Raw genomic sequence first — 72,089 nt, 5'->3', positions numbered from 1 at the left:
ATACCTTGGCAGGTGATTTAAGGTGCCAATGGTTAAAAAACCCTTTTTATTACAGCTTGCGCTGGCTGTATTTGTTTTCCTATTTTATGTTTTTTTTTTTATTATTTCCACCTGGTAATTCTGCACATAACACACTTATAAAAATGTTGCCAAGCTATTCATCCCATGAACCTGCATGTACATTTTGTTTTGTGCGAATACCAGCAAAATCAAATGTCCCTAGGCTTTCTTCTCACCAGGTCGGATGTTCCTTCTTAAGATTATCGAGAATCGGGAAAATACTGCATTATCGTCACTAGATGGAGCCGACGATCTTAATATTATAAACATCCTGTATTATAATAATAATATTTATTTGCTAAGAACATCAGCTCCATCTAGGGTCCATAATGGGGTATTTTCCTCATTCATGCTATTCTTATGAATGCAGAACATCTGACATGGAGAGAAAAAAGGAACATTTGATTTTGCCGGTATTCACACAAAACAAATGTGCATGCAGTTTCACAGGGTGAATAGCTCAGAAAATGTTTTACAAATACACCTTTTTCTGTCCTTTGGTGACAACACTCACTTATTCCACTGTATCTTTGAAACCATGGCTGTCACATTAACCACTTGAAGACCAGGCCTTTTCTGGCACCTTTTTGTTTAAAAGTTTAAATCAGTATTTATTTGCTAGAAAATGACTAATTCCCCTGTACACACGGTCGGACTTTCCGACGACAAAATCCGTGGGATTTTTTTCAGACGGATTTTGGCCCAAAACTTGTCTAGCATACACACGGTCGCATAAAGTTGTTGGAAAATCCAATCATTCAGAACGCGGTGACGTACAACACGTACGACGGGACTATAAACGGGCCAGTAGCCAATAGCTTTTGTCTCGTAATTTATTCTGAGCATGCATGGCACTTTGTGCGTCTACACACGATCGGAATTTAAACGATTGGATTTTGTTGTCGGAAAATTTTAGATCCAGCTCTCAAACTTTGTGTGTCCGAAATTCCGACGGAAAAAGTCAGATGGAGCCCACACACGATCGGATTTTCCAACAACACAATCCAATCGCACATTTTCCGTCGGAAAGTCCGACTGCGTGTACAGGGCATAATAACCACTAAACATTTTTATATATATATATATATATATATATATATATATATATATATATATATATATATATATATATATAGATAGATAGATAGATAGATAGATATTTTAGTAGAGACACTAGAGAATAAAATGGCAATCGTTACAATTTTTTAGGTCACGCGGGATATGTGCAGCCATTTTTCAAACGCAATTTTTTGGGAAAAAATAAATTTTAAAGAATCAAAAAAAAAGAAAAAAACACAATATATGCCCCAATTTTATGCATAATATGAAAGATGATGTTACACTGAGTAAACAGATACTGTATCTAACACGACAAGCTTTAAAAATTGCGTGTGGAATGGCGAAAGAAACAACAATACTTTATCATCTCCATAGGTTTAAATGCCTGTAAAAGTTACCTGTTTAGAGATACAGAGGAGGTCTAGCACTAGAATTATTGCTCTCGCTCTAATGTTCGCAACGATTCCTCATGTGTGCGGTGCAAACATCGTTCACATATGGATGACTTACGTATGCGTTCACTTCTGTGCACAAGCATGGAAGGATGGGGGCACTTTACTTTTTTTTTATTATTAATTTTATTTTTACACTGTCCCTTTAATCTTTTTATTTTTTTATTCCTATTACAAGGAATGTAAACATCCCTTGTAATAGAAATAAGGATGACAGGTCCTCTTTATGGAGAGATCTGGGGCCAAAAAGACCCCACATCTCTTCTTTACCTTTAAAAGAAAAAGATCAAAAAATAATATTTTTTTTTTATCTTTTGCTTTAAAAAAAAAATTGTTTAATTCCACCCTGGACCGGAAGTGATGAAGTGATCAACTCTGTGACCAGCCGGTAGCAGTGTCAGATCGTTTCTCAGGAGAGTCGGTGGAAACGGTAAGCCCCAGAGATAACGACGAGCGGCAGGGCAGGGGGGGGCGTTCCCCTTCCATCACTAATGTGTTCCCGTGGCTCATTTACTGCCAACTACTACAAAAGTAAAGAGCAAAGTGTTGATGAACAGTTTTGACAGTTAAAAATAAAATTATATATAAAATGAAGAAGAAAGAAGGAACAGGGATGTTTTCAAAAAAGGTGGGGGCAATCTCCCTAGAAAAGTTGGGATATTATTGGATGTTTAGCATTTGTTCTTTTTGTTGTATTGTTAATTTTTTTCTATTGATTGAAATCTTGTGTTTTTTGACCTAACTATGTAACTTTGCACTTGTGCTACATAAAGAGGCATAAGACAACTAAAGAAAACAGTTCATATTTATTAAACTGTGATAATTCTATTCAAAGCACATTGACAAGCTGCGTTGGGCTATTCCCAGGGGTCTCCAAACTTTTCAGTACAACAGTCACCTTACATTTCTACGTATGTCAAGGTCCTAATTAGAGTCCTCTTTACATCAGGGTCACCATTGGATTACCCCCTTAGGCAGGCCATACATGGGTCGAATTTCTAAAGAATTTTGTTGTTCAAATTTCGCACCATTAGTAAGCTGCAGCCAATTTTCTTGTACAATCCGTTTTAGATCTACCAAGAATTATATAGTGTAAGGGCATGCATATTTTATATAAATGCAATAGATTGCTTAGGTAGGCTTAGCTTACATAGTTGAAGAAGTAGGAGAGGGTCTGTTCCTACAGTCTGGCTTTGTGAGTTTGCACTACTTGCAAAAAACGCTTGGATATTAAAACAGACTTTCAGCTTAAATGTCATGTGCTGACCTGCCGCCCCCTTCTCTTACAAATGCAAATGAGCTTTTTGGGCGCAGAAAAGTATGTTGCATTTTATGCAGCTCATCTTACAGCAGGCCGGCCCAGTCCTGTGTGCCGGGATGACTAGCTTTTGCACATGAAGAAATGCAAAAATAATTGTGCTGAGTTTGTGAGACTCATACTTGCATACAGTAATCTAATGCCGCGTACACACGACCGGACTTTTCGACGGACTAGGTCCGACGGACTTCCTGACCGACTTTCGGCAGAGGTCCGACGTACTTTCAGAACGAGTGCACACGAACAGACTTTCTGGAAGACTTCCCAACGGACTTTCAAAATGAACGCACTTGCCCATTTTGAACGTGACTCCAGGTACGACGGGACTAGAAAGGGAAGTCAATCTCGCAGCTTTCATCGGCTAGATTACCGTTGCCTGGTATGGATTATAAGGGGAACCCCCTGCACTGAAAAAATGGCATGGGGTCCCCCCCAAAATCCATACCAGACCCGAGCGCGCAGCCCGGCAGGTCAGGAAAGGGGGTGGGGACGAGTGAGCGCCCCCCCCCCCTCCTGAACCGTACCAGGCCATATGCCCTCAACATGGGGGGTGGGTACCTTGGGGAAGGGGGCACCCTGCGGCCCTCCAACCCCAAAGCCCCTTGTCCCCATGTTGATGAGGACAAGGGCCTCTTCCCGACAACCCTGGCCTTTGGTTTTCGGGTCTGCGGGCGGGGGGCTTATCGGAATCCAGGAGCCCCCTTCAATAAGGGGGCCCCCAGATCCCGGCCCCCCACCCTATGTGAATGAGTATGGGGTAACCTGGGGGAAAAAGTGTCAATAAAAAAAACACTACACAGGTTTTTAAAGTCGTTTATTAGGCAGCTACAGGGGTCTTCTTCTGACTTCGGGGGTCTTCTTCCGACTTCTCTGCGCTTTCCGGTTCTTTTTGCCGGGCTCCTCCGCTATCTTCTGATCTTTTGCCACTCTTTTGCTAGCGGTGGGCCAGCTTTCTCCTTCATCGTCGTCGCCATCACCATCTTCTTCTTCTTCCTTCTTCTGTTCTTCCAATGTTGACACAACGCTCTCTCCCACTGTAATGCCGTAGACACCTTGCGTGGCGACTTATATAGGCATAAGGGGCGGGGTCACCGGGTGACATCATCCCCTTACGATGTCACAGTCCCGGGGCATAGCAACTTTTTCCTATAATAAATATCCCAAATTTAAAAAAACAAAAACAAATGTTTTTCTCAGTTTAGACCGATATGTATTCTTCTACATATTTTTGGTAAAATAAATTGCAATAAGCGTATATTGATTGGTTTGCACAAAAAGTAATAGCGTATACAAAATAGGTTATAGATTTATGGCATTTTTATTATTATTATTATTATTATTTTTTTACTAGTAATGGCGGTGATCAGCGATTTTTATCGGGACTGCGATATTGCGCAGATTGGACAGATCAGACACTTTTGACACATTTTTGGGACCAGTGACAATTATACAGCGATCAGTGCTATAAAAATGCATTGATTGCATTGATTACTATATAAATATATAAATGTCACTGGCAGGGAAGGGGTTAACATTAGGGGGTGATCAAGGGGTTAACTGTATTCCCTAGCTATGTTCTAACTATGTGGCGGATGGGACTGACTAGAAGGAGAGAGAGAGATCAGTGTTCCTACTTAGTATGAGCACACAATCTGTCTCCTCTCCCCTGAGAGAACTGGGATCTGTGCTCTGTCAGGAGCGATTGCTCGTGTGCCCCCTAGCAGTCAAAAGACGAAGCGACAATAGGTGAACGTTGTTTTTCGCCCAGGGGAGCCAACCTGACGCAGTACAACTCCGGCGGCTGGTCGGGAAGGGGTTAAACAAAATTTGCTCAAAACTTTGTAAATATAATGCCAACACTTTTTCCAAAATTGTTGCTGATATGATGTTGATTTATAGGTACAGCCCTTGCCCTGGGTTGGCTAAATTTCGTATATAAAGCTCTGCTGCAGTTAGTTGAACTGCAAATCATTTTTCAGGTCTGATTAGGGTTTCCCTAAGCCAGCTGGCTGATTGCTTCTGTCTGCTTCTGGAAGAATATTCCAGAAATAATGTGGGAGGATTGATAACTGGGTTATGAATAGTTATCTGACCTTAGCCAATCCCTGCGAGGCTGATCCAGAAGGTGTATCTGGGGAGAATATAAATATTTGGGAGGATCTGATAAGAGCTCTCTTCCCCTGGGGTTTTCTCCTGGGAGGGGGCATGTGATGTGTTCCAGAGAGTTACTGCTACTAGGCCTCAGGATTTGCTATAGACTGAGAGCTGGAGTGGGATTTTTCAGGGAAGCTCTCCTCCAAAATCTTCAAAAGACACCCATTGACTGAGTCTGAATTTGTTGGTGCTCTTCTAGGACTGGTATCAGAGCTGGCAGCTTCTGAACAGGTAACTGGGACCCAATTCATTTTTATGACCCCCATGGGGGTTAGTGCTACATATATAAATTATGAGTGACATAAAATAGAGGTGGATGCTAAGAGGTAATCCCTGCAATTCACAAAGACTAGCGCAGACATATTTCTCAAAAGTGTTTTGCATGCATTTTACATTTCTATACTATCTGTCTAGAACTTGTATTTGAATCGGCCTCATGCTGCGGAGCTTTTAGAATGCATGCGTGACTCTTTTACAAAATCTGTCCCTGTAAGCCAAAAGAAAGTTGGTCTTAATTAGCGCCTTTTTTGTAACATACAAACTGTAGGCATCTTATTTTGAATTTGGCGCAGGTGTTGCACCACAATGTAGAAGTGGAGCAATTTAGAACTACCTGTATTTGGCACACAAGTTGCTGTCAGAATCAAAACTATTGTCAATGTTTTTTAATTAGGCACAACACATTAACAAGAGGCGTAACTAGAACCTTCAGGGCCCGGTGCAAGAAACCATTAAGGGCCCCCCTGACCCCCTTCAACCCGAAGGGCAAGGAGGAGAGGGGCTGGAGGAGAAGGAGTAGATTGGCTCGCTCCTCTTCCATCCGTTCGAGGGAGGAGGAACTGTCAGTGTAGGCTCTAGGCTGTATGAGAGAGAGACACTCTCAGTTCAGAGCCCTGTGGCCAGCAACCCCGCTGGGGTCCCCTGACAGTGACGGAATGCCAGGGCCCAGTCCCAAGTTTGACCTTTGCGACCCTGGTAGTTCCACCACTGACAAGAGCAAATAATGGCAAAAAAAGTTTCGCAGCAGCTTTATTGAATTTTCCCCAATATGCTTAAAGGACATTTGTGTGTGGCATCTTCTAAGCCCCATGTATAATTCATTTTTTCTTGGAAAGCAGACATGGGGAAAAAAAACCCTCGTTAGGTTCTACCTGTCTCAGTGACCCTCATTCCCCTAATTTCTTGTCTCAGTGCCATAGGAATGGACAGATGAATGGAAATTTCTACAATGGTATCACCAATAGCAATACAATCCTGATAGATTTTCTAACTTCCGCTTTAGTCTATAGTAGAACTCTGAGACAAATACCTCTTGTAGTAAAAAATTGTAGACCTGTTACCCTCTTGCAGTTTCAAAATATGAGCAGTGCTATCCACATCCAGAAAGACTAGAACACAACAAATTAAACCTGGGAACATTATATTTTCTCAGAAAATTGAAAGAACTACCAAAATCTGCTGCCAATTTATTTTATTTTTTTTCTCATTATGTTCTTCACGGATATGCAAGCCAAGTCTTGGGAATGAGCAAGAGGAAAGCTGAAAATAGAGGTTGTTATCATACAACATAACATTTTCATTAAGGAAACTGTTCTGTACCAATTCTCTGTAAATGTAGTAATAATTCTCTTTCATAAACATGAACATTTTTCTAAGAACAGTTAAGCTACATTACTAGGCACAAGCCCAGCCTTGAAAAGCCCTTAACCTTGCTAATTCCCCAGACACAGAACATGGCTCTGAATATTGCTGGCCATTAAAGTAGATGTAAACCCTAACTCAACAACATGTTTATACATGTGGTCAGGGGATGGTAAAACCAGGTGGCTGAGCTGTGGATTTACTGCCCTTCGACCATCCACCTGAATACTAACATGCAGCTGCTTAAAGCCGAACTTAACTCACAAAAGGGAGTTAGTCCTGCTTTAACACACCTTCCCTTTTTCTATTTTTAATATTATTTAAAATTTTAGCAGAGCAGTGTTAGCAACTAATGCACATGCTCAGTTTTCAGTGTATTTCTACACTGAGCATTTCCTTCAAATCCCATCTGAGCAGCCCATGTGACTATAGAGTCATCCATGTGGGCATATGCACAGTGGTAAATGACAGGCAACTCCTCCCATATCCCCACTAACCAGCTAAAAACAATGGGGGCGGGGTATTACATTTTGATTGATGGAGGTTTACCTCCATGTTATTCTAAGTCACAAGCTGGAGGGGCGTGACACAGGCAGTGACTGGCAGAAATATGCTCACACCATGTTATTGCAAAAATGAATCAAGATGAGCTTTCAAATATAGATTTGTAGGATAATTTTAAACAGTTTTGTTCATATAAATTATTTCATTTTACTCTGTATTCCAAAGGCTGTTTTTTTTTTTACATGTGACCAGCAGCAGAGGACTAGAAGTTCCTTCTGCTAATGTTTCCCTGCAGCCAGGCTCGAAAAGGGCTGGGTCATGTGACAGCTGTATATTGATTAGGAAAGAATATACTTATTTTTTTTTTATTAATGTGTAGTACCCTCTAGTGTGCTACTAGTGGTAGTGTAGGAAAAGTTATGTTGACTCATTCTTACCCTGTGAGTCTTAATTTGGTCATGTGTATACTTTAGGTTAAGGATGGATGACTCAAACATCTCCCTCGTGCCTCCCTCTGGTTCTGGAAAGTTGGAGAATGTTCTGGAAACTGGAGGGTGGAGGCTAGGAGGGTTGTTCTGCATACTCATGGGAGCTTGGCCAATCCCCAGGCAGTGGGCCTGGCATGGGGTTAAGCCAGCCCTTAAGTATGGATCAGTCATGCCAGCAAAGGGAGTTGGGTGGAAGATGGAGTGCTGAGGGGACTGTCGGTGGCCCTTGAGGTGAACCCCAAAGTCTAGAGGGGTGTGCTCTGCCTCTGGCTAGAGCTAAGGTGCTTACCCGGGAGCATCCTGCTGACAACAGGATCAGTTTGGAGGGAACCTTCCCTGAGAGGCAGCGGGACCAAGGAGGACAGTGTGAGTATTACAGCACGGACAGGGATTTACATGGGGAGAGACTGCGAAAGTAGTGGGTCTCTCTGGAAGATAGCGGTGTGCTTAAATCTTCCCTAACTTTTCCCTGGGAGGTCTCCAGAGCAGTCTGGTAGACTGGTGGAGAGTCAGTCTGGTAGACTTGTGAAGAGTCAGTTGGGTAGACAGTTCCTGCAGTGGGTAGAACTGGGATCAGTGTCTACAAGGGAGTTGGAGGTGCTCCAGGATGCAGCTTACAGCATGTTGTGCTTCTTTCTAAAGGGACTGAGAAATCCTAGTCCTTAAGGGGCTTTTGCATCTTTTCATTTAGAGACTGACAGAAGAGGAGGAATCAATTGGAGTTGTACATAGGGAGGAGGTTGTCCCTGGTTTTGTTGCTATCAAGTTGGGCATCCCATAATTCCTATTCCCCATCCAAGTTATTACCCCTAATAAAACATTATAAACCAAGCTCAAAGACTGTTCCTGCATGAAAGCTGTAAAATGTAATTTGCTTGGCTGTGTAGGAGTGGGGAACCCAATCATCTGCAACCTGTACGGGGTTAGTGCTACAAACATAATTACAGTGCAATCATCCATATACAGACAGAGAATGGATAATGTAAATGAAACAGCGTGTTTAGTATTACTTTAATATTCAATAAAATACAAGTTTTCTCTCTTTTTTTTTAGTTTTATCCTTTGGGACATCTCAATGCAGTGATCTCCTGCAGTCACTTCCTCTCTACATGCACTCCAACAATGCCTTCATGGCATTTTTCAGGGCGAACTTCCTCCGACTATGTCTGTGCAACGTGTGTAGTCTATTTAGAAGCACGTGTGGGAAGGTGACAAGACGGGAACACAATTCGGAGACAGGGGCAGAGCGTTGTCACCCTAAAACAAGGAGTGCCTGAAGACCCTTATGGCAAGATTACTGAGTACTGTATTATTTTATTGAAAGCTGAAAATAAAAAAATAAAAATTGAGAATCTTTTGAAATTACATTATCATTTTAAAACTTACATGAGATGTTAATCATTGGGTGTGTTTATACCTGAAAATAAATCATTCTGTACATATTTTTTGTACATTTAATAATAATTCTCTTTAACAATCGTGAAGGTTCTTCTTAGAACAGCTAAGCTTTGTCACCAGGCACAAGCTGAGGGCTGTACAATGCGTTCCTTCTCCTCGCTAGGTTCTCAGACACAGAACATGGCTCTGATCGTTCCTGGCTATGAAGCACTTTGGGATCATCGGGTCATCCTCTGATCTTGGTGTTTTTGAGATGTGTTTATTTTTAACTCAGGAAATATAAATTGCCTTTAATCATGCCTCATGCTGAGTTGTGATGTTGATATTCAATGTTTGCTTCTACAGCTGTGTAAAGTCCTGTGTTGCTTGTAACAGGACAGGTCGGCTTTTTGTTTTCTCTTTTTCTATGCTGATTTCAAGAAGCACAGCGGCTGCACTTGAAAAAAGTGTATTAAAGGAGAAGTACAGCCAAAGCTGGTTTGGCTGTACTTCTCCTGTGGATCACAGGAGTGCAGTTCGTTCTGCACTAGTGTGATCCATTTTCAGCAGACAGCGGGCCTGTGAAGCCCTCTGTCGGCAGTACAGTTGCCGCCTCATCCCTTTTGCTGCCAGGTCCGTGTGACAGCCGGGGGTTTACCACACCTGGGATGCAGCCACCAGGATTATGTGTGAAACTGACAGGCAGACTCCTGAGAGCATTAAGGTGGCCTCTCACACAGCCCCGGTATCGGCGCCCCCCCCCCCTGTGCATGTGCCCCCCGCCAGGTTTATCGGGCTCCACTTGCCCATCTGCAGGCCCAGGACAGACATGGAGAGTGCCAGCAGCTTCAGGGGGAAGGAGAAGAGCGGACACACGTCTGCTCTCCTCCCATGCTTGCTGTGACCCGGAAAGCGACATCTGTGACATCACTTCCGGGTTAGCATCTAGGGTTCCCCGGCTAGCTTAGCAGGGAAGAAATGTTTTGCAATGCGATGTACATTGCAAAACATTCAGTGGAGTCCAAAGGAGACATCTTAATGAAGTGTAAAATATCTTAATAAAGAGAACCTGTCACCTAAAAATCACCACATAGCGGGACTTTTTGTCCCCTATGTGATGAAAAAAAAAAAGTAAAGTAAGTTTTGCAAAGAATTTAAGTTACACCCAAGTACATAAAATCCCCTCTCCCCCCAAAAGATGTTTGTGGTCCCCCCACCTCTATGTATACGCATGTACAGACATAAACACATCAGGGGTGCCTACGCATTAAAAAACTGTTGATTGCAATACACATGTAACATATCGCCGCGCATGCCGTAGTAATTCTAGCACAAGAACCCCTCCGTAACACTAAACTGATACCTATAGGGGGCTTTTGAAGTGTTGCCTTTGTGGTAATATTGTGTGACATAAAAAATTGGAACTACCACTATTTTATTCTCTAGGGTATCTGCTTTCAGTAAATATATAATCAAAGACAGGAAGACAGGCGTCTTCTAAGTATAAACTGTAAACTTCATAGAACAAATGAATAAAAACACATTGAATTTACATGAAATCAGCTTGGGGAAGGTGTCCTGTAACGGTGTGTTTCCTGGCACGCTAGCCAAAGACAGTGTCACTCATAACCCATGGGAAGCCATCCACTGGCTTCTGTGTACTCTGTAGAGGATGGTATAGCAGGGAGGAGGGCTTATAGCAGGGAGAAGGGCTGGGGCACTCGTGGATCACCGGAAGTGCTGCAATGTCGCTTCTGAGCCTGCGCACTGCCGATGTGAAGGGAAGGTGTGCTCCTTTGTCAATCCCCATGCTGATTTCATGTAACCTCAATGTCAGAGTTTTTATTAATTTGTTCTATAAAGTTTACAATTTATACTTGGTAGGCACCTCTCTTCTTGTCTTTGTTTACATGTTTTGGAGCGTGCTTCTGCTACTCTGAAGAGGCTTGCCCTGAGTTGTGGACTGTTTCGTTTCCACCCTGGATATCATCATCCACCTTCCACGGTTTATAAAGCTAAAAACAGAGTCATGCTTAACATTTAGTAAAACATACTATTCATGAGCATGTCAACATAGTGGTAAAAGAGAGGCAGGTGCAGGACCAGGGTAGTGAAAGGATAGAAGCGTCGTACTCCTAAATTCCTAAGTCACAGTTCATAAAAACATTCCAGCTACCCCCTTAAATGAATCTATACATCTGTATATGAGTAAATGGTCCCAGTTGCTGGATAAACCTATCCCCCTACAGACTTGGGATAAGATTTGGGCTTCTACTTTTAAATCCTCTAAGTGTGTCACGCAAAGGGAAACGGCAATAAAAATTCTCATGTTCTGGTATAGAACCCCTGATGTCATCCACAAATTTGATCCCTCAGTTTCGCCGCGCTGCTGGCGTTGTGGGCTTGACGTCGGGTCACTGTTCCACATCTTCTGGAAGTGCACCCTGATACGTCCTTTTTGGTTGGAGGTGGGATCGTTGGTGATTGAGGTGACGGGGGTGCCCCTTCCGATCGACCCCCTACACTGTTTATTAGGTCTCCCTATCCCAGGCCTACCCAAAAATACAAACCGGCTGATCTCCTATATCCTATTAGCTGCTAAGAGGATTATCCCGTTATGCTGGTTGTCTGGTGCGACCCCCCCCCCCCCGGCCTAGATTGCTCCAATTGGTGTCCGAGATTCGGAGAATGGAGTACCTGACGGCCTCGGTACATGACTTGGTTTGATAAAGTCTGGAGACCCTGGGATCTGTCGGAATATGGGGCCCCCCCGTCTGTACACACTTAGCGGCCGTAGCCGCCGGTGGGTGCACCTCCTTTCTGGCTTCTGCTCTCGCCCTTCCCCCTTCCATTATACCTCGTTATGTGGTAGTCCGGGTAACCCATTCCCCCCTTTTGAGATTCTCCATGACGCTCTTATGGATGTTTTGTTGCTTTGTTTTTCTTTGGCCTCCGGCCTAATGCCACATGGATGGTTTTTTTTGTCATTCATAAACTGTTTGTTATTTATTTTATCTGTTATAGTTATGCAGTTCACTTCTGTGCCTGCATTTGTGGACATTATTATCTAACTTCTCTAATTAACATTTATGGTTTTTTTTTGCTATGTTTTCTTCTGCTTAACGAGTATCTCACTGCTCGATTGAATTGTACTTGCTTTGAAATTTAATAAAAATACAATTACAAAAAAACAGTCCAGCTATTCAAGATCCCATATGCCATCAACACCACATTTGACCATGCGCTCTCCTGTCCCCTCATTTTCAGATACTCATGAATATCCCACTTAGAAAAAGATGCTCCACATAGTGTAAAAGCCAACACATATATTTTGGAGTTAATAGTTTAAAAAGGGAAGAACAAAAGATGGTATACTGGCCAGTACAGATAAAATCCACCACCCGCGCTTCCGCGACTTCATATGTCGTGATGACGTCCGCCCTACTAGTTTCGTCACAGATTGGCGTCGTCCTGGGGCACGGGCGATGTGCTGCGTCATCGCCTTAAATATGTAAACAAAGCAAACCAAGCCTCGATTTGGCTTCCAAAGCCTCAATGAGACACTCAAACGGACAGGGTAACATAGTATCAAGCCTCCTTATGAGAGTAAGCTGGACACCTTTAGAGCTTAACTTCTACTTTGGATCTATCTCCTTTTGCATAACCAAGTTTATTAAAACAAGAAAAAGTGCATACAAATTATTACATACAGCCAAGGTGTCATTGGTATCAGAAGGGTGTACAGTAAGTAGAGTACAGCCGGTTCAAAACCGGTGTCATGAATAACAAACATTTGTAAGAGGGAACAAAAACCAGGGAGAGAGTGGTAGCTGGTCCCGACCATGTGGGTCAGCCAGACCCAAACCAGAACACACAGTTAGGGGCAAACCATCTAACTGGCAACATAGATTCAAAGTGCCTTACGTACAAGTATCGGAGTCTTGTAACCAACGATCCCATATTTTGTCATATTTGGCCGGGCATCCCCTGTTAATATACACAACCTTTTTATATGGTAAATTATTATTGACCTCCGCCTTCCACTCCGCCAGCCCGGGGGGTGCGGGCCGCATCCACCTCCGGGCAATGCCCTTCCGCACCGAAAACAAGGTCTCATGCAGGAACGTCTTAGCGTATTTGTCTATAGTATCTGGAAGTACCCCGAGTAGGCATTGTTTCGGGTCCAATGTGACCGGAGAACCCATGTGATCGTGCAGGAATGTTATAACTTGCGCCCACAGGCCTTGTATTTTAGGGCATGACCAGATTAAGTGAAAGAACGTACCCACCTCACTCCCACACATCTGACAAAGGGTAGATTGAGTGCTTCTGTATCTGGCAACCCGAAGGGGGGTGAGATACGCCCGGTGGATAATATAAATTTGGGTCAGTCTGTCAGCAAGTTTGGGTGAGACAGCCTTGCAGGATTCCAAAGCCTCCTCCCATTCCCCATCCTCCAAAGGGCCCACCTCTCTCTTTGGATCTATCTCCTTAGATAAATTACCTTACTGCTTTTGGCAAATACCCAGCAAAAAAGGTCAAATAAAAATAAAATATACAAAAAGGTATATAAAAAAGGATATTAGTTACAAATAAATGCACTAAAATAAAGACATGCATTGGGGATCCATTTACAGATACTCGTTGTTGCCTCTCTTTTAAAAGGTCAACTCCATGTTTTTTCAGAAGATTTAAAAATGCAGCTCCCGTCTGCAATACTCACCACCTCTTCGGCATGCAAACTTCCCCACAGATTCACCAGCTCTGTGATCTAGCACCTGTCTGCCAACAAGCCTTATAGACAGTAGCTTCTCCTTACTCTGTCCAGTCACAATCTGTGGAAGGAACATTACCTAAAGCATTACTATCCCCTCACGTCACCTCCTGGTTGCCCTTTAACTGGGTTTTAATGCCACGAGAGAGAGCTGCTTACTGAGCACAAGACCGCTGTGATTAGCTCCCACAGTGGTCACATGATCAAGAGCCCAACCTGCTGGTCCCCGATTAGAAGCCATGACTTGGTCAATGCCCTCTCAGACTGCTGTGGATGCATAAGTGTGATGGCCCATTTTTCAAGCTGCCACCAAGGCTGCTGTTAGAAATTATGCCCAAATATTAAAATTTTTTCACGAAAAATACACTAAAATCATTATTAGCAGATACAAACACGAAGAAAGCTGCAGGTCCAAATTTGACATGCGCGTGGATGCAGGTGTATGGCCCCGAATACAGACTGTGCATTCTGGGTCACTCATCCATATTAGCTGAATATTGAAATTATGCTCGGGAAGCTTCTTGGATGCAGAATACTTTACTTTCATGCAGGATATCTTTATCATGGCTTTACATCATGTAGACAGAAAACAGGAAGCTAAACACAAACAAGTGCACACTTAGATATAGAGGCTACTTCCTCTCATATCATAGAATACATGAACTACACACTATAATACTACAGCACCACCTGCTGGCATAGATAGGTATAATGTGTGTGTGTGTGTGTATATATATATATATATATATATATATATATATATATATATATATATATAAATATATATATATTCAGTTAGTCAGTTTAACAAAGCAGCACTGCTATTGTTCTTTCAACACCCTTTTCTCAACAGCATGTGCTTTGTCAAATTATATTCAGCTTCTTCTGGAAATAGCTATGAGGTTCCTTCAACAAAGGTTTGGCGAGTGCATCGGCAGTTATCTCCTCTGACGGGCAGTATTGAATGTCAATAAAACCTTGCTCTTGATTGTCCCTCAGTAGGTGATACTTGACATTGATGTGTTTGGTCCCAGGATTGACTCTTTCTGATTGCCTAAGCTGTATACATCCTTGGTTGTCTTGGTTTTGACATGTCTATCCCAATGTCCAAAAAAAGTTGATAAATCCATATCGCTTCTTGACAAGCGTATGCTGCTGCAATGTACTCTGCTTCAGTTGAAGATAGATGGACAGTTGACTTGCTTTGGACTAAACCCACTTATGGTTCCTTCCCCATACTGGAAGATGAATCCGCTTGTGGATTTGCAGTCTGTGCCTTCCCCAGCCCAATCAGCATTAACATATCCAACCAGTTTTCGATTGGATCTTGCTGGTAACCATAACTTCATCTGAATTGTTTCTTTGAGGTATTCCATCACTCTTTTCACTGCGTTCCAGTCATGCTGACAAGGAGCTGGAACTTTCTCTGGTAAGTACGTTGTTCACTTACTCATTCCACATCCTTGCAGATTGCTTAAGACCGTCGATGCTCTTCTGAAGAGCATCTTCAAACTCTGGTGGTTCCTGCATGTAGAGGTCTTCCTTAATGTCTCCATAAATGAAAGCAGTTTTAACGTCTAGGTGTTTCACTTGCATGCCCTTTCTGGCTGCAATACTAAGCTCTCTGATGGTGGAGTGTTTTACAATGGGAGCAAATGTTTTATCGTAATCATCACCGAATTTCTGGGAGTAACCCTTGGCGACTAGTCTGGCTTTGTATTTGTGGAACTTCCCTTCTGCGTCTGACTTTACTTTGAAAGTCCAATTACTTCCTATAGTTTTGCAGTTAGGAGGGAGCTCTGTGAGTGTCCAGGTTTTTTTTTTCTTGAAGAAACTTTAATTCTTATTCTGCTGCCTTTCTCCTTTTATTGGCTTCACGTTTTGGCAGTTTTTAGATGTCTTCCCAGGATGTTGGTTCAAGTATGCTGTGTGTTTTGACAGTGTATGACAACTTGAGGGTTGGTACCCCTTTTGTAGTTAAGTGTATCTTCTGAATTCAGGCAGTTCAACAGGATCTGGTGGGGAATTTGATTGATTTAGGCATTGCAAGTTCCACCTCGGTTTTTGACTCCTGCACAGGTTGGCTTTGGTCAACCTTTTCTTCTGGTTGGCTTGACATATTTCTTTCAGGGATCAGTGTTTCTGGTGATGGACTCTCATCAAAATAGACACTATGGCTTATTGTTATAGAATGCCCTCTTTGGTTCTTTTCTCTAGCTTGGATTGCTTTTCACTTGGAACATAGGCATATGCTTTACATCCAAACACTCTGATGCGCCCTATGTTAGGCTTTGATCCATGCCGCTTTTCGAATGGAGCACTTTTAAATTCTCTTCAGGGTAGTCTGTTCTGTAGGTAGGTTTCAGAGGAGCAGGGCAACAATATGGTTATCTTTGATGTCCTCTCCGATGGCGTGTTGTTGCTCTATGATCTCTAGCATTGCTTTCATGTGGTCTCATCTTATACAACTTTCTTAGCAAAAACAGTTTGTTGTTTAGACTTGAACGCTCATGCAGTTTTTGTAATGAAGTCCACATACCTTTGGCCATTTACTCTGTTCTAATGTGGATAAGCTGGTCATCTAGCACTAGTAGGCCTATAATCACTTTTGCCTGTCTGTCCTTCCTGTCCCAGTCCTCCATCTCTCCTTCTGTCTGTATTCAGCACTTGCCACAAGTAATCTATGCTAATAAGCATTTCCAGTTTAAACTTCCACAGCTGGTAATTGGCATTGTTCAGCAATGCAATTGAAAATTTCACATCTGAACCACTTTCCATCTTTCAGCAGCTTGCATACAGTACTCACAGACTTGCATAATTCTCTTTCCAGTGCCTGGGTGCTGTTGGGGTGCCTGGACTTGTAGTATCCTCTCCAATGCCTGGGTGCCTTTGCCCATAACCTATTAGCTGAGTATTAAAATTATGCACGGGAAGCTTCTTCAACCCACACCTGCATACCTGTCAAGTTAGGTGGCTCATGCCTACATATAAAAACAACAATTGAACCACACATATTAGGTATTGCTGCACTGCTGAAGTGAGAGCAGTAATTCTAGGGTCATCATTCACAGGTACCTATAAATTGATGAGCTGTAAATGTTTTCAAAGTGTGGTTTATGGACGATTTGGGGTACTGTAGTTTCATGGGGACCCACAATTTTAAGGCTTGACATGTTTGATATCTATTTAATTTTCTCAACCTCATCTTTTATATTTTACATAAAAAATGCAGAATATTCATGTAGCCCTACCCCTGAAGGAGCTGCCAGTTGGGTCTTCTGTTGTTGGCCTTGACCTTAGTAAATACCTCAGCCCCTTTAACACACCAGGAGTACTCAAACACACAATTTTACTGAGAAATCTCTGACAGCACCTATACCATTTAGTAAAACAAACTAAATATTAGACATGTGCAGGTCGTTTCTTTCCGAATTTAAATTCAGCCAAATTTTTTCATCAATAGGAACAGAATAGAAAAAATTGAATAGAAAATTAAAAAAAAAATTACTATAATAGCGTAAAACAGAACAGAATAGAAAATAAAAGAATAAAAAAAAGAAAATAGAAAATAAAGGAATAGAATATAATAAAAAAATACTATAGAATAAAATAGAATATACCTAACCATCTTCTGAAATTCTAATTTGAAATAGAATACATTTTGAATTTGTACACAATAGAGAAGAATAGAATAAAAAAAATAGAAAAAGATAGAATACAATAGAATAAAATTCAAAGACTAAAAAAAAGAATTTAATAAAAAAACAGTAGAATAGAATAGAATAGAACGAATATAAACATTTCCCAAAATTTAAATAGAATAATTAGAATTTGAATAGACTAGAAAATAGAATAGATTATAATAGAGTAGAAAATAGGAGAATAGAATAGACTAGAATAGAAAAGAAGCATTAGGGGTTGGGCTTGGCCCCTTAGTTCCAGTGAAGGGAACTCTTCCTTTTCCAACATGAATGTACACCAGTGCACAAAGCAAGGTCCATAAAGACATGGATGAGCGAGTTTGGGGTGGAGGAACTTGACTGGCCTGCACAGAGTCCCGACCTCAACCCGATAGAATACCTTTGGGATGAATTAGAGTGGAGACTGCAAGTCAGGCCCTCTCGTCCAACATCAGTGCCTGACCTCACAAATGCGCTTCTGGAAGAATGGTCAAACATTCCCATAGACACACTCCTAAACCTTGTGGACGGCCTTCCCAGAAGAGTTAAAGCTGTTGTGGATGCAAAGGGTGGGCCAACTCAATATTGAACCCTACGGACTAAGCCCTGGTACACACGGTCGGAGAATCCGTCGGAATGTGTCCTATCGGACCGTGTCGTCGGATAATCCGACTGTGTGTGGTATGCATCGGACTGATTCCGTCGGAATATCCGTCGGACCCAATTTTCCAACATGTTGGAAATATTTCCCGACCAACTGGTTCGATCGGACATACTCCGATCATGTGTAGAGAATTTTGATCGGACCAAGTGCCACGCATGCTCAGATCAAATTCCTACATCAAAGCTATTGGCTACTAGCCTGAACGTAGTCCCATCGTAACGAAATTACGTCATCACGTTCTGAATGATCGGATTTTTCGACAACTTAGTCCGACGGATTTGGTTGTGGAAATCTCCGACCGTGTGTACAGGGGCTAAGACTGGGATGCCATTAAAGTTCATGTGCTTGTAAAGGCAGGTGTCCCAATACTTTTGGTATTATAGTGCATATATAAATGCTACACATGCCAAGGAGGGGTGTGAAATTAACCTTATTAAAGGGAGGAAAAAAAATTGGTGCCTTTTATTATCTCTACATCATGCGAAATGATTATTACTGTAAAAACACTTAACGCTATTAGTCTGCTTCAATACCCTTCTTATGGGCACTAATAAGAAGATACATTTATAATGCTTGAATTACATCTTTAAAAGCTTTTCTTTCCTATTATTCAACTGAACTGAACAATGTAGGAAGCTGGGTGACTCATTTACGGGCTTTGTGGTCTAATATCTGTAAGAATTTATTCCATGATACGTGACATGAAATAAGCATTATTTTGTGGAAATATGATTTTACCAAGGAAATAATCATACTTTCTGAAAAAGGAAAATTATATCCCATTGTTTGTGCCAAAATACAGCTATTGCTTATGTAGAAATAAGAAAGGCTGAACTGACTCATTATCATTAGTAGTATCAGTAGGGATGGGCCGAACGGACCGCTGTTCGGTTCGCACCAGAATTTTCGAACACCACAAAAGTTCGGACCTGAATAACGAACCCCATTAAAGTCAATGGGACCCAAATGTCAAAAATCAAATGTGCCCATTTTGAAGGCTTATATGCAAGTAATTGGGCATACAATGGTTATAGGGGTCCGGGTCCTGCCCTGGGGGAAATGTATCAATAAAAAAAAAAAATTGAAAGTGAAAGCATAAAAATTTAAAACTGCTTCCAATATAGTGCCTGGGGCATAGGCGTGCGCAGCCTATTGCATTAGGGTGTGCACCTCAAACCAAAGCTCAAACACACGTGTCTGTGTGTGTGTATATATATATATATATATATATATATATATATATATATATATATATCTATATATATATATATATTTATTTATATATATTTATATATATATATATATATATATATATATTTATGGTCCAGAGCCCTCAGACCGATACGGATAAGGATGACAAACAAGGTTAACATAAACTCGCTTCCTTGAAATGGACCTGAAAGTGTGCCCTGGTCTAACGTACGGTATGCCAAAATAAGGGGGCATACCTTAAAATGAAATGAATATGAAATGGGTGAAATGAGTACTCACTTGAGGAGTATGCTTAGAGAAATGCCCTGATAAAGGGGATGGGTGGGTGGGTATCGCGCACCGGAACCGACGAGGAAGACGGGCGGACGGCTGGTTAAATACTCCACCGGGCTCCTCCCATAATTTCAGGCCACCATACTGGCCTTTCTATTTATGGTCCAGAGCCCTCAGACCGATACGGATAAGGATGACAAACAAGGTTAACATAAACTCGCTTCCTTGAAATGGACCTGAAAGTGTGCCCTGGTCTAACGTACGGTATGCCAAAATAAGGGGGCAAAACATCCAGGTAGGGGTTGCACTTTATTGAGACAAGACTGTCACTGGGTGAGTTTGACAAAGGCCTGGGCCATCTCTATTTGCAGTTTGGGTATGTAACGGGCAAAACAGGAGGACTTCCATCTACCCAATTTCTTGATAACATGGACCGGGACCCCTTGGCGGGAGGCAGTAGAAGCTGCTTCGATACGGAATAAATGTCCGGAGTAGTGAGCAGGATTGAGGTGAAGGATGCCCAGGAGTATCCTGACATGCTCCATGAACTGGGCTGCGTCGAGAGGTTTCGTGTGAAAAGGCAGAAGCGGGCCAGTTCCTGGTTGGTTGGCCAAAAGGGTCAACAAGCGGATGAGAACAGTGACCGGGCACCAGCGGTTGTTGGTTTTATAGAAGTGTATGTCCATACCCGAGCCAAGCTGCTGCGTCTTGGAGACTGCTAAGTGTAAGATGAAATGGTCTTCGTATCGGACCAGGTGGTGCTTGTACAGCATGCGTGCTGTGAGGCTACTACAAGTAAACTGGCTTGGCCGTAAGAAGCCGTAGAAGGCCAGGTGTATGGCTGCTTGTAAATGCCACTCATGTGGAGACCGAAAGGTGAAGTGGCCAGGATATCTGACATAGTTCTAGAACGTCTCCTGTGAAAGGCGGTGGTTTGGTGCCGGCCATCGGCTGGCGCTTCTGGACACTGCGCATAACAGCCCGAACGGTGTGGTAAGAAAATAAGGAGGGTACGGTAGGGTCCTGGAGGGACGTGAAATGTTGTACACCGGTCAGGTATAGCCGGATCGTATTAACGGATAACACCAACTGCGAGTGGCAGTAGGAAATGAAGGCTACGACTCGCTTGACACGGGACGTCACTGTGCTGTGATACGTGATGAAGCGGTTAAAGGCCCTCCAGGCTGACTGATAGGCCTTGAGGGTATTGCGGGAAAGGGAGTGATCGATAAGTTGGGTAGCCGCTAGGAGGTGAGGGGCTAATCCAGGGTTAGTTGAGACCAGTCCGGGATAGCTGCTGATGTTGGTCCGGCTCCGGGTACCTGATCGAAAAGAGACAAGGTTACAGCGGGAGAGGGCGTCCGCTGCCTGATTGAACTTACCGTGGATAAAGGAACAATAGATGTTGAACTGAAACAACAACAAGAGCTGGACCAGTTGACGTAGGAAGGACATAATCAACCGAGAGGACTCCTTGGCGCAGCCAGGAATTGCCAGTAACTGGGGAGGCCAGGGAGCTGCGAGCCGGAGGTGGCCAAAAAACAGCCGCAAGCCCGTGGAGGCCGCTGCGTCGGTCATCACCTGGGGCGAAAGGGAAGACACGGAGGGAATGAACAGGGAGACGCCATTCCCAGACGATAGGAATTCCTCCCGCATAGCAAGGACTGCTATTGCCGCGGGATCCAGGCTGAGGACTTGCTCTGGATCCTGTGAGAGGGACAGTAAAACCACTAAGTGTGACACAAGGCGCGACCCTGAGGGATGATGCGCATAGCGACTCAACATGCCGTGTAGGGACTGTAGGTGTCTTTTGGACGACTAGACTGGAGAATATGCGAGGATATAATATGCCCCTAAAGATGGCAGTTGTGATGGCGAGCGTTTGCCGTTGGCTATGGGCTGATGCCTCTGGATGCCCCGAGGTGGGGATCTTGCTGTATGGGCCGTAACGACAGATGGCTCTCCGTGCACTGTAAGGATAAGAAATGTTGAACGCTGGCTAGAAATAGCCTGGGCGTGCTACAGGAAGAAGCCAGTTGCGTGTGACAACATGATCCTGGTGCGGGACGGAAGCTGAACTCAACTGTCCTAAGGAAGAGACGGATAGACAGACAACAGTGAATGGTTTGTAAGAAAGCCACGGGAGACGAGAGGCCAATTAAGTGCTGCTGAAAATGACGTGTAGCCAGTTTGTGTGCCACTGAGAACGTGCTTGCCAATGAATGATTGCAAGAAGTTATGCTAAGTCATGAGCCTTGGCGTGACTAAAGTAGTGTTTAAACATGTGCTTGCGACAATTGCCCGGGAGTTTGTCACTGGAGATGTATACGTAGTGACTGTGAGCCATTCGTGTTACCGCATGTGCACTGCGAAGACTACAGGAGTTGTGCTTGAACGCATGTTTGGATGCGTGCTTGTGATGATTGCAAGATGTTACTCAGGATGCGTGCTTGCCATGACTGCAAGATGTAATGCTAGGATGCGTGCCTGCAACTAATGCAAGGAGTTGTGCCAGGACTCGTGCCTGCAACGACTGCAAGGAATTATGGTAGGCTTCATGGGTAGCCAGGCCGGAAAAGACAGAAGTCCATCCGGTCCAACCAAATCAAAATAAATAAGGTATCACACAACCCGACACCCAATTCTACGCCCGCAGCTGATCCAGAGGAAGGCAAAAAAAAACCCAACAGAGCATAGGCCAATTTGCTACAGCCGGGGAAAATTCCTTCCTGACCCCTCGAGAGGCAATCGGATTTTTCCCTGGATCAACTACACCTATAAATATAAGTACCCCGTAATACAACGTACATTTAGGAAGGTATCCAGGTCTTCCCTAAAGCAATCTATTGAGCAAGCCAGAAGTGCCTGCCAGCAATGATTGCAACAAGTTGTGCCTGGACACCTGCTTGCAACGATTGCAAGAGGTCTATGCTCAAATGCGTGCTTGCCATGATTGCAAGAGAACTATGCTCGAATGCGTGCTTGTAATGAGTGCAAGAGGTCTATGCTCGAATGCGTGCTTGCAATGATCGCCAGAGGTCTATGCTCGAATGCCTGCATGCAACGATTGCAAGAGGTCTATGCTTGAATGCATGCTTGTAATGAGTGTAAGAGGTCTAAGCTCGAATGCGTAATTGTAATGACCGCGAGAGGTCTATGCTCGAATGCGTGCTTGCAGCGATTGCAAGAGGTCTATGCCCGAATGCGTGCTTGTAATGAATGCAAAAAGGTCTATGCTCGAATGCGTGCTTGCAACGATTGCAAGAGGTCTATGCTCGAATGCGTGCTTGTAATGACCGCGAGAGGTCTATGCTCGAATGCGTGCTTGCAGCGATTGCAAGAGGTCTATGCCCGAATGCGTGCTTGTAATGAATGCAAAAGGTCTATGCTCGACTGCGTGCTTGCAACGATTGCAAGAGGTCTATGCTCGAATGCGTGCTTGTAATGACCGCGAGAGGTCTATGCTCGAATGCGTGCTTGCAGCGATTGCAAGAGGTCTATGCCCGAATGCGTGCTTGCAACGATTGCAAGAGGTCTATGCTCGAATGCGTGCTAGTAATAAGTGCAAGAGATCAATGCTCGAATGCGTGCTTGTAACGATTGCGAGAAGTCTATGTCTGGATGCGTGCTTGCAACGATTGCAAGAAGTCTACGCTTGGATGTGTGTTTGCAACGATTGCAAGAAGTCTGCGCTTGTATGTGGAGAAAACAGCGAGACACGCCTAAACGAAGCTGTGTTTCCCTTTTGAAGGCAATCTATAATGAAATGAGGCCGAGGAGCAAGGCCCCCCGGCAGGCATCCAAACATTGAAGAATCAACTGGACCCAAGCCGGGAAGCGGTATGTGACAGTGAAATGAGAGAACCTGCCATGACAGAGATCCGGATCGCCATGCCACAACTTGCGACCGAGCACGAAACGGATTCTGGAGCATGTACTGAAATGAGGCCATTCCTGGGGCACGCCGAGACGAATTTGGTACACCGATGTGACTATTCGTACCGGAACGTGATAGGTGAAATGAAATGAAAAACCCATGACAAAGACAAGAATCAGAGGACGAGCCCTTGAACCAAACAGATGAATCCTGTCTTTGGAGCATGTACTGAAATGAGGCGTAGCAGCTGGGCACACCAGAACGAATCGGTGCATAAGGAATGCGACAGGATTCGAATTGGCGCGTAATAAGTGACAGAAATGATATGCCATGACAGAGACAAGATTCAACGACTGGACTGATGGTTACAACAAAGAATCCGTCTCTGGAGCATGTACTGAAATGAGGCGTAGCAGCTGGGCACACCGGGACGAATCGGAGCATAAATAAACGCAACAGGATTCGAATCGGAGCGTAATAAGTGACAGAAATGATATCCCATGACAGAGACAAGATTCAACGACTGGACTGATGGTAGCAATAAAGAACCCGTCTCTGGAGCATGTACTGAAATGAGGCGTAGCAGCTGGGCACACCAGAACGAATCGGTGCATAAAAAATGCGACAGGATTTGAATTGGAGTGTAATAAGTGACAGAAATGATGTCCCATGACAGAGACAGGATTCAACGACTGGACTGTAGGTTACAAAGAATCCGTCTCTGGAGCATGTACCGAAATGAGGCGTAGCCGCTGGGCACACCAGGACGAATCGGTGCATAGAGGAATGCGACAGGATTCGAATTGGAGCGTAATAAGTGACAGAAATGGTATGCCATGACAGAGACGAGAATCAGGGACCGTGCGTGAACCTGCGAGTGATTCAGTCTCTGGAGCATGTACAGAAATGAGGCCGAACCCTGGGGCACTTCAAAGCGAATCGGTGCACCAGAGGTGCGACAAGATTCGCGCCGGAGCGCGACTAGTGACAGAAATGATTTGAAACGGTAGAAATGACTGGGAGTGAAATGATTTGACATGAGATAAAATAAGATACATAACATAACTGCATGAATGAAGAGACATATATTCGAACTGGAGCAGACAAAGCGAAACGTGTGGACTGCTTGCCTTGTCGTAACAAGCAGTCGGCTGTGAGTCGAACGATTCGACCGATACTAATAGAAATGCTCGGGCAGACGAATGGTTTCGAATGCCGTACCTGCGAATGAATCGCCTGACGTGGCGTAATCGAACGTGTCGAAAAGTGATAACGACTACATCGAAAATAGAAAATAGTGACATGCGTACGAGGGCCACAGTAAAACATTCGATTTAAAAGAAGCGAGCGGGTCGAGAGTACAGGGAATGTCGATGGTACATCGAAATACATAATTGAAAAGGGGATGCCGAAGCCAAACCTGCGACAGCCGGCCCAACGTGAAACGACAAATTCGATGGGTACGACGACACTCCGACGGCGAAACCCACGGACGCTGATGTACGGGAAGACGAGTTGTCAAGACGGAAACGAATAACGCGGGAACTCACGAACAGGCTCACTGCATCTGGTCTGGATAGTCGGCCCTTGATGTCTGACGTATCAGATATCGCGCACCGAAACCGACGAGGAAGACGGGCGGACGGCTGGTTAAATACTCCACCGGGCTCCTCCCATAATTTCAGGCCACCATACTGGCCTTTCTATATATATATATATATATATATATATATATATATATATATATATATATATAAAACACATACACACATACATACACACACTCTTATAAATAAATGTTAACAAACATTTTAAAATGTATTTTAAACATTTTTAATTAAAAAAAAAAATTATCAATGTAAACAAACATAATTTTTTTAACGTATTAATTAAATAATCTTTTAACATAAACAAAGCTTTTAAATAAATCTCTAAATCAAATAAGCAATTTTAAAAACTGCACGGTAAGTAGTTTTTTTTTGTTTTTGTTTTTTGTTTTAATAAGCGTCATGTTTTAATATTGTGGACGTGGTATACTTGGATTTTGCAAAAGCGTTGGATACAGTTCCCCACACACAGCTCATGTGTAAGGTAAAGTCTACAGGTTTGGAAATATCAGTTTGTAAATGGATAGAAAACTGTCTAAAAGACAGAATTCAGAGAGTAGTGGTTAATGATTCTTACTCTGAATGGTCTAAGGTTATCAGTGGTGTACCCCAAGGTTCAGTGTTGGGACCCTTACCTTTTAACATCTTTATAAATTATATTGGGTCTGGGATCAAAAATAACATTTCCGTGTTTTCAGATGACACCAAGCTATGCAGTGGAATAACATCCTTACAGGATGTCTCCAATTTACAAGCCGACCTCAATGCTCTGTCTAATTGGGCGACTATGTGGCAGATGAGGTTTAATGTTGATAAATGTAAAGTTATGCACTTGAGGGCTAAGAATATGCATGCATCATACATGCTAGGGGGAGTACAACTGGGGGGATCCATAGTGGAGAAGGATCTGGGGGTTTTGGTAGATCATAAGCTCAATAATAGCATGCAATGCCAAGCTGCGGTTTCCATAGCGAGCAAAGTCCTTTCCAGTATTAAGAGAGGTATGTACTCCAGAGAGAGAGATATCATTTTGCCCCTGTTCAAATCATTAGTAAGACCTCATCTGGAATATGCAGTTCAGTTTTGGGCACCAGTTCTCAAAAAGGATATCGGGGAACTGGAGAAAGTGCAGAGAAGGGCAACCAAACTGATAAGAGGCATGGAGGAGCTCAGCTATGAGGAGAGATTAGAGGAACTGAATTTATTCACTCTTGAGAAGAGGAGAATAAGGGGGGATATGATCAACATGTACAAATATATTAGGGGTCCATATAGTGAACTTGGTGTTGAGTTGTTCTCTGTACGGTCAACCCAGAGGACATGGGGGCACTCTTTACGTCTAGAGGAAAAGAGATTTCATTTTCAAGTACGGAAAGGTTTCTTCACAGTTAGAGCTGTGAAAATGTGGAATAGACTCCCGCCAGAGGTGGTTCTGGCCAGCTCAGTAGATTGCTTTAAGAAAGGCCTGGATACTTTCCTGAATGTACATAATATAACTGGGTACTAACATAGGTACAGTTGATCCAGGGAAAATCCGATTGCCTCTGGGGGGATCAGGAATGAATTTTTTTCCCCTGCTGTAGCAAATTGGAGCATGCTCTGCTGGGGGTTTTTTTTCGCCTTCCTCTGGATCAATTGTGGGCATAAAATTGGGTATTTGGATTGTACGATTATTTTTTATTTTATTTATTTGTTTTTAAGGTTGAACTGGATGGACTTGTGTCTTTTTTCAACCTGACTAACTATGTAACTATGTAATATCCTGTTAGATCCCCCAGCAATAATAGATTCCCTCAGCAACAATAGATCCCCCAAGAACAAGACATCTCCCCAGCAACAATAGATCCCTCAGGACAACTATATATTCACCAGCAACAATAGATCCCTCCCAGCAACAATAGACCCCCCAGCAATTATAAATCTCTCCCATTAATGATAGATCTCCCCAGCAACAATAGATCCCCCTACAGCAATAGATCACCCCATATCCCCCCCCCCCAGCAACAATAGATCTCCCAGACTGTGGGCATATTCAAAGTGGTTAATATACACTTGGGATTTAGTTTTTTATACCAAAGACATGTAGTATATATATATACAGTGGTGTGAAAAAGTGTTTGCCCCCTTCCTCATTTCCTGTTCCTTTGCATGTTTGTCACACTTAAGTGTTTCGGAACATCAAACCAATTTAAACAATAGTCAAGGACAACACAAGTAAACACAAAATGCAATTTGTAAATGAAGGTGTTTATTATTAAAGGTGAAAAAAAATCCAAACCATCATGGCCCTGTGTGAAAAAGTGATTGCCCCCTAAACCTAATAACTGGTTGGGCCACCCTTAGCAGCAACAACTGCAACCAAGCGTTTGCGATAACGTGCAATGAGGCTTTTACAGCGTCCTGGAGGAATTTTGGCCCACTCATCTTTGCAGAATTGTCCTAATTCAGTTACATTAGAGGGTTTTCGAGCATGAACGGCCTTTTTAAGGTCATACCACAACATCTCAATAGGATTCAGGTCAGGACTTCACTCCAAAGTCTTCATTTTGTTTTTCTTCAGCCATTCGGTGGTGGACTTGCTGGTGTGTTTAGGATCATTGTCCTGCTGCAGAACCCAAGTTCGTTTCAGCTTGAGTACACGAACAGATGGTCGGACAGTCTCCTTCAGGATCTCTTGGTAGACAGCAGAATTCATAGTTCCTTTTATCACGGCAAGTCTTCCAGGTCCTGAAGCAGCAAAACAGCCCCAGACCATCACACTACCACCACCATATTTTACTGTTGGTATAATGTTCTTTTTATGAAATGCAGTGTTCCTTCTACGCCAGATATACTTGGACACACACCTTCCAAAGAGTTCCACTTTTGTCTCATCGGTCCACAGAATGTTGTCCCAAAAGTCTTGGGGATCATCAAGATGTGTTGTGGAGAAATTGAGACGAGCCTTGATGTTCTTTTTGCTCAGCAGTGGTTTTCTCCTTGGAACTCTGCCATACAGGCCATTTTTGCCCAGTCTTTCCTGATGGTGGAGGCATGAACGCTGACCTTAACTGAGGCAAGTGAGGCCTGCAGTTCCTTGGACGTTGTTGTGGGGTCTTTTGTGACCTCTTGGATGAGTCGTCGATGCGCTCTTGGGGTAATTTTGGGCGGCCGGCCACTCCTGGGAAGGTTCACCACTGTTCCATGTCTTCGCCATTTGTGGATAATGGCTCTCACTGTGGTTCGGTGGATTCCCAAAGCTTTGGAAATGGCTTAATAACCCTTTCCAGACTGATAGATCTCAATTACTTTCTTTCTCAATTGTTCCTGAATTTCTTTGGGTCTCGGCATGATGTGTAGCTTTTAAGGATCTTCTGGTGGACCTTACTGTGTCAAGCAGCTCCTATTTAAGTGATGCCTTGATTGTGAACAGGTGTGGCAATAATCAGGCCTGGGTGTGGCTAGAGAAATTGAACTCAGGTGTGGACAACCACAGTTATAGTATGTTTTAACAAGGGGGGCAATCACTTTTTCACACAGGGCCATGATGGTTTAGATTTTTTTTCACCTTTAATAATAAACACCTTCATTTACAAATTGCATTTTGTGTTTACTTGTGTTGTCCTTGACTATTGTTTAAATTGGTTTGATGTTCCGAAACACTTAAGTGTGACAAACATGCAAAGGAACAGGAAATGAGGAAGGGGGCAAACACTTTTTCACACCACTGTATATATATATATATATATATATATATATATATATACATATATATATATATATATATATATATATATATATATATATATATATATATATATATACATATATATATATATATATATATATATATATTTATATTTAGAGGTATAACTAAACTCCTTGGTTATATGACAGGGCCCTATGATGACCTCCTATGACACAAGTTCACACAATTGACCCAACAAGACCACTACTGGTGTCTTAAGTGCGGCTGTCCTTCTTGCAATGTTAATTTTAGATTTCATTGTCTCTGTTCATGGCGGTAACCACCACCAGTTTGTGGCCTTGTTGTCCCTGTGCCCACCCCCAGGCCTGTACTTTGCTGTGTCCATGTGATCAACTGCAATATCTGTTGCTCTACCCTGTCTCATTGGGTCCTGAAGAAGTCGCATTATTGTCAAAACATTGACATGGTAGACTGGGTTACCAGAAGCATATAGCTCTACAAGGGATGCTATTCTCTAACACCTATATTTATGGTCTTCCGGTACCATAGTAGAGACTATGTATACATTTATTGATCGATCTATTTTAGGCTTGCATGCCTCTGTTTTTATAATCTTTGTACAGTAAAATTTATATATTTTTTAAATGTCTCCCATCCTGGGCCTTTAAAGGCGGGTTCTGGCTTATCTGGCTCCATATTTTTTCCTATTTAAGTTTAAGTGTTTAAGTATAAGCTTCTTCCTTTTACAGGGTAGTTAGGATAGAAGTTAGTAGGGAGGTGGGAGCAGGTTTGGTCATAGTTAGGAATAGCCTGGACTTTTACCTTAACCATTAATAAAATGAAAATAATTAGCTTCTAATAAGAAGTGGTTGGCTTCTTAAAAATCTATTTTAGAAAGGGTGTTGTGGGCAAAAAAAACAACAATTTCAACAGAACAGAAAATGTATAAATTGGCAGTTTACTAAAAGCTTTGAGAATCATATTGTTTATCCAGAGGGGATTGTGTTCTTTTTTTTTAAATTGACATCAAATCCAAAATTTTAAGATCTGTTTATATATAAAAGGTCATCTTTAAGGCGTCACAAAGCACCAAATTTTTCCTAAAACGCCCATCTATGTAGCTAGACTGGCCAAACATCTACAGTAACCTTTTTACTCACAACAAAACAAAGGGTGTAACTCGTTTAGGTTCCAGCCAGCATATTACAAAATGTCATATAATGCTTTTCAGGCCCAAAGTATGTTGAAAGACTTAATGTGACAGATAAAAAGAAACTGAGGTTGAGTTCCCAGGTGGCTGTTGATCATTTCCTGGATGGTAAGCTGATGTGTTACACATATAGTCATTGTACCAACATAACTGCTTTCTTTTCGTTAGAAGTCCTAAAATAGCACAACTAGATTTAAAAACATTAACTTTAGAAATTACAAAAACAATAAGACTTCCTCTTTGCAGAAATCTTTGCTGTTCCTTATGCCGCGTACACACGACCGGACTTTCCAGCAGAAAAGGTCCGACGGTCTTCTCAACAGACTTTCAACGGAGTTATGACTGACTAAAGTCCGTTCGAAAGTCTGTTCGTTTTCAACGTGATGACGTACTACGGAACTAGAAAAGAAAGTTCAATAGCCAGTAGCTAATAGCTGCCCTAGCGTCGTATTTGGTCCGGCCAGCACACAGACAAACAGTTTTCCTTATAGGATTTGAGTCCGAGAGACAGATTTGAAACATGTTCTATTTCTCGGTCCGTCTGGATTTTTTTAACGAAAAATGATAGGATTATCCCACACACGATCGGAATATCCGACGGAATGATTCCGTCTGACCTATTCTGCCGGAAGGTCCGGTTGTGTGTACACGGCATTACTGGCACTTATACAGAGAATAGTCAACACAAATACTTCTCTATTGGCCGTTGAGGTGCTCAGACTGGAGTGTAAAGTTGGCCATGCAAGGTTAAATTGTTGCTCAAACATTTGTACAAAATTCGAAAAAAAAATCTTCATTTGATAATACCATCAAGGAGCCCACTATTTTTTTTTTTATTTAAAAATGTAACATAACAGAAATAAAATGTAACAAGAGATCGCAATACAGCAAGGACTTTCACGTAGTAATGAATTCCATTAATCGATGTGGTGCAAGGAGGGGGAAGTCATACCCACATGAATCAATGCAGTAACAGAATTGCAAATCAGCCAAGGTCAAAGGTCTGTAAAAAAATGAATTCAAATCTGCTACTTGAATGGATTCCCAGACGAATTAAACATGTTTCTTTTATTGCTTATGAAATCAACAAACGAATAATGCAAAGCGAGGCTGACTTAAATTCATACATATATTGCATATTTAGGAGTATATTTACATATACTGTACATTATATGAATTGTAATGATTTTGTTGCTCACTCTAAACAGAAACCTTTGTTTGTATTGTTCTTTTGTACATTCTTTTAACTTATACTGTATAATCATTTAAAAGAAAGAACATTGATGTCCACTTAAAGTGGATCTTTACCCTCTGAGGGAACTTCACTCCAATCCACCCCTCCTCACCCCCAAACCGCCCCGCACATAAATAGCGCCTTTTTTTGTTTTGTTTATTTCTATGAAATTATTTGTTTATGATTGGGATTTATTTTTTTGTTTATTTGTTCTTTCTTTCTTCATTTTTATGAAAAACGTACAGCCCTGCCCACCCCTTGCATGTCGCTCACCTAGGTGCTCACCGTGCCTTCTAGAATATGCACATCATATATCCCTGGAACCATAGCCCTTTATTGGAAAAGGAGGAAGGAGGCGTGCCTAGAGCCACGTCATTGGGAGGTACATTGGCTGAACTCGGCGGGCCTCTAGATGAGGTCACAAGCAACACGGAAGCACATGACTGAGCGGTGGCAGAAGACAAGAGGATCTCAGCAGAACAATGCTGGATCCTCTGGGTGGATGAGTATCTGAAATGTGCACAGACCACCCGGTAAGTGGGAGTGGGGGTAAAAAGGAAAGAAAAGGGGTGGTGGGGGCAGGTGAAGATCCACTTTTTGTTGTAATTCCAGATGAAACTTTTACTAGTATATTGTATGCATGTTACAATAAGTATCATTTTTCGACCTGAGGACTACATGACCAGTTAGAATTTCATTAATTTAGATAAGTAATTTCAATCCTTCACCTTCCATTTTTTCGCTTCACCTTGGTTGAAAAGGATCATCAATTTATCCTCATTAATCATTAGAAAATCGAACAAACATTTTGAAAATTAACATTTTAGCCATGCTTGGCTGGCTTTAAGTCAGTGTTGCCAACCTACTAGATTGAAATTTAGTGACACAACATCCAAAATTGACTGGCACAGGCAAGTTTTTACTGGCCTTTCCAAAATTTCCTAAATTACAGTTTTAAGTGCACATTTTAGTATTTAGGCTACAAACAAGTACACTATGCAATTAGCAATGTGATATATGGTCGATATTAAGGCAAAAAACATATTTATTTTATTTTGGATACAGTAAGTAAAGTAGCTCAGGGACAGTCCTCAGGAGGGCAAGAAATTAGAATGGGCGCACACACATATGAAATCGACTCTCACAGTGACACTGAAAGCAGTGTGCAGCAGAACAGGTCACCTACAACACCCCCCCCCCCCCCCCCGAGTCACAGTGGCAGTCTCTTTCCATTCTAGATGGCCCCTTGTGCCCACTCCAGTCCAAACAGTCCTGCTACCGGCCTACCTTGCTCCCATCCCGTGGACCCGCACACGAGGCTCTGGTCACACCGCTCTGTTCCCTTGCACCATGACATCACACACGAGTGCCCCCTAAGCATAGGCTCTCTAATGATCTCCATCATTTTTACTGGCAACCTTTTCCTGTTACTACATTTACTGTCAGGAGAAAAGGGCCTGTTTTTTACTGACTGCCGGTAAAAATACTGAAGGTTGGCAACACTGCTTTGAGTGATAGTAAAGGTTTGGTCATTTATTTATTTATTTTTAATAACAATCATGTTATACTTACCTTCTCTGTGCAGTGGATTTGCCCAGATCTTCCTCTTTTTGGGTCCCCTGCCGGTGTTCCAGGCCCCGCCCTTCTACCTAGTGCCCCTATAGCAAGCAGCTTGCTATGGGCACCCAAGAAGGCTCACTCCCAAGATGCTGCTCTGTGTGTCCATTCACACACGGAACGCAGCTCGGCTCCGATCTCTCCTCATTGGCTTACTGGCTGTTATTGGCAGTAGCTATTTGCTCCCACTGCCATCTCAGCCAATGGTGAGGGAGAGACCTGGGAGAGCCAAGGTTCTCATACACATCGCTAGATCGAGATGGGATTCAGGTAAGTATTGGGGGCTGGAGGCATTGCTCCACACAGAAGTATGCATGAAGGCAATAAACCTTCATCCTTTACAACCACTTTAAGATGAGCTAGAACTGATGTCTATACCTTGTGTATGCTGTGTACTGGGGAATGCGGGGTAAGTGCACCAGTATTGATGACTACACACAATCACACCAAAATCCGATGGATTCACACGTGATGACGTACGACCGGACTAGAATAAGGAAATTCTTAGCCAGTAGCCAATAGCTGCCCTAGCGTTGTTGTTCGTCTGTCGGACCTGCATACAGACGAGCGGTTTTCTCGATAGGAACTGGTTCCGGCGGAAAGATTTGAAACATGTTCTATTTCTAAAGTCCATCAGATTTTTCAACAGAAAAGGTCAGTTGAAGCCCACACATGATCGCATTGTCTGGATTTGTTCCGTCAGAACCTTGCTGTCAAAAAGTCCGGTCGTATGTACACGGCATAAGGGATTAGTCAGTAATCACCTTATGAAACAGTGGGAAGGAGTCACTTTTCCAGGAGATTTTCTACCCTCTGATTTGTGCAACAGAGGGCATCAGGTGGCACTGACAAACAATTTTAGAACAGTGTATGAGAGTTTGTGACTAGCAGCCCAATGCAGCAAACTCATGTTACATTACAGAACTACTGTATGTTGTGATTTTCAATATATGGTGCAAGAACTGTCTTCGCACCTAATGACCTCTTTCCTTATAATGACATCAGCAAGTCCCATTTTTACAGCCAGGTCTGTAGAATACCAGCTAGGTGGCACTAGCAGCGCAAGAAAGTAAACTCCAACTAAACGAAAAACATCTCAATAGTTCGATTTTAGACCTGAGCTAAGGGCCTAAAGAAAATAGGTCTGCTTAATGGTTAACCTTAAGATAAAGACCCTGGTGGACGAGTCCCCCTTCAGGGCTTTTGCCACAGCTAGCAGTCAGAATATCCAAATTGTGACTGCAGACTACACCTTCAACAAAAGTCAATTGAACAACTGACTTTTGTGAAATTGAGTAGTGCCTGCTGGACAATGCATGGCTCAAATTTTTAGCCATCATCAAAAACTGGTTGAAATTCAAACAGCGTATAGCCAGACTTAAAGTAAATTTGCAGCCTTTAATTCAAAGGAAAAATCTGTGCTGCAGCACTTAATTGTAAGTGCATTAGCACTCATTTTCCATTAGCCCCCCCATCCCCTTAAAAAGTCCCACAAATACTTGTGCAGCTTCTCGTGATGGGGGGGGGGGGGGGCAACCCTACTGCACTGCTACTAAAAGCGTTACTAAACCCAGGACCCGGTATTCACTATATCTGGTCTCCCACAGTGCACAGAACATGGAAATGCAATTGTTTTAGTAAATCTATACTGCTAAATACATTTTTTCATCAGCAGTTAGAGCAGTCTTGTGACTTCTATCAGTGTCTGGCTAAAGCTTTAGGAGGAGTTTTCATTCTACTGACTGTCCTATGAGGCTGCAGGATCCCTGACTCTCTGTCTGGACAGTGCTGATTGGCCCTGTGCTGATCACATGCACCCTCCCAAGAAAAAAAAACTCTCTAGCAATATACGCCAAACTGAGCATGTGCAGCTTGTCCCCAAGGCTATGTTTTATCAGGAGATGGATTGGGAACTGTGAAAGAGATGAAGAATCAGAGAAGACAGGTTTAAACAGCCTTTTTATACAATGCAGAGGATTAACCCCGTAGGTTCCCCAATAAGTATAACAAGCATGCTTTACTGCATATACACTTACATTTTTCTGTTGTGGGTTTAGTAACACTTTAATTTAAAGCAGCATTGTCCCTAATGTAGGCTGTGCCTGCTTGCACTACACTGTAATGAAACGATGTTGCAGGGGGCATGGCTGTCAGCATTGTCTTTAATGATTCATAAACCTGTCATTCAGGAGCTAGCCACACTGAGCCCTGCCCTGCCCATAGGCTTCTCGATTGGCAGAGGTGATTTTTTTCAAAACTGCAGTGATGTGAGAAAAAACAAAAACTGTTAAGTGTACAAAAAAAGTGCCACATGAAACACGGGGGGGGGGGGGGGGTAGGACCTTGCCCTGAACACCCAGGGTGCAGGGCTCCTGACAGGTATAAGGTTACAAACTTGGACCACCTAGTCAAAAGCCCTGGCGAGCCCCTCTCCTTGTGGCCAGCCAAAGCTGGCCACCGAGTACTAGGTCGAGTGTCTCTCCCGAAGAAAGACCCCCCCAGGTAATGGGGAGGAAGGAACCTGATGGCCAAGTATCCTCCCGCTAGACTGCAGAACAAGCCTGAGGACAAATACCCTTCATCCAGTGAAATAAAACAGGTGACAAATGTCAGGAGAAAAAAATAGCATAAAAATAGAAAGTGGCCGTGCAATATGCACTAGCTAGGTCTTGAGGCCTGGTAGCAAAAAGTGCCCTGGACTTAGCCTAAAGGCCTAGCCCATAGAGGCGGTGTTAATAAAAAGTATTTAGTTCTGTGACAATGTGCCTGTTAACATAGTGGGATCCCACACCCAAGTGTTACTAAAGAAACCCCTGGGGCAACCACTCCCAGGGGGCTCAGACACCTAGCAGTCAGAATATCCAAATTGTGACTGCAGACTACACCTTCAACAAAAGTCAATTGAACAACTGACTTTTGTGAAATTGAGTAGTGCCTGCTGGACAATGCATGGCTCAAATTTTTAGCCATCATCAAAAACTGGTTGAAATTCAAACAGCGTATAGCCAGACTTAAAGTAAATTTGCAGCCTTTAATTCAAAGGAAAAATCTGTGCTGCAGCACTTAATTGTAAGTGCATTAGCACTCATTTTCCATTAGCCCCCCCATCCCCTTAAAAAGTCCCACAAATACTTGTGCAGCTTCTCGTGATGGGGGGGGGGGGGGGGGGCAACCCTACTGCACTGCTACTAAAAGCGTTACTAAACCCAGGACCCGGTATTCACTATATCTGGTCTCCCACAGTGCACAGAACATGGAAATGCAATTGTTTTAGTAAATCTATACTGCTAAATACATTTTTTCATCAGCAGTTAGAGCAGTCTTGTGACTTCTATCAGTGTCTGGCTAAAGCTTTAGGAGGAGTTTTCATTCTACTGACTGTCCTATGAGGCTGCAGGATCCCTGACTCTCTGTCTGGACAGTGCTGATTGGCCCTGTGCTGATCACATGCACCCTCCCAAGAAAAAAAAACTCTCTAGCAATATACGCCAAACTGAGCATGTGCAGCTTGTCCCCAAGGCTATGTTTTATCAGGAGATGGATTGGGAACTGTGAAAGAGATGAAGAATCAGAGAAGACAGGTTTAAACAGCCTTTTTATACAATGCAGAGGATTAACCCCGTAGGTTCCCCAATAAGTATAACAAGCATGCTTTACTGCATATACACTTACATTTTTCTGTTGTGGGTTTAGTAACACTTTAATTTAAAGCAGCATTGTCCCTAATGTAGGCTGTGCCTGCTTGCACTACACTGTAATGAAACGATGTTGCAGGGGGCATGGCTGTCAGCATTGTCTTTAATGATTCATAAACCTGTCATTCAGGAGCTAGCCACACTGAGCCCTGCCCTGCCCATAGGCTTCTCGATTGGCAGAGGTGATTTTTTTCAAAACTGCAGTGATGTGAGAAAAAACAAAAACTGTTAAGTGTACAAAAAAAGTGCCACATGAAACACGGGGGGGGGGGGGTAGGACCTTGCCCTGAACACCCAGGGTGCAGGGCTCCTGACAGGTATAAGGTTACAAACTTGGACCACCTAGTCAAAAGCCCTGGCGAGCCCCTCTCCTTGTGGCCAGCCAAAGCTGGCCACCGAGTACTAGGTCGAGTGTCTCTCCCGAAGAAAGACCCCCCCAGGTAATGGGGAGGAAGGAACCTGATGGCCAAGTATCCTCCCGCTAGACTGCAGAACAAGCCTGAGGACAAATACCCTTCATCCAGTGAAATAAAACAGGTGACAAATGTCAGGAGAAAAAAATAGCATAAAAATAGAAAGTGGCCGTGCAATATGCACTAGCTAGGTCTTGAGGCCTGGTAGCAAAAAGTGCCCTGGACTTAGCCTAAAGGCCTAGCCCATAGAGGCGGTGTTAATAAAAAGTATTTAGTTCTGTGACAATGTGCCTGTTAACATAGTGGGATCCCACACCCAAGTGTTACTAAAGAAACCCCTGGGGCAACCACTCCCAGGGGGCTCAGACACCGCTGCCCTAGCAGTTCATGGCCAGACAAGGTAGATCTATTCAAATCAGGAGGAACTGGGCCCATCTAATTTTCCTGGGGGAATTACTCCCATGCCCCAGCTGCCTGTGGGCTCCCCGGTTTCTGCTCCAGCTGGTACTTGTCTTCAGAACCCACAACATACCACCAGAGATACGATACAGCCAGCCATTCCTACCAAAAAGTAAGAATCATGGTGTAGCACCCCTACTGGACACTCATAAGAACAGATACTACAATTGATCTTAGCCAAAATGCCGAGAACTGATCGTGTTGCTGAAACTCTCCTACTTTTGGATGCAGCATTTGGGAGGGTAAGCATATGAAACACAAATGAAAGAGGATTTGGCTGACTCATGAGAGGCAATATATATATATAACTTTTTAAGGCCTTCGTATCACATAGTCAATGGATCTGAGAGCTGTTTGAACTACCACATATTGGCCTTTGGAGGTACTCCATCATTACCAAGTATTTAGCATCTGCTGTTTGGTACTCAGCACTGCAACCTAGGTCTCTACAGCTCAAACCTATTCTAACCAAAGAAGTGCCTAAAAAGACTGCTGGACATTCAGTTTGTGCTTTAACAGCAGGTTAAGATGGCAATACACCAGTAGAATTTAGTCTAAATATTTTTGTTTTCATAGCCTTCATTACATTATCTAATGGTTAGAAGGGTCAGATCAATTTTAATTTTCAACTGTGGTGGTGGTCTAGTAGCATCCAAGCCGCTACAGGTCAGGCCTGTACTGGCAGCAATGGGGCTATTATGATGGCAAAAGTGGGACTAACTTAATATTAGGTAATTCATCATAATGTTATGGCTGATCGGAAGCACATATGATCTGCCTGTTAGTCAGCTGTCACCCCCTTGGAGACATGGTGGGTACACAGAACTCATTCTCTGGGAGACTATTTTGTCTGAGAAGTGTGCTCACATTATTTAACCACATGGCACACTATTTGTTTATTATATAATCTTTATGTAGATGTACACATGCAAAGCAAAAAAAAATTTCAACATACAACCATGCATCATATCATGTGTATAATTTCAGTTTTGTTCACAAAATTTGTCTAATGCCAAGATCAAAACATATACATAACTATACTAGGTACAATATCGCTATTGTTTCCCAGTATACTATAGTATGATGGTCAAGCCATAGCAGAAGGGTGACATTACGACTTTCTAGACATTGGCATCCTAACAAACAATGACATCGTCGGTTGATAAGGGGGATGTCTGTTGCCTCCACAGCATCATCGTTTCACCCTCCCTTGCCCCTCTCCCTCAGCATTGGGGTTACATTAGTTGAGTGATAGAGACAAATTGAAGGAGAAGAGAAAAATTGGGGTACTGGTCAGTAGAAGTGTCCAAAAGTGTATTTGCTTTGGAAGAATAATTCACCTCTAGCGTTGGGTGTCCTACGTATGGATGTTGCTTCATTATGTAAAACTATTAGAATCGTTTTTTTACATTTTGGAATGAAGTGCCTTGAGACTGTCCATAATTTTAAAGAGGGCCTTGAGATTGTCTATCATTTTAAATGGCGCCTTGACTGAAAAAAGGTAAACACTGTCCTAGACTGACTACAGCAAAGAACTTCTTCAGTGTCAGATATATCCCTTGGTGACATTGGCAATTTACCTGCACTAAGAAGGTTAGAAGCCCAAAACTACCTGGGTAGTTGAACTCTATTACGCAGTAGATTGGGGTACAGTCTATAGGGGACGATCAGTATTATCAAGCTAGTTGGCAGGGAGCACCTGTGTTAGGCTGTTGGGACAGATGTATAACGTGTGCAATAATTTTATTGGTTTCACATATTTGTGCCATGCCAGGTTCATTTTTTTAAGATAACATTTTATTGAAAATATTTACAACTTAGGACAAAGTCCATTAGCAGGAGCATACATTATACATTACATTACGTAGCTTTCAATATTTCCCAGGAGATAATGGCTTAGGTTACATATAAACCAGAGACATACATGGTATCTTAAATCCTAATGTGGGTTGACTTGCAGTAAAATGGTTAGGTACATTTTTACATGTCTTTATGGGCACACAATCAAGTTATAGTATAATAACAGAGTACCTTTGTGTTCCATCAAGTGGACTACAAGAGATAGGAATAAGTAAAGAACAGGTACAGGGACAGAACAAGGAAGAAGAAAGATAGGATGGGGGGGGGGGGGAGCTTAGGGAAATCCATATTACAGATTTATATTACAGATTCATATTACCTGAGTGGATTTTATTGGCTTAGTTTCCATCACTGGATAACATTTCCTTAAGTTGTGTGGTAGTGCAAAAATGCATTTCTTCTAACCCAGGTAAGGCTGGTGGTGCAGTAGATTTCCACTGTCTGGGGATGAGCCATTGTTTTGGAATGTGTTTATCTAGCAAGGTTACTTTGCGGTATAAGCAAGGAAGCTGAGACCTCTGCAGTGTGTAAATGTGCTTTTACTATACAAAATGCTGTACATACAAATCAATTACAATATTAGGAATACAGTACAATATAGTACAAGACTGACAGATATCTTTAAAAAGCAAAATGCCTAACAGTAGAAATACACTTAAAAGTTTCTTAACTCCGGTTACTGTATGTTCGTGATCTCCATTGACAACGATTATCTGTTCCTTTTAATAATACATAAACAGTAGACCCCGGCCCTTCAGCTACAATCTCTCCCCTAACTAGCTTCTTGCCTGTATCTCTGACCAGCACTTTGCCACCTGCCTGTATCCACTTCTGACTCTCCCAAAGAACATCAATAGGGAGGAAAGGAAATATACTGATATTTCCCAAAAGATCACTGCTGTTTATTTTGGAAGGTTTGACGTTATACAGCCTCATTTTCCACTCTTGCTTAGAAGTATCCACTAACCGATCAGAGTCCCAGCCACTATCCTGAAGCTCCTCTGCCAATGTAAATATAACTTCAAACCTTCTTGCCAGAGTCCCTCTCATTCCTAGATAGGCTTCAGCTTCAGATACGTCACTCTTGGTTTCTATGTCATGGGAAGCAGAAACGCGGTACCTATTTAGTCCTGTTCTTTCAGAAACCTTATGTAAATATTGAACTATTTACCAACATAACTGCCTGTGTCAGGACCCAATCCCACCCCCTTGGTGTATGTGTGGGTGTAAGCTTGCGTATCTGGTCCTTCAATAGCCCATTGTATCTTTCAATCAAACCAGCTGCCTGTGGATGGTATGGGATGTGGCACAACCAGTATACTCCAGAATCCTTCGCCCACTGCTGTACTGCTGACCCAGTGAAGTGTGAGCCGTTATCACTTTGGACTTGTTTGGGACAGCCATAAGCAATGACAAGTTTTTTGAGCAGTTGAAGTGTTGCATCTTGATCTGCAGATTTGCAAGGATGAACAAGCAAAGGTCATGAATAAGTGTCCACTGCAGTACAACAATATCGCAGTCCATTGTTTCCCCGGGGCAGGGAGTCAATCTGCTAGATCTCTGCAGGCCTCTCTCCCCTCTTAATCGATCCAGTGGAGTACTTTTGAAATGGCAATTGTTGCACTTCTCCACAAACTGTACAGTTCCCTATTACAGTCTTTATCTCATCCATGGATATAGGCAATCCTCTCTGCTGTGTCCATTCATACGTTGCTTTCTGCCCCAAATGTCCAGATTGCTTGTGGGCCCAGTTGGCCAAGTTCATCAAGACAGGATCAATTTGGCACAACTGCATTCACTTTGGCGATTTCATCTGCAACGCTATTATAGTTCTCCAAGTCTGGGACTAGGGGCGCGTGTGTGTCAACATGCCCCATTTTTATGGTGCAGGAGTGAGCTTCCTTCCAGATGTAGTCCCAGACTTCCTTGCCTTCCCACACCACCTTTCCATGAATCATACATTAATTGGACTTCCACGTGGGCATCCAAGTTGTCAATCCTTTAAAGATTGCCCAGCTCTCAGTGTAGATAGTGACATGGGAAGAAGGATCCTCCAGAACTGTAATCACTACAGCTTTCAACTTTGCATACTAACTGGACCCTCCAATTCCAGTCTCCTGCAGAACTGTGTTTGTACTTGGGTTGTAGGATGCTGCTGTCCATTTATGCCCAGACGAGGTAACTATGGCTGAACCATCAGTGAACCACGCTGACTCTTTCATGTCTTCTGACAGAGACACAAATGGTGCAGCCTCTTGAATGGGGCATGACTGCAGCACAGGAATTTCTTCTTCTGGCCGGGTATGGGTAAAAGCAACAAACCCTGCCAACTGTTTTGAAATATCTCCAAATGCAATACCCCCTCTTTGTTGAAGGTACCACTTTCATTTCACCAGTGTCTAGTTCTGGGCTGCCCTAGTGGTCAGTCAATTATCTCTCACCCACCCTGCTATTGGCAATGCAGTATGGATAGTGACTGTGTCCTTTCCTGTAATGGTCTCTACATGTTGAAGGAATGCAGCCTGCTGCTCTGAACCCCATGAATCTTTTTCCTAGTAACATTGTATATAGGCCTAAGAATCAGTCCAAGATGTGGGATGAACAATCTCCAGAATCCCACAACTCCAATGAACTTCTGTGCCTCCTGTTTGGTAATAGGGGGCTACAGTGCCTGGATAGTTTGCACAACTGTCTCTGGAATTTTGTGGTCCAGTCCACATTATTTCTAGGAATTTCACTTCTGTGGCAGGTCCTTGGACTTTGTCTCTGTTGATAGCCCACCCTTTGTTCTCCAAGTGCTGTATTAGTAGGTGCAGTGCTTCAGTTACATCTTTTTTCCCAGAGATCATGATGTCGTCAATGTAGTGAAACAAAATCTTAGGCAATCAGTCCATGACAAATCATTGGAGAATGAAGAAAGCCTTGCGGAAGGACAGTGAAAGTGTACTGACGGCCGTTCCACACCATAGCAAACTGGTCTTGACACTCTGGGTCTATCAAAATTGAAAAGAAAGCATTAGCCAGGTCTATCACAGGATGATATTCTCCTGCCTCTTTAGCAACTTTCTCAACAAATGAGGTCATATCCAGTACAGCTGACTTCAATGGAGGTGCCACTTTGTTTAGACCTCTGTAATCCACAGTCATTCAATATGTCCCATCAGGTTTTTTTACTGGGAACACCGGAGACGAGAAAGGACTTACAGCAGGTCTAAGGATCCCTACTCTCAACAGTTCTTGAATAGTCTCCCCAATTTCTTTGTGGCCTCCAAGAAGTCTGTATTGCTTGAGACAGACTGGCTTCTCTGGTGGAGGAATGTAGACAAGGGTCCATTTCACATGACCTCTGACCACAGTCTTCACATCCCTAACCAGATACGCTTTATCAGGATACCCAAATGTGAATGTACCCCTTTCTGTCTGAATAGACTGACCTTGAAGTACATCCATCCCAAGAATATTTTAGGGTAACGCTGATACCATAACATTTGTCATAAATCCTGATCCCTTGCCAATAGCCAATTTCACCCATATCCTAACTGCTGGTGTGGTTTGCCCTCCCAAACCTTCAACATAAATCAATTCTCCTTTGCGACGGGAATGATTTCCCTGCAAAAGTGTAACTTCAGCTCCAGTATCAACTAAAGCCATTACATGTGTAGGAGAAGAAGCCTTTCCCCACCATACGGTGACAGGTGCATATGGGCGTCGGTCTCCCTCACTGCTATTACAGAAGATTCACCTTCCCTTCATAGAGGATAAGGAATCTCCCAAATCACTCTCTCTCTCTAACTCCTCCCCAGGATAAAGGGATTTGGGTTCATGTTCAGTTTTGGGAATTAGTTTGAGGCTAACAGGAGGGATCTGTTCTTTTTTTCTAAGTCTAGGCTGATGTTATCTTCACTAGGAGTAGTGTTTCTAACCCTGACAGTTTTCCCCCACTTAATGTTTCTACCTCTTCAGCATTTCTGCAGTAGAAATCCCATCTATCTCATCTTTAGGTACTTCTTTCTTTAATAAGTCCACCCACATTTCTTTCCTAGAAATAACTAGCCTGGTTTTCTCTTGAGCTCCTGTCTTCTCTCCCACATTCCCTTTCTTCTCTGTAAAAGTTATTTTCTGCTTGTATTCTTCCTGTTTTGCCTTGACCTTATCTACTGCCCTGACAGGTTTTGTTTTAGTCTCCTTTAGCTCCCCCAGCTGGCTTAAAAGGGTGGCGGCTTCATGAATATTGCTGTTTAATCCCAGGCATACTAGCAAGGACAATAATGGAGCCCTGAGATTAAATGGCGCAGACTTCATCAGCTTAGAGTGCAGAGCAGATGTAAAGGGTTCCATATCTGGACCCTTCCATTCTGGAAATGTATTTAATGCAGTTATACAACCCATCTCACGTTACCTGGAAATACCCTCTCCTATTGATCTCCAGGAGTGGGTATTGTCCAGGTCAGTAGGCCTAGTGTATACTCTGACTATTTCATCTCCCACGAGGTCTAACAGTGAAAAATTCACACTAAACTCTCTGGCTTCACGCATTGCCTGATGTAATTGTGGATCACAGGTTAACACTCCCATAGTTACTGCTTCCTTACCTGACAAAACAACACTGTCTGCCCCTTCATCCCACAAGCATAGGAGCCAACGCAATATGGGCTCCCCAGACCTTTGTTTGTATTGTTTTGCCAGCTCGTGGAGTTCAGTTTGTGTAAATTCCCATACTTCTTCAAATTCCACATCTCTGGGGTTGCGATAATGCATGTCCCCATCTGCCATATCCTCTCTATCATGTTGCCTTTTCCTATGCTTAGTAATGAGAGGTCTGGCATACTTTTTCTTTCCCATTGGGTGATCATCATCAGAAACATCAAACTCTATCTCCTCATCCTCACTATCATTTGAGGAGAGCACATTCTCACAATCCCAGTTTTGGGATGTCACAATGGCCTATACCCTGGCTTTACTAACAGGTTTACGGCCCTTCCTTTTCCTTAAGGCATTAATTGATTTGGTCATGAGGGCTGAACACCGCTCTTGCACATCAGCAGAATGACTAGCAGTTCAACAAACACACTCTGAAGCAAATGCTAGCTGGTCTTTTAATACATTAACTTCTGCCTCTGCCATCTCCCGCCTTTGTGATTCAGTATGGATAGCATGAAGGAAGTACCCACCCACTGTGGACACTGTCCTCTTCTCTTTTTTTACTTAAATCCAACCCATTAAGGCTAAAATCTACAAACTGAACTGACACTTTATCACCTCATGTCATATTCAAAGGAGAAGCATACTTTACAAATTCTTTAGCTAGAGGGTCCCACCCATTGTCTCTGGCCCAGATAGGTAAGCTTCACACTCCCTTTAGGACATCAGAACCCTCTGCAGCCTTGCTTTTCCTAAACAGCTTATGCAGCATTTTTACCTAGCACAAACTACACAACACACCACAGAAAAAAAGGTCTGCTTCAGTTGAACTTTAGCACAATCTGGCAAGAGCCCCCAATGTTTTGGAATGTCTCTCTAGCAAGGTTACTTTGTGGTATCAGCAAGGAAGCTGAGACCTCTGCAGTGTGTAAATGTGCTTTTACTATACAAAAATGCTTTACATACAAAACTATTGCAATATTAGGAATACAGTACAAGACTGACAGATATCTACAACAAGCAAAATGACTAGCAAATAAACAGCTTATGGTCCGTAACAATAGAAATGCACTAAAAAGTTTCTTAATTCTGGTTACTGTATGTTCATGATCAACCACTAGACATGTGCAATTTGTTTAGTTCCAATTTAGTTTTTTAACAAATTTAGACAAATTAGTTAATTCGTAAATATCAGAATTTCCGAGTTTTTCCAAATTTCCAAATTAGATTTTCCAAATTTTTCAGAATATTCTGAAATTCTAAAAATTCTACATTTTGGACATTTGGACATTTGAAAATTCTGAAATTGGAAATTGGAAATTCCGAAAATTCTAAATTTCAGAAATTCAGAATTCAAAAAGTTGGAAATTCGGAATTTCGAAGATTCGGAAATTCGAAATTCAAAAATCCGGAAAATTCAAAAATTCGGAATTTCAGAAATTCAAAAATAAGAATGAAAATCAAAAAATAATAACAAAAATTCAAAAACCCGAATACCAAAAATCTGAAATAATAACTTATTTATTATTATTTAGTTTTATTCCATTTGTTTAGATGTGGCATTCTTTATTTTGAATTCCGAGTTTTCAAATTTACGAACTCCAAATTTTTAGAATTTTCAAATTTTCAAATTTCGAATTTGCAAATTTACAAATTTACGAATTTTGACATTTTGAATTACGAATATCTTAGTGAACATCATGTGGTGATACGTGTCAAAAACTGATGACCAAAAGGAGGTGAGACGCTGGCCGAACCATGCAATATGCCAGGTTCAGGGGGGTACTTATCAGTATATTCAAGCTGAGAGGCATCTGTGTTAAGCTGTTGGAGAAGATAAATAACATGTGCAATCATATTTCTTCCATTTTGTTCAGGGCATATGTTGATTTCACATACTCTGTGTCATGCAAGGTTCATTTAACATCCAAACATGGCAGATACTTGAAAAAAATTTGACGCTTTAAATGCTATAATGTGTTGCTCAAATCAGTCTGTCTACCAATACTCACATTTAATCTATTGTCCGTGTTTGGAATGTTAAATCATTTGTTTCTTTACTTTGATGAACTCTGGTGGTAGGGTCTTTGTTCTGGACTTCCTGGACCAGCACCCAAATTTATTTTAAACTGTATACAGTATATTTGTATATAGCTTTATATCACAGAGAATGTAGGAGATGGAGTGGAAACACCCTAATATATGTATGTAAACCCAGAAAACTCCAAGCTGAGGCCATAATGGACCATAGGAAGAAGATCACATGTATTGGAACGCATAAATGGGATCAAAGGGAATGGGTCACAGGGAGATCCCTTAGCTTGGAGTCCTGAAAAATGAAGAAGCCATCACCGACTGACCGAGCCCAATAAATTTCACCAATAATAAAAATATAAATTTTGAGTAGACGGACCTTTAATGACAAAGTGATAGCCAGCTTGTTTATCCCATGGAAGGATTTATGATCTTCAACAATCACTGTATTCACTCAGCGTGCTATATCAGCGGTCATCAACCCTCAAGTCCTCAGGGCCCACTAACAGGCCAGGTTTGCAAGATAACTGAAATACATCACAGGTGATATCATGTTCTGCTCAGTGATTGCAGCATTCTAGTCTGCATCTCCCCAAGGTAATACATAAAATCTGGCATGTTAATGGAACCTGAGGACAGGGTTGATGACCACTGATCTATATAATAAACAGTGAATTCATTGTAAATTTGCTACTTTAAAATGTTAGGCAAAATGGTGAGATAATTTGCAGCATGGCCAAGGTGGACAGTCCATAAAATGACAGCAAAGTGACACACCCTCTCTGAACGCTACTAACAATTGAGAAAAGCATTGGGCTTTTTCGGAGGGTAGTCCCAGAAAAGGCAATCAAGTACTTACAAGCACCATAAGCATTCATTATTATCAGCTTTAAAATGTTTGTGCGTTTGAGTGCCCAATATCGCTTTTACTTTGTAAATCACCACCCAAGTTGGGAAGAACAACATGGTAGGTCCCAACCGCATGCCAATTTAAACATGAAAGATCAGCCCATCATTTTGGTAGGATATCTGCTTTTCTATGGCAAGTCTTATACAACACAAACAGTTCGGTAAATCTTATAGTACAGTACCTTGAGAAGTATAGGTATTACACTGACTATTCAGCTACAGAACATCCCCTTCTTGCATGTTGGCACAGATCTGAAGCCTTGATCCAAGAAACGTATGTTTTCCCTATGTGTTCTAGGGGGATTATGCACAATGTGAAGCCGAATCGCTTTCCCTGTGTTCTTTTCGGCAGAGCCTGTGCAGCTTCTATGTTGTCTCGTGAATCAAACTCAAAGTAGTGATTGCAGGAAAGGCATATGTCACTGCTCCCTCACCTCTCTAAACATCAGTTGAGCTGGAAGTAACATCAGCCCTGAAAAAGGAAACGTTTGGAAGCCAGACTTCTTCCACTTGCATGTCTTTGATGGCTCTAGGGTGTGGAGTGGGAAACGGAGGGGATTTGCCAAAGCAAATTGAGATGTGAACTTCATTGTTTGTCTTCCAAATCAAGCTCTTGAAGAGATGGCAGGACAGACTATTCATGCCCTCACCTTACTGTTTGAGGAGATATTTTTTTCCTGGAAAAAACAGACTGGTCTCCACGTCTCCTAGTTGTTTAGTTAATTTAACTGCACAGGAAGATCTTATTGTTGTCCCTAGAGGGGGGCTTCCTCCTACGCAATTAATCTGTAATAAAGTATGGGTGTTCCCAGGTCAATGGAGACTACTGTTTGTTCTCAATCCAAATATAAAGGTTAAAGCTGAATTTCAGGCAGATAGAAAATACACAAGTACATGCAGTTCTGTATTCATAAATACAGTATGTCAGTAAATGTACAGTAATACTGTGGATTGCGAGTAACGCAGTTAACGAGCATTTCACAATACAAGCTATTTAAAAAAAAAAAAAAACTGACTCGGTTTGTGAGTGTTGTTTCACAAAACCAGCAGGATTCAAGCCTTTGCGGTTTGCAATACCGCATTTGGCTGGAGGTGCGGGGGCGCTGGCGACACTCAGAGCCGCTTGGAGCTGTTCGGATGCACTCGGAAACACTCGGAATTATTCGGAAACACTCCATTCCCGAGTGTTTGCGAGCCACTCCAAAGGTTTCCAAGTGCATCCGAGTGGTCTCTGAGTATTTCCGAGTCTCTCTGGCGCCCCCCCCCCCCCACCTCTGGCCATATGCTGTACTGCATACAATAGAAGTCAATGTGGAACAAATTATCTTTGTTTCCATTGACTTCCATGTGGAAACTCACTTTGATATGTGAGTGCTTTGGATTACAAGCATTCTTCTGGAATGGATTATGCTCATAATCCAAGGTTTCACTGTATTTGTATAGGCAAGCAGGGCAATATGTTGGCCCTACTGAGTTAGTGGCTGGCCCAGGCCGTGGATAAGGGTTAAAGTGGAACTGCACTTTATCCCAGAAAATAATACTGGAAGTATGCTATAGGCCCCCTAAACTGAGGGAGGAGGGGGAGACTAACCTCCTCTCACAATTTGGATTAGCGGCAAGGATGGGAAGTGTTATCATAATGGGAGATTTAATTATCCAGCCATAAACCATAGTGAGGGAACCACGCATTCATCTAAGGCTTGCTAGTTACTAAATGTCTTGCAGGACAATTTCATGGGTCAGATGGTAGAGGCAGGAACCAGAAACAAGGCTTTACTAGATCTAATGATTACCAATGATACATACCTGACCACAGATGTGGAGATACAGGGCAATTTAGGAATGAGGAAGAATGAGGAAGGACATCTGGTTACAAAAGGATGGGGAGATAGTGAAAGTATTGGATTTTTTCTTGTCCTCATTCTTCCCAAGGGAATCGGGGGGCTTCAGTAACCAAAACTGCAGTGTTTGTCCTCATGACACATCACAGGAAGCACCCTCATGGCTAACAGAGGACAGAATTAGAAATAGACCTGGGAAACGTATTATTTAATAATATACCAGGACCAGATGATTTGCACCAGAGGATACTTGGGGAACTCAGTCAAGTAATTGCCAGACCATTGTTCCTTATTTTTACTGACAGTCTACTGACTGGAATGGTACCAGCTGATTGGAGAAAGCCAATGTAGCACCAATATTTAAAAAAGGTCCAAAATACACCGCTGTGAATTGCAGACCAGTTATCCTAACATCAATAGTATGCAAGCTCTTGGAGGGGTGATAAAGGACTATATACAAGATTTTAGTAATGAAAACGGTATCATTAGCAGTAATCAGCATGTATTCATGAAGAATCACTCTTGCCAAACCATCTATTAACCTTCTATGAGGAGATGAGCTGCCATCTAGATAAAGGAAGGCCTGTAGACGTGGTGTATCTGGATTTTGAAAAAGCATTTGACACAGTTCCCCATAAATGTTTACTGTACAAAGTAAGGTCCATTGGCATGGACCATAGGGTGAGTACATGGATTGAAAACTGGCTACAAGGGAGAGTTCAGAGGGTTGTGATAAATGGGAAATAATCGGAATGGTCAGGGGTGGGAAGTGGGGTCCCCCAGGGTTCTGTGCTGGGACCAGTCCTGTTTAATTTGTTCATGAAAGACCTGGAGGATGGGGTAAACAGCTCAATCTCTATATTTGCAGATGACACTTAGCTAAGCAGGGCAATAACTTCTCTGCAAGATGTATATAAATAAATAGTTAAAGTCGTGCTATGGAATGTTCACCCTAAGTGTGTAAAAAACAAACCACAACGTAGTGAAAAATATTTGGTTACGGGGTTAGAGCTGCCTATACCTGAAGCCCCCACTTCCTAATTTAGGAGGGGGGGTGAAATTTAAGAAATCAAATAGATAGGTTATGGCGCTAAACCCAAATAATTGTGCTCGTAATGACCTATCGTCAAGATTGGTGATATAAAAAGTGCTATATAGAAAGAAGTGCAAATACTTCCTAATTATGTTTGGAAAATTGAATAAAAAATAATAAATAATAAATATAAAGTCAGTATTAAACCATCATATAAGTGCCATCATACAATAAGTAAAACCCAAAAAATAATATTCACATAGATCATAATAGATATTGTGTTCTTTTATAAAAATGACAAAAGTTCTTTTGGACAGCACAAAAACACTAAATATATCCTTCAGGCCGCGTACACACACGGGGACTGTTCGCCCAACTTTGTCCGTCAAACAGTTTCGGCAAACAGTCCGCTCAAACTTAGCATGGACGGACATGGCCACACACGACGGACGAACAGTTTGCTGAAACCGTGCGCGATGACGTGAACGGCACGTACGACGGGACGAAAAATACGACGTCCTATACACTGCATTATAACTTTCGGCGTGTAAATCCTTTCTGAGCATGCGCGGAACTTAGTTTGACGAACAAGCCTACACACGAGCGGACTGTTCGCTGAAACAAGGTTTCAGCGGACAGTTTTTCGGAAATTCCGAAAAACCTTGTTCGTCAAACTGTCCGCTGAAACTGTCCGCTGAAAGCCCACACACGAGCGGACTGTCCGCCCAAACACTGTTCAGCGGACAAAGTTAGGCGAACAGTCCGCCCGTGTGTACGCGGCCTCAGTGTCCTCATTCAAGATAAAAAGTGAACCGTGCAAATAGGTGCAAGGAAAGTGCAAAAAAGACTAAAAGTCAAATCTAAGTTCAACCAATAATCGCATAAGGACGCATGTGTATTCACTACACGTATCCAATATTGGTGTTTTGGCTGATGATGCTGCCACCGCAAAATACTAGTGCAAACAGTGCGGGTCTTCAATGGGAAACCTTCATCCCCGGTGCGCCACTCAGTGTTATAATATGTAAATGCTCTCACCAGAACTTACACCCCTTGTGGGGCTGGATGGACCTTCACAATGTAAGCCACTGTGTCGCTGTCTGGCTGCTGCTGGTGCACTGGGGAAAGTTTCACTGTTCCGTTCGTGTGATCTCCATTAAAGGGTATACATGAGGAAAGACACATCCATAGTGTAGTACGTTTTTAAACAGAAACCTTTGTTTATTTAAGTTAAAACTACTCACATTTAGTATTAAAAACACATGCATGTAATCTCCGCCGGCCGTCTCTGTCTGTTGGAATGGGTGCACGCAACGTACAATGTAATACTGACATATAATCATACACATAGGTTGGACTTGATGAACTTGTGTCTTTTTTCAACCTCACCTACTATGTAACTATCTTGTGGCAGAGTATAAGTACTGCAGGGAACAGCTCCAGACTATAGGTTAGCATTGCAGTCTGAACTGATTTTTTTCGTGTCCGGGGGGGCCCATGTAAAAAATTATTGGGCTATAACCATAACCTAATGCCTGAATATAATTTTTGACCTTCAGCTAACACCTAAAGACACCTAAACTAAGCCTTTAAAAATGTATTCTGCTAAAAAGCACAGTGCCAAAATATTTCAATCACAAACTGTCAACATTTCAGGAACCAAAACGAATTATCGAAGATCAGATTTCCCAGCAATATAAACCCCATGATTGCAAAGTTTCCCTCACTGGTGGTCATACATAGTTCAGCTTACAACAATCCCAGCAGTGAGGCAGGACACACATGCAAATTTAAACCTCAAAGAAAACTGTTGCTAAGAAAAAAGGTATAAACATTAAAGTGATAAAACTGGAGGTATTTTAGGTATGCACTCATATGCAACATACACTATATTACCAAAAGTAGTGGGACACCTGCCTTTACATGCACATGAACTGTAATGACATCCTAGTCCATAGGGTTGAATATTGAGTCGGCCCACCCTTTGCATCCACAACAGCTTCAACTCTTCTGTGAAGGCTGTCCACAAGGTTTAGGAGTGTGTCTATGGGAATGTTTGACCATTCTTCCAAAAGCGCATTTGTGAGGCCAGGCACTGATGTTGGACGAGAGGGCCTAGCTTGCATTCTCCCTTCAAATTCATCCCAAAGGTATTCTATCGGGTTGAGGTCGGGACTCTGTGCAGGCCAGTCAAGTTCCTCCACCCCAAACTCGCTCATCCATGTCTTTATGGACCTTGCTTTGTGCACTGGTGTACAGTCATGTTGGAATAGGAAGGTGCCATCCCAAACTGTTCCCACAAAGTTGGGAACATGAAATTGTGTAAAATGTCTTGGTATGCGGATGCCTTAAGACTTCCCTTCACTGGAATGAAGGGGCCAAGCCTAACCCCTGAAAAACAACCCCACACAATAATCGCCCCTCCACCAAATTATTTGGACCAGTGCACAAAGCAAGAACCATAAAGACATGGATGGGGTGGAGGAACTTGACTGGCCTGCACAAAGTCCTGACCTCAACGAGTTTGGGGCAGAGAAACTAGACTGGCCTGCACAGAGTCCTGACCTCAACCCAACAGAACACTTTTGGGATGGAGTGGAGACTGCAAGCCAGGTCTTCTCGTTCAACGTCAGTGCCTGACCTCACAAATGCGCTTCTGGAAGAATGGTCAAACATTCCCATAGACACACTCCTAAACCTTGTGCACAGCCTTCCCAGAAGAGTTGAAGCTGTTATAGCTGCAAAGGATGGGCCAACAGAATATTGAACGATATGGACTAAGACTGGGATGCTATTCATTTTCATGTGCGTGTAATGGCAGGCGTCCCAATACCTTTTGTAATATAGTGTATTTGGTATAACACCACTTAAAACAGAGCAACTGATATACTGAGTGATGATGGCTTCACAAAATTTGATTCTAAATAGCTTTTTTTAACTTTCTTTTTACTTTAAATATATATAGAAAATAATATACATTTTGGAGGACAATACCACCATGTCTGTCTGTTAACACCAGTATACTGTATGTATTACTACAAAGTCGTTTCTAGATCAGAAGGCCATAGTTGAAATATAAGATTTGCTCTAGTCCATAGTGAATATAGAAAGGCAAGAGTTCAAGTGGTTAATATAAACAATATAAAAATGTGTATCCTTCCTCTAGAAAATAACAATTCAACGCATCAGACCAGACAAGTCACCAGAGATAGAGGCCAGTGATTATGTATACCCATAGATGCAGTGAGTATGTTTTGGAATATAGAAACTCTATCAAAGAAAGTGAGCCCATTATCAATGTGCCAGCTTACTTATTATGGGCATCAAACTCTTCTACATCTCTGAAAAAAAAAATATTCTCCTCCATCTCCATAAGCCTATTGTAGGTATGAGTGCAAAACTCCATGTCACAGGGATGATGTCACTTCAAGCTTTGCCACCCTCTAGGACTTGGGCTGCTATAAAACTGCTATAGGGCGGTCGACAAGTGGTTCTAAAGGCAGAGGTTTTTTTACCCTTATACAGTCTGTGATGGACTCACCCGGGAGAGAGACTTTAGGAGGGGACTGAATGCTGGCCTCTGCCTTTAGAACCACTTGTCGACCACCCTATAGCAGTTTTACTGCTACAAGATGGGCACGCTGTGCAGGATCACTGATTATGAGCCCTGGATTTTGGGGGAACTGTGCTCTTTGCATACTGTATGCCTGGGGACTATTGAAGTAGTGTCACTTTGGATTCAGGTCCATGTTCAGCAACCAAACGAGTATTGTCTTGTTTGTTGTTATCAGCGGATGGAATATCAGATATCTATATTCAGACTGGGAGGAAGCGGTATATAACGAAAGCACTCAAGCGGAGTGTGGAACGTTTCATTACATTGGTGGCAGTGGGATGCTTCCTGCAGTCTGGGATAGCCAAACCTTGACCTGGATCCTAAGTCCGGATAGCAGGAGAGGAAAGGTATACATACCAGCCACCATGGAAGAGGAATTTGGAAGGAGGTTGCGAGAGATGCAGATACAGCACAGAGGACCAGTGTCAGTGTAGGTCCTGCTGGGATGGTATGATTCTATCCGCTGCAAACTCTGGAAGGAAATGCTAGCCAATGAGCAGCACCACCAGGGAAAAGTTCTCCCCTCCATCCAGCAAAGGTACTGGTCGCAGCATGGATTGGGGGTGCTGTTTTTGGGAGAAAAACCACACAAGGAGCAGACAGCGGATCTAAGCAGACTGGCCTGGGCAGAGATGTCATTGGATGAGAGCTACAGAGCCCTCTGGTGGCAAATATCCAAAGCATGCCCTTGGATAGCAGATGACAGCCCAACAGAAGGCTTTGACTATGGCGGCCTGGGACTGTTGTATGTGAAGCTGACAGGAGACCCTAACTTTGGGAGTGATTTGGAGTGGCAGTTGGACGAAATCATGGATTTGAGAGAAGAGCTACTGAACGTCTCGGAAATGCACTGGGCAATGGAAGATTTAGAGTTTCTGTCCATTAAGGAATGGGGGCTACAGACGGCTGCTAGACTCTGCTCAGCGCCAGGACTGGGCTCCCTTTGCCTGGGACTATCAGGAAGTACCAGCCGACAGCTCTGAAATCCTGGCTGAAGAGTCGGCAATATGGCATAGTAGCAGTGTGCTTTGCCAACCTGTCCCTGCAGCTATGGATACGGAGGTCTTATGGTGAATGCAGCAAGTGCTGACTGACCTTGACAAATCTGTTTCTGCACAAGACGAGGTTGGATGGAGGAGTGTGCCTGTCCAGCAGCATGCCACAAAATCATCAGTGGAAAATCTGGAGATTGCCCTCCCCAAAGCTGAAGTGCTGACAACGGGGCAGAGCTCTGCTAGCCTCTGCCCAACACCAATAGCATAGTCTGGGCTCCACGGACAGGAGAGTGTGAACCTCTATCCCCAGATACCAGTTGCAGAGAAAGGGGATTTGATAGACGTTTCTGCTGAGGAAGATCAACCTGGTGAGCCTCCAGTAGAAGAGCTGGTATCAGTGCCAGACTTCACTGAGCTCTGCCCAGCGCCAACAGCAGCATCTGTGGAGTTACAAAAGACTCCTCCAGCTGAAGCACTCTCCACCGGTGGCAGTTCCAGGGGCCCATAGTGAGAAGGTGACGATCCCTCCCCAATAGTTAGCCGGAGTGGATGAACTCGAGTCCCCAGCAGACGTGCTGGCAACAGGGTAGAGTGCTACCCGGCTCCCTGAAACTACAGAGTTCCAGGGAGCTGGGGCAGTCTGCCCCTCTCCCCAGCGACAAGTGAAGCTCCTACTCCCAGCTGAATTGCTGGCAACAGGGCAGAGTGCCGCTGGCCTCTGCCTAGCACCTACAGTTTCTTCTCAGCTTCAGGGAACTGGGGCAATTGGCCCCTGTGCCCTACAACAGGCAAAGCCATGGAACGGTAAAGACCACTCAGCTGAAGCGCTGACAGAGTCCATGACCTCTGCTCCACACCTACTGATGACAATAATTCCTTGCAGCCAAGAATGGGGAACATGCAGACTGACTACGTGAGCTCACTCTGCCTGACTAATGCATGTCCAGACCAGGTGGAGGTCTGGGACCTTGTTAGTCGAATTTTGATGGGAGATAAATGTGATGGACTCACCCGAGACAGAGGCTTTTGGAGGGGACTAAATGCTGGCTTCATTCATACTGATTATGGGCCCTGGATTTTGGGGGAACGGTGCTCTTTGTGATCTGTATGTCTGGGCATCCATGAAGTGGTGTTACTTTGGATTCAGGTCTATGTTCAGTAATGTCTTGTTTGTTGTTATCAGCGGTTGGAATATCTGATATCTATATTCAGACTGGGAGGAAGTGGTATATGACTAAAACACTCAAGCGGAGTGTGGGATGTTTCATTACACAGTCTATGCATTAAGGTAAAAATCCTTCTGCATGGAGCTTCCCCTCTGCCCCCCATGAATACCTAAATTATCTGCACAAGAGCACATCATTTGACATACAGGCAGCAGCAGGAACCATTGGCTTCTGCTGCTGTCCATCACAGCCAGCGAGGAGAGAGCAGAGGGGGGCTTGCTATGAGAGCACTCAGCAGGAGGGAGAAGCCAGGAACATCGGCAGGGGACCCGAGAAGAGGAGGATTGGGGCTGCTCTGTGCAAAACTATTGCACAGAACAGTACAAAATGTTTGTTATTTAAAAAAAAAAAAATGTTGCCTTTAGAATCACTTTTTGCAATTTTGTTCACCACTACTTTTCTTTTACACTCTGCTTTAAAAAAAATTATAAGTCTCATGGTGGTTTGCGGCGCGGGATTCTAATATGGCGGTGCACTTGGAGGCAGCAATGGTGGGCTCTGTGCTTGACCTGCAGGGCCTGGTATACAGGGGGGCTGGGGCGTATGCGGCTCTTCCTGGGCCGACGAAGGCCTCTCTTCGGGCGTGGAAGATGGCGGGGCGCAGATTTATACAACCAGGTGGCTGGTCTCCGGTCCAGCCCCTTTGGAATAACCCTAACCTTCCCCATTTTAGGACGGTTCCAGACCCGCAGGTCTGGGTGCGATTCGGGATTAAAACACTGCGGGATGTTATGCCGGCAGGTACCCTGCTGACGTTTGGCCTGCTGACTCGCTCCTATGGCCTGCCTGGCTGGATGTTCTTTCGATATGCTCAGCTACGTCATGCGGCTAGGGCACAGTTCCCTGAATCCCCGACTCTGCGGACTACTCCGCTGGAGGAGTTGTTCGAGGGTGAAGGCCCCAAAAAACCCTTATCAGATGTGTACCGGATTATACTCCCGATAGACTCTCATAAGTTGGACTCTCTCTGGGACAAGTGGAAGGAGGATATCCCATCTCTAGAGCGGGAGGATTGGGAGGAATGTTTGGAAAAAGGTCCCCAATTGGTCATTTCTGCAGGTGATAAATTAATTCAAACAAAGTTTTTGCATAGGGTATATCACACTCCTACGCGACTTGCGAGAATATACCCTAACAGAGATCCACATTGTCCTAGGTGTAGGGCGGAGCTTGGTACCTACCTCCATATGTTCTGGGACTGCCGCAGGCTGCATAAGTATTGGTCTGAGGTGTTTGATCACCTCAACACCCGGTTGGGGCTGGAGGTCCCTAGGACTCCTGAGATGGCCCTACTGGGCATTCATGCAGATGAAAATAGACCCTACTACACTAAGTTGCTGATTTCCTATTTACTTTTTTATGCCAAGAAGGAAATCATCTGTAAGTGGTTCTCGTCCACTCCTCCTAGTGTGACTAAGTGGGAGAACAGTGTGAACAGTGTTTTGCCTCTGTATAAAATTACCTACCTTAATCGAGGTTGTCCGTGGAAATTCGATAGAATCTGGCTCCCGTGGACATCGGGATGCTGATGTGGTTGCTGGGTCTTTGAAGAGCCCCCCCCCCGTCCTTTGAGTTTGTATCCTCGCATTACTGAGTGACGTATGCTGATGTGTGTAGTGTGTTTTACACCCTAATGTGCTCCGGCTGCGCCGGTAGTTTGACCCATTGTACTCTTGGTCATTTTGTACTGTATATGTATATTTGACAATAAAGCACTCCTGTTGTTTTTAAAAAAAAAAATTATAATAATTAGAAGTAATAATAATACTTTTGTGGTTAAGGTGTACATTTTTTTTATAGAGGCATACATATCAAAAAAAGTGGGACAACTGCAGAAATAAAGAGGGAGAGATCAATTTATTTGAAAGAAGGGACAGTCCTTCCAAATGAGGGACAGTTTGGGAGCAATGCTGAACTTGGGCTTAGCGGCAATCCAGACAGGCACAGTGCATTCTAAATACAGTAGGACATCTGCTGTGGGCAAGTACAGCTACTGTACGTGTCTGTGTAATGTTTTCGTCTGCTTGCTAATCCCTTCTCTTTCCTTTCACTCGCTCTTTTTATTAACTTGCTAACTCCTCTCTCCAGGAAAACATTCAGGCCACTTCCGTCCATGCTTCCTCTGTGATGACGTCTGATCATGCCTCTCCTGCCCGGCCAGCAGTGGGAAAATAAGGTTTCTTCTGAAAATATGAACTCTGTCAGAAACAATAACTGCCGCCCATGCTGACAAATGGGGATCTGACGGCCAACAGGTGTTCCAAGCTGGAGCTGACTCACATTCCGCAGCTCATCGCACTAAGCGTGACAACCGCTTTGCACTGTTTACATTTTTATCTAAACACCAGCAGGGGTGGGCTAAGCTGTTTGTCAGCTTAGTCATGGGAGGGCAATCACTAAAAGAAAAATTATTTAAAAAGATTTAGACCTCATGCACACTGCACGTTTTTACAGCTGCTCCTAGGGGCATCTGGTATTTTGTTTCTGCCTCTAAACTCCTCTGCATGTTAGCCTATGTGTCCATGCACACATAGGCTTTTAGCTGCATTTAGTAGCAGGAGAGTTTAGCTACTTGCCTACCCGGCCAATTCTGACACTTCTCTCCTACATGTAAACAATCACAATTTTTTTGCTAGAAAATTAATCAGAACCCCCAACCATTATATATGTTTTTTTTAGCAGAGACCCTAGGAAATAAAATGGTGGTTGTTGCAACTTTTTTACCTTGCACCGTATTTGCACAGTCATTTTTCAAACACATTTTTTTTTGGAACAAAAACTGTTTCATGCATTTAAAAAAAAAAAACAGGAAAGTTAGCCCAATTTATTTTTTTACATAATGTGAAAGATGATGTTACACCAAGTAAATAGATACCTAACATGTCACGCTTTAAAATTGGGCACACTTGTGGAATGGCGGCAAACTTCGGTACTTCAAAATCCCAGACGCTTTAAACATTTTTACAGGTTATTTATTTAGAGTTACAGATGAGGTCTTGCTCTAGAATTATTGCTCTCGCTCTAACATTCGCTGCGATACCTCACATGTGTGGTTTGAACGCCGTTTACATATGCAGGCGCAACCTACGTATGCATTCACTTCTGCAAGCGAGTGCGCATTATGGGGATGCTTTAAAAAATATATATTTTATTGTTAATTTCCTTTTTTTTTCTATTTTGATGCTTTCTTTTTACATTTATATTTGTTATTACTTTTATTCCTATTACAAGGAATGTAAACATCCCTTGTAATAGGAATATGGCATGACAGGTCCTCTTTACTGTGAGATCTGAGGTCTATAAGTCCCCAGATCTTACCTCTAGGCTGGGAAGCCTTAAATAAAAAAATATAAAAACTCAGCTTCTCAGCTGAGGCGGCAGCACTTTTTCAAATGCCATTGGCTCCCTCTGCTGTCAATCAAATCAAATCCAGTGACACGGGAGCCAGGGGTGGGGCCGAGTCCTACTGTCTGTGTTAATGGAAATCGACTCTCCGAGGGGGCACTCGAGAAGAGGAGGACCCAGGAGCACTGTGTGGGGACCCCTGAAAAGGAGGATCGGGGTCGCTCTGTGCAAAACCATTGCACAGAGCAGGTAAGTATAACATTTTTGTTATTTAAAAAAATAAAAATAAAAAAATAAAACAAAGCTTTACAATCACTTTAAAGCGTTACTAAACCCAGGAGCCTGTATTTACTATATCTGGTCTCCCACAGTACACAGAACATGGAAATGCAATTATTTTAGTAAATATAAACTGCTAATGACCTTTTCTCATTAGCTGCATATGGCAGTCATGTGACTTCTATCAGTGTCTGGTTAAAGCTTGTATAAGGAGTTTTCATTCTGCTCTGACTGGCATATGAGGCTGCAGGACCCCTGACCCTCTGTCTGGACAGTGCTGATTGGCCCTGTGTCGATCACTTGCAGCCTCCCAAGAAACTCCCTACCAATACACACCAAACTGAGCATGTGCAGAGTGACTCTAAAGGAGATATCAGGAGATAGATTGTGGACAGTGGAAGGAGGGGAGGATCAGAGAAGACAGGATCAAACAGCGTTTTTACACAATGTGGAGGATTAACCCCTTGGGTTCCACAGAGAGTATAACAAGCATGCTTTACTGCATATGCAGACTGATTTTACTGTTGTGGGTTTAGTAACACGTTAACTTTGACTGGAGGAGATCATTTTTTAAGAAACCTTTTGGGCTAAATGTAGGCTTTCTAATGCAAGATTTTTTAAAATAGAGTGTACTTTTATCTTTTATGTGAAATATTTAGGTTTACCCATATCTAGTATTAAAACAATATTAACCCAAGAAGCCTTATTTCTGGGCACTTTCTATTGCTTAACTAGTTAGTTCTCTTATCTATCAGACTAATTATTAAGGCTCACTTCCTTGAGGAAACATTTAAGTATCCTCCCAAGTAACTATTACATAACCCGGACTGCCGTAACAATGCACTTCCTATGTAACGCAGACTGCTGATGCCCTGTTAACCCTCTACAACACACAGGGGATGAATTAACGAGAGACAACATTTTTACACCATCTATGAAAACTCATGCTTGGTGTTGCTGCTCTCCATGCACATTCAGATCATGAAACAAGATCTAATAATTGCTGTTCTCCAACATGGATCCTACCAGTCATAGTCAAGACACTTGTTGGTCCTCATACTGTAGGTTTAGACTTATCCAACCAGTTGTAATTAAAATACTCCTTTCTGACTGATATTTATTCTGACAAACCCTCTTATTTTACAGAATGGGAAACGGAGTTAGGACTTTTACGCAGGAAGACGTTTGTAAATCCTGTATCTGGACCCATAAATATTCTATTGCAAGTAAAATACAGGAACAAAATGATAAAATCGTCACTAGATGGTGTCCTTGGATATTACATAGAATATTTCCAAATATATCAGACCAATGCTGGCGATGTTAATCTCAAGTAGGCGCCATGCAACATATATAGTGGAGCTGCCCTGTTTTGTGCCCATTTTGGGATGGCATTTTTAAAATATATAGTGCCTTAGCCCTTGTACACACGGTCAGACATTCCGACAGAAAATGTCCGATTGGACCATGTTGTCAGATAATCCGACTGTGTGTGGGCTCCATCGGACTGTTTCCATCGGAATATCCGACGGACAAAGTTTTAGAGCTGGGCTATAAAACTTTCCGACAACATGATCTGATCGGACTTTGTCCGATTGTGTGTAGAGAATTCCGATCGGACAAAGTGCCACGCATGCTCAGATCAAATTACGAGACCAAAGCTATTGGCTACTAGCCTGAACGTAGTCCCGTCGTAACGAAATAATGTCATCACGTTACATACGATCGGATTTTCGGACAACTTTGTCCGACCGTGTGTATGCAACACAAGTTTCGGACAAAATCCGTCGGACAAAATCCGACGGATTTTGTTGTCGGAATGTCCGACCGTGTGTACAAGGGCTTAGAGTGAGAGACAGTTCCTCAAACTCCCCAAATAGCACGGCTATCCATGTTCCCAGAATCTGCCTCAAAAGTTAGGGAGGGGATTTTCTGTTTCTTTCTAGTGGCTGCCAGGAAATATCAACATATTCCTTTGATAATAGAATGAATAACTGAATTAAACAAGATAATGAGAATGGAAGAGTTGTTGGCGCAGTTGCACGACTGATATTCCCATTTTCAAGATGTATGGCACCCTGCAATACTTTTTAATGTAAAAAGACAATTTTGCAACCCTATTAACCTAAAACGTTCCCATGTGATCACAAAACCCATTTTTCTTATTATATTATAGAAAGTTCTGTCAATAGATCCAAGTAATCCCTTTTCTTTCTTTCTTTCTTTTTTCTCTTCTTCTCTTTTTTTCTCTCTTTATCTCTAAGTAAGGTCAGTATTGTTCAATCATTAATGTACACCTGTAAACTATTCCTAATATTTTGCACCCTGACCTACATCAATTTACAAGGGCAGATCCCTAAATATACTTAGGGTATAAATAGGTACTATTGTACTGTACATCTACACGTTGATAATTGTGATGTTTCCTTTCCTTTTCTCTTCTATATAAACTTTTGTACATTTTTTCAATGAAAATTTCAATAAAACGCATAAAAAAACAAAAACATAAATAAGAGACAAATCAATAGTCCCCATATCAATGGGTATAATAAGGCCACCAGATACTGAACATATGGAGCATACATTCCTCCTTAACTTTATTCAAGTTACATGAATTACACTGTGAAAATCCATTGTGCCAAAAGCACCGCCAACACTCCGCACTCACCACAACATGTGGCTGCCAAAAATGGTAAGCAGAAATATTGCTCTTTGTAATCACCCAGGCGACAACAGCTCTCTCATGGAAGCAGTCCCTTTAAACTGATCCACTGACCAGACCTTCACAGTCTAGGGTGCATGAATATAGAGTGTGGTCAGCACTAGGGATAGGCCTAAGGGAACCCTGTTCAGTTCGCACTAGAACTTTCGAACACTGTGAAAATTCGAACCTGAATAACGAACCCCATTAAAGTCAGTGCCCATTTTGAAGGCTTATATGCAAGTAATTGTTATAGGGGTCCGGGTCTTGCCCTGGGGGACATGTATCAATAAAAAAAAGGTTGTGAAAAACTTTTTAAATGAGCAGTGATTTTTTTGATTTTTAAAATGAAAGCATAAAAATGAAAAAATTCCTTCCACTATACCAATATAGTGCCTGGGGGGGGGGGGGGGGGTATGGGTCCCCTTAATCTACCTGTAAAGTAGCAGATCTGTGCCATGTCTAGAATCTGCTGCAGCAATAATTGCATTTATAAAGCCCAAAAAAAATTGAATTTTCCCTGCAAGCTGCCTTTATTTTGCTCAGCAACAGCTGGGGAGCCAGTATGTATGATGAGGCCACAATGTAGTGCACTGGGAACAAGATTAGAGATTTTTTGAATACATTCTGGTGTCACTTTGACTTTGGATAGAAGTATTGAGTAAAAATTGGTCTTTGGGTGTCGGTGGAGGCTTCCCACTGTAACCCTATAGAGGTACTCTTGTTAAAAGCAAGAATTCTGTATAAAATTGCAATGATATGCACCTGTCAAACAGGTGCAGAAAAATTGGTCTTTGGGTGTCGGTGGCGTCACCCCACTGTAACCCTATAGAGGTACTCTTGATGAAGTCTGTGGACAGACACATTCTATGATCAGTAACAAAACCTCCTGCAGCACTGAATGCCAGTTCTGAAAGCATGCTGGACGCAGAGCAGCCAACAACTCAATAGCATCCTGGGCAAGTTCTGGCCAGTGGTCTATTCTCATGACCCAGTAAGTAAGTGGCTGGAAAGCTCTCCATCTCTGTTTTGACCCCCGAGGTAATCCTCCACCATGTGATGCAGATGCTGCCGATGGGATGTGGAAGCTGACAGCCCTGGGCGGAGAGGACTAAAAGAATTACTAAATGTCTCACTTAGGCGGACGCCTTCTCCAACGCACCTCTCTTGACCAACAGAAGACTCAAAACTACGTTTTCCACGATACTGTAACCTACTTGAGTCAGGAAAAATGTTCAATAAAATCCTTTTTAATGTGTCAAGAGATTTTATCTTTTGCACTCTCTGTGGGGATGGGATGAGTTCTGAGACCTTCCCCTTATAACGGTGGTCAAGGAGGGTTGCCAACCAGTAATCATCCTTCTCCTTTATGCCACGTATTCTTGGGTCCTTTCGCAGGCTTTGAAGAATTAGGTTGCCCATGCACCTCTAATTTGCAGAGGCTTGAGGAGCAGACTCCTCGGGGTCACTCAGGATGACAGCATCTGGAACTTCCTCCTCCCAGCCCATTGCTTACAGATTGACGCATGTTTTTCTCTTCTTCGAAGCCCATGAAAGTGCCAGTATCCTCCTCCTCATCCTCCTCCCCTTTCTCCTCCCGTGTGTTCTGTGACATAGGAATAATGGTGTCTGGATAAAGTGGGCCTTGAGAGGAAACCACGTCCTCCTCTTCCTCCTGCTGCTCTGCCTCTTGTGTCCTGTCCATAACGTTGCACAGAGACTGCTCCAGCAGGAACACAACCGGGATTGTGTCACTGATGCATGTACTGTCACTTCTCACCATCCTGCAGAGCTGAGGGGTCAGTAGTAAATGACACATACACACAAATATATAAATATATATTTTAACAAAAGTTCCCAGAAGCTTAACAGTTTTCACAAACTGTTTTCTGATTGTGGTTTTCTTAATCACAGTGAAATCTCTTTTTTCTGAGATTGGTAGTGGCAACCAAGGGGGTCATCTTCCTCCAGATGGTGGGCGGGGCTAGCAGGACTGTGATTGGCTTTAGCAATGGGCAATCACAAAACTCCTCCTGGAATCAGGGACCCCCCTCTTAGCAGAACTGCACACAATCTCTTCCCCATCACAAGAGCTGACAATTGCAATTACAGCAAAGTAAGAGAACCAAATGTTTCTCATTTTTTACAATGTGTGGGGGCACAGTGCCTCCACCCTCAGTGCAAATGCGGCGCAGGGAATTCTGAGATTGGAATGCATTATTGCGGCAGAATCTGTGTCTCACTGACGCTTCCCTGTGCTGCTCTGCTGATGGGGAGGGAGTTGAGTGTCAGGTACTCACCAAAGCCGAAGTGCTGAGAGCGGCTTCCCTTGCAGCTGGGTGCACAGTACCCCTGAGGATGGAACAGTGGGTACAGGGCACAGAGAGGCACGGGTTGCCAGCAGGTGACTGGAATGCAGCAGGTCTACTGAAGGAAGAGATGCCCGTGCAGAAGATCTTGGAACTGGTAGAGGTAAACGCCTGCCAGGGGTTCCAACACCTGGAGTGAAGGCCGAGGGTCAAACACAGGTACAGTCCGTGAGACAAAGGATATTCCAGAGGCAGGCCGAGGGTCAAGCACAGGTATCAGTCTGTGAGATAAAGGATATTCCAGAGGCAGGCCGAGGGTCAAGCACAGGTATCCGTCCGTGAGCCAGCAAGGCTAAGTGCAGAAAGTCCATTTAAACAAGCCAGGGGTCAGATCAGGAGAGAAGCAGAGTGGTCTTCAAACAAGCCGGGTCACAACAGGAAGTGGTCAACAGGAACAGGAAACAGGAAACAGGAACACAGGTGAGCTGAGGAGACAAACCAGCAAAGACACAGAGCACATTGATGCCTTTTATAGGACTGTCAGGCCAATCAGGTAAGGCCCATAGCCGTGTGCATAGGCTTGCACATGCGTGTATGACATTGTATCGTACGACATGCATGCGTCGTTGTGCAGCTCTTCCCCGCAGGCGCACGGGGAAGTGCCGACGTTGAAGTCTGGTGATTCTCTGACATTGAGTGTCGGCAAAAGAGGCTTTGCGTGCCGATTGTGGCACCCATGCCGGGCTTTTCCTACCCCCATTCTAAACAGAGTTTTGAACATTGTTTAGAAGTTCCACAGTGGCTGCAGCTTCTGCTGTGATAGATAGCAAGTCCTGTCTGTCATTTTGACAGGTGAGATTTGCCATAAAAATCCTCTGGAAAGGGGCAGCAGTAAAAGTGGAATGGGCACACAAAATGCGGTACCTTCTGTATTTTGTTGAAGTTTTTTAGGGAGGGTGTCGTTTTTAGGATACAGGGAACACAGGACTTGTTCCATACTTCAGGTTCTTATTCAGAATGTGGTTCACCAATTCAACCAATTCCCTTTTGATGGTTATCTGGTAATTTGGCAAATGTTGCTTATGGTGGCAGAAAGATATTTACTGATGACTTTCTTCTGTATCTTAAGTATATAAAGCTTAAAAAGAAATGTAAATTTACTGTCCTCTCAAAATAACTCAACACATAGCCATTAATGTCTAAACCGCTGGCAACAAAAGTGTCTACACCTCTAAGTAAAAATGTCCAAATTATGGCCAAAGTATCAATATTTTGTGTGGCCACCATTATTTACCAGCACTGTTTTAACCCCTTTGGGGCATGGAGTTCACCAAAGCTTCACAGGTTGCCAACGGAGTCCTCTTCCACTCATCCATGACGACATCATGGAGCTGGTGGATGTTAGAGACCATGTGCTCCCCCACCTTCCGTTTGAGGATGCCCCACAGTTGGTCAGTAGGGTTTATGTCTGAATATATGCTTGGCCAGTCCATCAAATTTACCCTCAGCTTCTTTAGCAAGGTAGTGGTTGTCTTGGAGGTGTGTTTGTGGCCATTATCATGTTGGAATACTGCCCTGCGACCCAGTCTCCGAAGGGAGTGGAACATGCTCTGCTTCAGTATGCCACAGTATTTTTTGGCATTCATAGTTCCCTCAATGAACTGTAGCTCTCCAGTGCCGGTAGCACTCATGCAGCCCCAGACCATGAAACTCCCACCACCATGTTTGACTGTAGGCAAGACATACTTGTCTTTGTACTCCTCATCTGGTTGCCACCACACACGATTGACACCATCTGAATCAAATAAGTTTATGTTGGTCTCATCAGACCACAGGACATGATTCCAGTAATCCATGTCCTTAGTCTGCTTGTCTTCAGCAAACTGTTTGCAGGCTTTTTTGTGCATCCTCCTTAGAAGAGCATTCCTTCTGGGATGACAGCCATGCATACCAATTTGATGCAATGTGCAGCTTATGGTCTGAGCACTGAGAGGCTGACCCCTCACCCCTTCAATCTCTGTAGCAATGCTGGCAGGACTCAAACATCTATTTCCCAAAGACAACCTCTGCATATGACACTGAGCATGTGCACTCAACTTCTTTGGTTGACCATGGCGAGGCCTGTTCTGAGTGGAACCTGTCCTGTTAAACTGCTCTATGGTCTCTGCCACCGTGCTGCAGCTGTTTCAGGGTCTTGGCAATCTTTTTAGGCTATCTTTATGTAGCGCAACAATAATTTTTTTCAGCTCCTCAGAGAGTTCTTTGACATGAGGTGCCATGTTGAACTTCCAGTGACCAGTATGAGAGAGTGAGAGCGATAACAACAAATTTAACACACCTGCTCCCCGTTCACACCTGAGACCTTGTAACACTAACAAATCACATGACACCGGGGAGGGAAAATGGCTAATTGGGCCAAATTTGAACATTTTCACTTAGGGGTATACTCACTTTTGTTGCGATCGGTTTAGACATTAATGGTCGTGTGTTGAGATATTTTGAGGGGACATCAAATTTACACTGTTATACAAGCAGTACACTCACTACTTTAAAATGTAGCAAAGTGTAATTTCTTCAGTGTTGTCACATTAAAAGATAAAAATGTGAGGGGTGTACTCACTTTTGTAAGATACTGTATATAGTTTATCACATTAGCATCCCCACATTTGTGATGTAATTCAGAGGAAATGGTGAGGCATGGATTGGACATTGTGTGACTCAGAACAAGAAGTTTCCTGTCCCTTTAGTGAATAGAGACAAGTTAGGTGAATGAATATATGGACATAGGGGAATCAATCAGCCATGACACTACAAACTGGAGCCAATCATTACAATATAAGGCAAACAACACAGACCCAGTTTTACCTGGCTCAGAAATGGATGAGAAAATTTAATGGGTAGAGGCTCTGTGGTGATGGAAGGGCCTCAGACTCTTTGATGGGGGGACTCTGTAGTAACAAGGGGCCTCTAATATATGGGTGGGACTTTGATGTGATGGGGGGGGGATATGACCTGCAAGGGGCACTTCTGACTTGGTGGGGACCTCTGAGATGATGGGGGATTCTGATGTGAAAAGGGAGCTCTGATGTGATCGGGGAACCTCTGAAGTGATGGGGGACCTCTGAGATGGAAGGGGGGTCTCAATTTTTACATTGTAGACTGGGATGTTTTGAGGTTTTGCATACTGTTAAAGTGTGCTGTGACTGAAAAAAATATTAGAAAATGTTGCATTACACAACAGGATGGGCAGTTGTGAAGGTCGGTAAGACCAAATGGTTTGAATCCAAAAAAGTATAGGTATTCAGAATTCACCCTGGCAACAGGACAAATATATGTGGCCACTGGAAAGGACCAAGTCATCTTTATACACATGGAGCTCCTGGAGTCTGCACCCATCAATGAAACTGGCCTTTGCCACCATTTAGTCTTGCTGGGAGATGATCTAGACATCACGCACTTGTTATTTAAAACATGACCAAACTTTACCCTCCACTGGCCACTAGGCACGAATGCCAGCCGAAATATGTCTAAAAATATGCTCAAAGGGCAATGGACTTCCTGTGATTTACAAGAGTCAATCAGCTTCATTTAACCTACCAAACATGCCTCTGTCCTTAGATCACTCCTGTCTCAGGTCAGCTCTTAAGTGTCCCTGTCAATCACTGGCATAAAATCATTAGAGGCCCAAGCATGTTCATTTCTAATATAAGTAACACCGCCACACATCATTACAGGGCTATACACTGAAGTCAGGGCTCTATTCAAGTACTTATGAAGCATACAGTATACTACTGCACTTCCCGTTTGTCAGCTAAATATTAGAAGCCTGAACACTATCATTGATATTCGTTAACTCTCTGGGACAGCAACACACTGGTTTGTAATATAAGTCTTACGCAATCCTGTCACTTACCTGGGCAAATTAAACTCAGGCCCCATAAGGAAAAGTCACCTTTAGTGAAAACAGAATGCAAAAACAATTGCTGCATCCAGAGGTACATGCAGCTGAATGCATGCAAATCTTAATTTTTTCCTGTAAAAAGTTAAGCTTGGCATTGCCTACTTCCGCCTTTGGAGTTTCCCTATTAGTCAGTGAGGCTGCCTATCACATAAAAAGGATAACAGAAAAATGTCCAAAAATAGACTATATTGTAAAAAATATTGTGACGCCTGCCTTTACACACACATGAAATTTAATGGCATCCCAGTCTTAGTCTGTAGGGTTCAATATTGAGTTGGCCCACCCTTTACAGCTATACCAGCTTCAACTCTTCTGGGAAGGCTGTCCACAGGTATAGGAGTGTGTCTATGGAAATGTCTGACCATCTTTCTAGAAGTGAATTTGCAAGATAAGGCACTGATATGGATGAGAAGGCCTGGCTTGCAGTCTCTGCTCTAAGGTGTCCGGGTTGAGGTTAGGACTCTGTGCAGGTCAGTCAAGTTCCTCCACCCCAAACTCGATCATCGATGTCTTTATGGACCTTGCTTTGTTCATCCAATCCTCTAGGATTGGATGCCTGGAACAAAGATGCTGTATTTTTAAAATCCTTTCCATATGTCCCCAACTTCAGGCACAGTCACAACCACTGTCATACTTAAGTAAAGGTAAATTGCTTGAACCAGTAGCCAAGTTTTCTAGGCAGAGACTCAACAAGTCACAGAGAAATCATTATGGAGCTGTTGGCTCTCCAGTCCCACTACTACCACTACTGTGCTACCCATGGGTGACTTGATAAAAGCAATGATATACATGGATCGAGATAGATGTGAGCATTGCATGTGGCAGATTCTATCAGTGTTCTATGCTATTCCTAGATGTCCACTTTATTACCGATGGGGACCAGGTATTCCACATACCGGTAAGTGCCAAATACCAGTGCACCCAAATCTTCTAAAGAGAGCCAAGATTTAACATTCCATTCAAGAAAAAAAAAGTTAAGAAAAAATATTTTATTTTTACTTCTTTTTCAGTCACCATAGGTCCACTTCATAGTTTCATAGTTTGTAAGGTTGAATAAAGACACCAGTCCATCCAGATCAAACTGAGTGATTGTCTACAATTGTCCCTGTACATTGCACACTCACATCAGTCCCTACTCTCAAGGAGCCTACAATCCAAGGTCCCCATTCATATACTAGGGCCAATTTTGGACAGAAGCCAATTAACCTACATGCATGTCTTTGGATTGTGGGAGGAAACCCATGCAGGCACAGGGAGAACATGCAAACTCCAGGCAGGTAGTGTCATGGTTGGGATTTGAACCAGCAACCCTTCTTACTGCTAGGCGAGAGTGCTTACCACTACACCACTGTGCTGCCCTTGAAATAGCTTGAAAAAAAATCTAAGAAAAGGTTTTCAATCATGCAGTTGTAAAACTTGATGAAAAATTCAACTCATCCCCTCACCCTCCTAAGTTGCCCCGAAAAGGTCACTCTCCCTTTAAATACACTTTTTCCTAGTTTTTGTCATTAAAATTGTAAGTATACCGATAATATATTGGAAATATTTTAGAAATTTTCATCTTGATCAATAAATGGGCCTCTGAAACAGTAGAGTCCTTGGTTGATATGACACAGTCAGCCCAGCACACCTAGGACAGGCGCTTGAGATCGCCTGCCCTTCCCCATCCTTCTGCAGCCATTCAGAGCATGATCTGTATCTGTACATGAAGTAACAGTCCAATTAGTGTATTAAAATGGGAGGTTCCACTCTGGGACTGAACTGAGCTGAGACAGGTAGAAGGAGCAGAAGGGAGTTTGGAAGGCTCAGCAGTGAATGTCCCCTATCAGCATAGAGTGGCCTAGGGTAATGAGAACACTTTGGGGAACCACCTAAATTATCATCTTGGGGGCACCACAAACACCAGCATGTAGGCCTACATTCTCTTATGTTTGGGTTGCTGTCAGGCTCCATGTTCCCCACTCTACTCTCTACATTCCTCAACTAGGGGGAGGCTTAGGCCTTCCTAACTTTATACTACTATGCTGCCCAATTGGCTCCGCTACCCAATTACCATGTTACCTCTGAAATTCCCCTATGGGTAGCCATTGAATCAGTTGAATGTGATCCCTTTTCGTTGCTAAACTTCTTTGGCTTCAGCCCTCTGATTGCCGCACCATACAAAAATCTGTCACGCGCCACTCCCTTACCTTTTGGGATCACCTTCAGTCAAACCATGCCCTCCAATCGCCCCATAACCAGTTGTTATCCTTCCTCCGCAATCCTGCTTTGACCAGCTTGGACTTCTCCATCATCTTATTTGGCTTGGCCGCCAGCCAACCTTATCTGAGCCCATACAGTTATGACCTCCTCTGAAATTATGCCATTCCCTTCTCTTAGAGAATCGCATGATATCTCTCAATCTGAAATTTTTCGTTACCTTCAAATCAAGCACTTCCTCGCACCATTGATACCAAAGGACTCCTCTGCCCCCTCACTGTCTCTCTTCGAATAGGCATGCAAAAATGACCACCACCAATGGGGCCTCATCTCTCGCTATACTCTCAGCTTCTACACTCTTATACCATCTCTTCCCCCTCCTATGTCACTAACTGGAAGAGAGTGCTAGGGACAACGTTTGATGTAGCTGACTAGAATCACATCTGGCAAGCCACAAAGTCCTCCTCACAGAATATTGTGGTGCTAGAGACCAATTATAAAGTTCTAACCCACTGGTATTTGGTCCCTGCCAGGATCGTCAAATACTTTCCACATCATCCCTCTTACTGTTTTTGAGGCTCTGCGGTGGAAGGCACCTTCCTGCATATTTGGTGGACATGTCCTGTAGCTCAAGATTTCTGGAATGAAGTGTTTAACATCCTATCTACACTTTTCTCCACACTCGTTCTCCAGACCCAACTGTTGTACTTTTGAACCTAAAACCCCTGTCAATTCAAGCTTCTACTGCTTCTACTGCAGATCACAACAGAGGCCAAACAAGTTATAGCTAAGGCTTAGAAAACCCTTACTCTTTGTACCCTTGCAGTTAAAAATTCACGCAAGCATTACATGCAAAAATAGAAGAAATCATTACAGACAGAGTGGCTAAATTCGAAGCCCTCTGGACACCTTGGGTAACCAACTACCTACCACCTAATTTTGATGAGTTCCTTTTGCTCCCATGACTAGCAACTCTGTTGACCCTCAATGGTGATATATCTTAGGCCTCCTCTGATGGTACCCAGGGTCTCCCCCTTCACCCCTCACCCCACTCCTTTTCATCCCTTTCTCTCCCTGCCCTTCTTCTCCCTCTTCACCCTTCATTACTTCTCCACTTCAGCTTCCTTTCCCTTTCTGCCTGCTTTCTTCCCCTATTTGGTAGCTGTTTGCCAATAGATATTTAAGCTGCCTAGTCGAGTTATGGCTAATGGATGCTACAGCCGATCTTCTGTTACTTATAACATTGTTCTACCCCCGAGTTACATGAAGCTCTTCCTCCACTATAACCTATCTCATCCTAAACTGTTCCCTGCAAACTCCTAGGCATGGACTATATGTTTTATGCCTATGCCTCAGTTACACTCATGCAACTAAGGCCATTCATGCCTATGATTTGTGATTTACGCCTGATCTCTTGGCATCACCCACTCCTGAAACAAACCGGGCCACATGCCCTCAACTTTGGGGGGTGGGTGCTTTGAGGTGGGGGGTCTCTGCCCCCTCCACCCCAAAGCACCTTGTATCCAGTGCAAGGGCCTCATCCCCCCAACCATGGCCAGTGGTTGTGGGGGTCTGTGCGCAGGGTGGCTAATCGGAACCTGGAAGCCCCCTTTAACCACCTCAATACAGTGCACCCCCTTCCTGACCAGACCAATTTTCAGCTTTCAGCGCTCTCACAGTTTGA

The 72,089-nt window shown here is 43.1% G+C and overlaps 1 long non-coding RNA gene and 1 pseudogene across 1 annotated transcript; both read right to left on the bottom strand.

Annotated features, from left to right (window-relative positions):
• Positions 1-37,485: 37,485 nt before the first annotated feature.
• On the bottom strand, positions 37,486-37,653 carry LOC143937558 (U2 spliceosomal RNA; annotated as a pseudogene).
• Positions 37,654-39,837: 2,184 nt separating this feature from the next.
• On the bottom strand, positions 39,838-47,427 carry LOC143935237 (uncharacterized). The gene is made up of 2 exons (XR_013263479.1): positions 47,083-47,427; positions 39,838-42,309 (listed from the first exon to the last, which is right to left on the bottom strand). It is a non-coding gene; the product is annotated as an uncharacterized LOC143935237 (long non-coding RNA).
• Between the last annotated feature and the right edge of the window lie 24,662 nt (positions 47,428-72,089).

Source organism: Lithobates pipiens, unplaced genomic scaffold (assembly GCF_037356315.1).
Source record: "Lithobates pipiens isolate NorthernLeopardFrog02 unplaced genomic scaffold, aLitPip1_a1.2 Scaffold_28, whole genome shotgun sequence".
In the NCBI taxonomy this organism is placed as follows: Eukaryota; Metazoa; Chordata; class Amphibia; order Anura; family Ranidae; genus Lithobates; species Lithobates pipiens.
Note: the sequence above shows the minus strand (reverse complement) of the source record. Positions and strands in the feature narration are given on the sequence as shown.